The 69,092-nt window shown below is 32.9% G+C and overlaps 6 protein-coding genes across 11 annotated transcripts in view; all 6 read right to left on the bottom strand.

The window, feature by feature from the left end:
* Nucleotides 1-1,119, bottom strand: part of LOC148202934 (uncharacterized) — a 1,928-nt gene extending 809 nt beyond the window's left edge. Inside the window, exons 1-3 of the mRNA XM_088108122.1 lie at nt 1,014-1,119; nt 828-898; nt 669-732 (exon numbers count right to left, since the gene is read on the bottom strand). Of these exons, the coding sequence (XP_087964248.1) occupies nt 669-732; nt 828-898; nt 1,014-1,119 (241 nt within the window). The remainder of the gene's footprint in view (nt 1-668; nt 733-827; nt 899-1,013) is intronic.
* Nucleotides 1,120-8,668: 7,549 nt separating this feature from the next.
* Nucleotides 8,669-10,042, bottom strand: LOC148202933 (germin-like protein subfamily 2 member 2). The gene is made up of 4 exons (XM_088109706.1): nt 10,016-10,042; nt 9,783-9,845; nt 9,600-9,668; nt 8,669-9,241 (listed from the first exon to the last, which is right to left on the bottom strand). The coding sequence occupies exons 1-4, from the start codon at nt 10,040-10,042 to the stop codon at nt 8,669-8,671; spliced, it is 732 nt and encodes a 243-aa protein (XP_087965832.1).
* A 6,400-nt stretch (nt 10,043-16,442) lies between these two features.
* Nucleotides 16,443-20,219, bottom strand: LOC148202932 (uncharacterized). Of its 3 annotated transcripts, none has more exons than XM_088111094.1 (5): nt 20,118-20,219; nt 18,784-18,902; nt 17,647-18,447; nt 17,022-17,434; nt 16,443-16,926 (listed from the first exon to the last, which is right to left on the bottom strand). In XM_088111094.1, exons 3-5 carry the CDS (start codon nt 18,295-18,297, stop codon nt 16,812-16,814), a joined length of 1,179 nt encoding a protein of 392 aa, XP_087967220.1. In that variant the 5' UTR covers nt 18,298-18,447; nt 18,784-18,902; nt 20,118-20,219; the 3' UTR covers nt 16,443-16,811. The 3 variants fall into 3 exon arrangements, with proteins under 3 accessions (XP_087967220.1, XP_087967218.1, XP_087967219.1); XM_088111092.1 differs by having other exon boundaries at nt 17,647-18,428; XM_088111093.1 differs by lacking the exon at nt 20,118-20,219 and adding an exon at nt 19,730-20,054 and having other exon boundaries at nt 17,647-18,428.
* Nucleotides 20,220-22,723: 2,504 nt separating this feature from the next.
* LOC124838091 (uncharacterized) lies at nt 22,724-25,616 on the bottom strand. The gene is made up of 3 exons (XM_047313610.2): nt 25,093-25,616; nt 24,906-25,009; nt 22,724-22,864 (listed from the first exon to the last, which is right to left on the bottom strand). The coding sequence occupies exons 1-3, from the start codon at nt 25,475-25,477 to the stop codon at nt 22,763-22,765; spliced, it is 591 nt and encodes a 196-aa protein (XP_047169566.1). The 5' UTR covers nt 25,478-25,616; the 3' UTR covers nt 22,724-22,762.
* Nucleotides 25,617-34,981: 9,365 nt separating this feature from the next.
* LOC124838087 (uncharacterized) lies at nt 34,982-36,967 on the bottom strand. The gene is made up of 4 exons (XM_047313605.2): nt 36,827-36,967; nt 36,618-36,697; nt 36,459-36,522; nt 34,982-35,441 (listed from the first exon to the last, which is right to left on the bottom strand). Exons 1-4 carry the CDS (start codon nt 36,930-36,932, stop codon nt 35,281-35,283), a joined length of 411 nt encoding a protein of 136 aa, XP_047169561.1. The 5' UTR covers nt 36,933-36,967; the 3' UTR covers nt 34,982-35,280.
* A 15,136-nt stretch (nt 36,968-52,103) lies between these two features.
* LOC124838090 (uncharacterized) lies at nt 52,104-56,834 on the bottom strand. 4 transcript variants are annotated; one of them, XM_088108291.1, is made up of 5 exons: nt 56,574-56,834; nt 54,397-54,515; nt 53,278-54,059; nt 52,653-53,065; nt 52,104-52,557 (listed from the first exon to the last, which is right to left on the bottom strand). In XM_088108291.1, the coding sequence occupies exons 2-5, from the start codon at nt 54,404-54,406 to the stop codon at nt 52,446-52,448; spliced, it is 1,317 nt and encodes a 438-aa protein (XP_087964417.1). In that variant the 5' UTR covers nt 54,407-54,515; nt 56,574-56,834; the 3' UTR covers nt 52,104-52,445. The 4 variants fall into 4 exon arrangements, with proteins under 4 accessions (XP_087964417.1, XP_087964419.1, XP_087964418.1 ...); XM_088108293.1 differs by having other exon boundaries at nt 53,278-54,078; nt 56,574-56,832; XM_088108292.1 differs by lacking the exon at nt 56,574-56,834 and adding an exon at nt 55,735-56,476.
* Between the last annotated feature and the right edge of the window lie 12,258 nt (nt 56,835-69,092).

The following is a 69,092-nucleotide window of genomic DNA, read 5'->3' as shown; positions in this document are numbered from 1 at the left end:
ATTAGTACTGTCAAAAACCTTAAATGCACATAATGTAAGTAATTCTCTAATATAGTTCATGCTTTACTCAAAGTGACATTACTGAAATTTGTTGGAGACACAAATTGCTGCTGTTTCTATCTACGCTGATAAAGAAAGTGAATATAGTAATTAAGTTTAAGTGAAGATGTACCCGATAATATGTGGCTAGAGCTTTTCTTTGTGACTTAATATGGAAAGTTTAGAACACGAATCATAAGCAAAATATGCTCATCAAAACATGCATATTTATGTCAAACAATGAATACTGATAAGATAATGCAAAGTGATAATTGAGTTGGAGAGGAATGAGATCTTTCAGTAGTAGTGGATGAAAATGGAAGTGTGATAGCAACTATTTGTGTTAAACGCTAAAGTCCACAAATGCAACTATTTTCTCTACTTTTCATTTTTCACTTCTTTGTTTACCCCTAGCATGATGAAATTAACCTCACTTGATTTGGTACATGAACCATGGGAAAGTAAAATAGACTCTAGACTGCGGCTAACCTAGTTTTCATGAAAATATTCTGAGATATGAGAGACTGCATGAACAAGCTAGGATTAATTAACAACAAGGAAGTTCTTTAAATTCATGCAGTCAATGAGTTATTTTGAGTAATGATTAAACACTTTTTGTCGATCTTTACCTGCAGCAAAGGAATCATCCTGCTTTTGTGGTCCAAGATCTCTGGCTTTTTCATCTTCTTTAACCTAATTTTGGAAAATTATAAAGAACAAAGAACATAAATATTGATGAAAACAACTTAAGAGAACTAAAAAGAAGCTTTTTTAGACTCGTGCAGTACTTTCTCAGTGAATCTTAGCTTTCTGGGAACCGCTGGTAGAGAAAGCTGCAGGTTTGTATTCATATTATCATCTGTAAGGAAGAATATGAAGAGTTATAATAAGGAGTTTGTTTGATAGATAATGATAATAAGAACTTGGAAACTGATTCACTGATGAAGAAGAAGATAAAAAGAGGTTGTTCCCACCTTGAAGCTGGAATGAAGAAGGTTGCAACTGAAAATGGGAAGAAGAAGTTGGTAGAAGAGAAGAGAAGGAAAAGGTAAGAAGAGTGATGATGATTAGAAGCTCCATTTCTTTTCTTGAGATGATGCAGAGAGGTACTTTCTTCAGCAGGTAGGTTTGGTTTATATACAAACCCAAGAAGGAAACCTCACAGACAGAAAAGGGCATAAGAGAGAGAAAGAAAGCAAACACAAAGCACAAAATGCAGAGTTCCGAAACAAGCATGGGAAAATCTTAAATATTCATTACTAGTTACTTTTTACTTTTTAAGGAGGCATCACGCAATTCAGGTTGTTGTTGATTCACCTAATGTTGTAGGGCCCTTGGTTTCTTACTTTCGATAATAATTTGCTTTATCTCAGTGCATTGCTCCCTCAACCACACAAGCCTATAATAATCTTTCCACTTCCATCTTTTCTTACTTGTATCATAAAGGAAGAACAGTTATTTGACATGTTGATGATTTCGTCATCAGAGTTTGATATCATGTTTCTATTATAGGAATTAAAGATTTTTTGAACAATTTCTTAGTTGCCTTCCCCCTTCAATGATTCAGTGATAGGGATGATAAGTTTTTCCGCATAAGGCAAATTTTATCCCTTTTATGCAGAAGAGGCTAATGAAACTCTCTTTTTAGTCCTTACGAATAATAACTTTGGTTTGAATTATTTTATTTTCAATGTTTTTTTTTTTCATAATGTTAACAGAAAAGCTTTCAACCATCATTGATTATGATAGACCCTTCCATTTAATTTCCTCCTTAGGCAATCCTTGTTGAACGATTTATAAAATTCCCTGTTGTTTATTAAGGCGGTCATGGTTAAATTTTCCATACAGTTCCTTATCGTCTAGTAAGGTGGTTTTGGTTGAACATTTTATGCAGTTTCCTACCATCAATATACGCGATTTTGGTTGAATCTTAACAACATGCATACTTTAATACTCTACTTCAGCAAAATTACTACCGAGCAGAAACAAAGTACTCGTAACACACATCCACTACTAAAATATGAATAAAACACAACTCATGAAAGGAAACACAGAATTGACGTGAAAGTTGATTTCATTGATAGTAAATTGTAAGGAAATATCTTTTTTAACAACTCTTTTTTTACAATTTTTTGACAACACTGAGGTGGTGGCTTATGATGGGTTGGTTTCAAATATTTTTCTGAAAACAAATTCAAACAGACCAATAAAGCAATGACATGTGGCCCATTGTCAAAAAATTGTTAAAATTTGTTGTTAAAATATCAGGATTCAAATTGTAATTACATCTTGTGGCATATGTACTTGCCACTCACAAAGCAAAGAAAACACACAAACAAAACTAAAAAAATACAAATTTTTTTACCGACCGTATTGTCATTGTTATCATCATCTTTAACCATAAGATCAACAAAGATTAGTGAAATCTCTTAGAGATCTTAAGAGAAAACTAGATGTAGTTCAGGTTGGAGCAAGTCGATATAAAAATTGTATGTTATTGTTTCACTTTATAAACATTTTCTTAAACACTCTTTTAAACACACTAGCATCTAAGAATTATTACAAATCGTCTAATCCCTGCAAAATTCATTAAAAACTTAATTGCGAAAATGTTTTAAAACACTATTCAAACTTCTTTTCTAGTGTTTTTTTGTGTTTCATCAGTGATGTGTCATTTTTTTAATGAAAATATTGTAATTCAGAAAGTATACTTTTAATGAAATAAATTAATTTTTTTTATTTAAAATAGAAATTAAAAAATGATTTTCAACATAAATTTGTTAAATTAACTTCACAAACATAGTAACATGAATTTCATTCATCACATTAAAAATAACTTTACTTGAAGCATTTAAGAAATATGATTATGTTTTCAACATAAACAAAAATAACCAATAAAAGTTTAAAATATTTGTTTGAAAACATTTAGGCTTTGTTCACTTGAATGAATTTGGGAGAGAGTGATTCAATGGATTTGAGAGGATTTGAAGGTAAATTTTTGTTGTTGTTTATTTGAGTGGATTTAGAGGTAAGTGAGAGTGGATTTGAAAGTAAAGTTTATGAGAATTAGTGTAGAATTTGATTGATGTGACAGATTAAAAAAAATTTACTTCCAAATCCATTCTCACCTCCAAAATCCACTCAAATAAACAACAAAAAGTTTACCTTCAAATCCTCTCAAATCCATTCAATCACTCTCTCTCAAATTCATTCAAGTGAACAGAGTGTTAAAGAAAGAATAATTTTGTTATTAAGAAAGCATTTTAAAGTTTAAAAACAAAGAATAAGAAAAATAAAACCTTTTAAAAAAAATTAAATGTAACATGAAAGTAAAAAAGGCATTGAAAAAGAGAAATAATAAACATACACGTCCATGAGGTGTCACTTATACTTTAATATGTTAGTTAAACTACTGCAATGTTGGGTTTACATTGGTATAATTGTTCCTCAATTTCTTATTTGAATCAATATGTCGATTGTAAAATATCTAAACGTTAGTTAATCATTGAAAAAAAACTCTTTTGAAACCCTGCGTAACTATCACATACAAAAAAAAACTTGTGATAACATGAAAATTCTGTTATCACTTGATTATGATGGAGAAAGACGACAACCTATTTTTTTTTTTTTAAATTACAACACTTTAATTTTATTGAGGATGGTCGAGTTGAGTCGAATTAAGATAAAGGTTCGATCAAGTCGACTTAAAATAAAAGATCAGTTGGGTCAGCTCAGACGGAAGGTTCAATCCAGTTGATTCGGAATGAAAGACGAATCAATTTGGCCTAACTTGAAGTTTAAGATTTATTGGTCTGAGTCAAAAGTCGAGACAAGTCGATGATCTGAGAGAAAGCTTTGAGTCACGTTGATTGACCAAAGAGCAAGACAAGTAGACATTTGAAAGTCGAGTTGATTTGGTGCAGGCCATAGGTTGAGACGATTCGACCTGGACCTAAGGTTCAAACGAGTCAACCTGAACTAGGTTGAGGCACTTCAACAAGGTCGAGATAAATTTGCAAAGGACAAGGGAAGAGTTGATTCATCGCAAGCCAAAAGTCAAGTCGAGTCAGCTCGGACCGAAGATCAAGACAAGTCGCTTAGGACCAAAGATCGAGCCAAATTGATTCATGTCGAAGGTCGAGCATGTCGGCTTGGGTCGAAGGTCGAGCCAATTCGACCTTGGTTAAAGGTTGTGACAAGTAAGCTTGAACCAAAGGTTGAGACAAATCAGTTAGGTTGATGGTCAAAACAAGTTGGTCGGGCTAAAGGTGCAGACAAGTCAGCTTAAGCCTAGGCCGTGACTGAAGAAGAAAACGAGTAAGCTTGACTCAAAGGTTTAAATGAGTAGACTAGGTTGAAGGATGAGACTAGTCATCCTAGGTCAAAGGTCAGGACAAGTCATTATGTATCGAAGGTTGAGATGAGTTGGCTCAAACAAAGGATTTAGAAGAGTAAGGTCATGGCAAAGGTAGACATGAGCTAGTCCGAGCCAAAAATTTGGACAAGTCAGTCCAAGCCATAAGTGGGGCCGAGTCGATTAAATTTGAAGATCAAGATGAGTCATCTAAAATCGAAGGTTAAACTAAGTGAACTTATGTAGAAAGATAAAGTTAAATTATCTAATTTTATTTTAAAATAGAATTTTTCCTTAAAAAACATTGAATTACTTTATCCAAATAAGAAATTTGAAATATAAAATATTTCAATTACTTCGTAAAAAAAGCTATTTAAAAATTTAAAAAACAAATTGTAAGTAATTCAAATACTATATATTTAAATTTCTTAAAATTGTTGAAATATATCGAAGTTAACATTTCACTTGTCACTATATATTTACATAATTATTGATGAAAATAAATTTGTTTGATAAATTCAAATTACTAATTGATTGTATTGATAAATATTAAAGTTTCTATCACCAACGAATTTTCTGATGAATATAATTTTATACGTAAGATTCATCGATAAATTTTTCAGTAATTATATATCTTAAAATTCGTCTGTAAAATATATTGATAATTTAAAATTCTTAATACAAATCAAATCATAATATTTATCAACAAATTTTATCGATAAATTATTTTATTAATCATTATTGACAGATTTTTTCATCGATAATTATAAATGAATTTTATTGAAAAATATTTGATTATTAATAATTTTAATTTATTAACAAATTTTAAAATTATCGATATATTGTAATAATCGATTATTTTAATTTGTCTATAGTAGTGTAAATTTTGGAGACTTTCTTTTGTATATCAAATGTTTGTATTCAATACGTAATCTTAACATCAATTATACAACTTGAATGAGACTATAACAATCTTTCATCCCCGTCAGATTTGTTTACAAGGCCTCATTTTCTCGTGAAAATTTTACATCGACAACACGTACCCATTAAAATCAAGCATACATTATAATGTAGCTAAAACTCATTATAATTATTTTAAAAAAAGAGATTACAGCACCCTATAAATACTTTGACTGTAGTATTACAAGAAAGAGAGAATCCTATGGGAATGGAACTTTCTAGCTAGCAGACTACGTACCTAGGAAGTGAAGATCGTACATTGTAAAGTGAAATTTCTACGACGATTCACATGACACAACAGTTCTACAACTGTACGCGGTTACTATACTGTTCCAAAAACTACCACTTTATTAGGCTCTCGAAACTCACCAAGTGGACCAACATTCATGCAAGTCAAAAAAAGATGCTACATTGTTTTGTTAGTAACTGTAGTGGGAACTGCAAACTGAATCAAAAAATGATTCAAACATGCTAAGGTATCACTTCAAGCTTCCATCTCATAGTCAAAACGCATGTTCATCATCATCGTCCTAGAAATACTTGTGCTTTTCGAAGCTCGCCACATGCAACGCTTTTCATCAAACATTAGGGCGCAGTGTTTCAGGAAAGGTTAGCTTTTTGTCCAAATATAAAATTACGTGATATTCATTCATTTTTTTTAATCCACACTATGAATACACAGTTAAGTATCCAAGTTCATCGTGGAGTGTTTAAAACAAATTTATTCTTTTCTTTTCTTTTTTTATATATTAAAATTTAGACAACTTCTTTTATACGTACTTTTATATAAACCGATTTCTAGGTATTAGTTAATTTTAATATTTTAAGAATTTTATTTTATTAAATTTTCTTTTTCTTTTTCTTTTTGAAGTGTTTATAGAAAATTTGTCTAAATAAGTCCATTATTTAATTTGTAGAAACTCTTTCATGTAATTTTCTTCAATATTTTTAACTTTTACATGTATTAAATTTATTAGTTTATTAAAAAGTATTTTTGCTTTACTTTAATTACTTTTCTTTGTTAAAAATGTTTGTGGAGCAAGTACTGATAAATTCTGTAACGTAAACTAAATAGTTATCGTTCGTTTGTTTTTCTTTTCTGCATATATAGCCACGTTTTTTTTATTTTTAAATTAAAACATTAACATTGGGGAAGAATAATAAAAAATCTTTGTTTATTACTTTAATTATTTCGGGTGGTTTTTTTTTCTAACAACTTAGATCTCTATTGAACAGCATATAAGTTTGGATCACTTGGAACAAATGCTGAAAATATTAAATATAATTTAAAATTAAACAAACAAATAAATTATTGGTTTAATAGCCAATTTAGTCCCCACTTTGGTTGAAAAATCTCAATTTAGTCCTTCGTTATAAAAGTGTTTTACATTAGTCCTAACTTTTAAAATAGTGGGTCAGATTGGTCCCTTTCGTTAAATATAAGTTAACGAAATTAATGGATGATGATGTGACACAGCTTAAAGCTGATGTGTTAGATTGGTCCCTCGTTAGCTTTAAGTTGTGTCACATCATCATCTATTAATTTTGTTAACTTATATTTAACAGAAAGGACCAATCTGACCCACTATTTTAAAAGTTAGGACTAATTCAAAACACTTTTATAACGAGGGACTAAATTGAGATTTTTCAACCAAAGTGAAGACTAAATTGGCTATTAAACCTAAATTATTATAGTGTTATTTATATTTTTATAGACTACTTTTATTTTTTTTTTGGAAAAGAGGTAAGGGATGCTAAACTTTAATGATTTTGTATGTGCAGAAATGATACACTGAACAAATGCTTTGGACGTGAATTTTAGTTGATGTTTGGGGATGTTATGTGTTGAGCATGTCCTGTTAAATGTGTTTTGGGAATATAATCCTTTATATTAAGGCTGTGAATGCTTCTTGTATAGTTCATAGAAAATGTATACTTGTTGTTTTAGGTGCAGAATATTAAGTGATTAAGTGGTCATGTTTTATGGTTCAGCATTACAATTTTATGTGTCTTATGGTGTTAAGTTTCTGTAAAAAGAAAACTTGTACTTGGAATTTAGTGGTGCAGTGGCTCTTTTCTGAAATTGGCCTTGGTGCAGTGAAGTTATTAGATGCAAAAACCAATTTTATAATTTAAAACCTGAGATAGTTATGGTGCAATGGTAATTCTGGTCTTGTTAGGATGATTTTAGGCTTTAAAATTGTTTTTAAAAGTGTAGTAGTTGAAGGTGCTAATTACATTATCCACATAGATTACTTTAGAGCTGTGAAAATAGATCACAACTCGCGGGCCAATCCGGCCCACCACGGGTTTGAGCTGAATTGGGTTTGAAAAAATTGTATTTTTTTATGCGGATCAGATTTCAACCCGGCTCATGCGAGTTGAACCCGTAGTGGGCCGGGTTGGCTCACCAACCCACCTACCTAATTTTATTTTATTAAAATTTAATTTTAATTTTATAAAAAAATATTTATTATTTTGTTTTTGCTTGAAAAATTTATTTAAGTTTCTTATTTTCAAAATTAATTAAACACCGCTGTTGGGGAGTAAAATTTGTATAGATTTGAATTATGGAAAGTTTGTAAATTTTTTTTATTTTAAAAAAATTGTAATTAAGTGAGTCAGTGAGTCAACCCGTTTACCCACCAACCCGTGGTGGGTCGGGCCGAGTTCGAATATTTTTGGCTCGCTAATAAATGAGCTGGGTTGGGTTGGCTCACTAAGTGACCAACCCGTGGTGGGCCGGGTCGGGTCGGGTCAGGTGGTCCGTTTTGACAGCTATAGATTACTTTAATTGGTTAAATCAATGGTAATATTTACTAAAAAATAACTGATGCATGCTTCTGGATTGCAAATTCAAGCTTGGAATTAAAGTTTTTGCTGTGGTATTCTACTGAAAATTGGTTGTTTAAGCTGACACAAAATCTAGTTTGGTGCAGGAAATTTTTATTAGTTAAAAAAAACAGTTTAGTATGCTAATTAAAACAGATTGGATGCAGTGATAATATGGACTATATAATGTTAATCCAGGGATATAGTTTTTGTAGCTGATGCATGGTGTGTCTTAAGAATTCTGGTTAGAAAAATGTGGTGTTTTAAGTTTGAACATGAAGCTTTATAAGTATATATGTGGTGTCTATGGTTGATCTAAGTGTTAGATAGAAGTCACATTGTTGTATGGTGCTGGATAAATATGTTGGTTGTGGAAGCTTAAGTATATAGTTGCTTATTAAATTGGTGCATACTATTTGAATTGGTTCACCCACTAGTGCAGTCAAGGGAAATGACAGTGGTTCCTCAATCGAGGCAAAAAGTCTACCCCTTTTTGCCTCGGTTGTGAACCGAGTCAAAAAGCGGTAGAATTTTGCCTCGGTTCTTGCTGAACCGAGTCAATATCTCGGATTCTACTGCCTCGGTTGGGACCTGAACTGAGGCAGTAGAGTGGTTTTTGGGCAATAGAGCTGCAGCTACAAAAAAGGTTCTAGGAAGTTGGCTGTTAAAAGTAGAAAGCACTAAAGCAGGCTTGTCTCCGCTGTTCTTCTGAGAATGCACCAAACCTTTCGGGAACACAAAGATTTCACCTTTCTTAATGGACTTTGAGATGAGCTTGTTGGCTGTGGTGATAAACCCCGCGTCTAATTGACCATCCAACACAAACAAAATCTCAGTGGCACGAGGGTGTGTGTGAGGTGGGTTAAGTCCCCCAGCTTTATAGTCTATTCTAGAGAAAGACACTCCCAATGTGTTAAGTCTTGGAATTTTTTCCACATTGGCTGCAGTAACCAAAGATCCCAATGTGTTGTTGATAACTCCAGGTTTGGCTAAACCAGCAAAGAAGAAATCAGCTTCTGTCACATTCGTCTCTGCCTTGCAGGAAAATCCATTCACCTTCACACATGAACACAATTAATTACACACCACTGATTACTGCACTATTGTCCTAAACACAACTTTGGCATATTTATTTGAACTATAAGAGTAGAAAGAGAAAACTAAAATGGCGGTGAATGTGATACAAAGGTCTTGAAGTGTGCGACATAACAAAAGATGACCAAAAATGCATAAGACCCAACTAAGCTCAATCTGCCCCAACCCAAGAGTCTACTGCCATCTAGTCTGAACATGTTCGTCGTCACTGGCTACCTCGAAGGTGGACTTCCTCACGGTCAAACCCAATGCAGATGCAACGAAGCTCTCAAAGAAACCCAAACGCAGATCAAACAAAAATCCCAGACCCAGATCTCACCTTCTCAAATTGCACAAATATAACAAGAGCAGACAAAAGAACAGGACCCCAAAGTCCCAAATCGAAACCCTAGAATGCAATGCACCGCCACTAAACTCCGATAGACCGAGACATTCTCCGTCGTAGAGACGCCAGCAAACGAATCCATGCGTCGAAGAGATGGGTCGCGCCAATATTTCGAACTTGCATTCCCTCCTTGTGAGAAAGAACGAGAACTGAGAACGATTTGGGGAAGAAGGGAGGCTCCTGCAAGGCAAAACCAGAACAGAGAGAAGAAAAGATGAAGGTTGATGCCTCCCTTTCTTGTGAAGCCGGGAAAGAGAAGAGAGAAGAAAAAAGTTGGAGTTTGAACCCTCGCAGAAACACCACCGCTATAGGACGCCCTCGCCGCAACCTCACCGCGACCGCGCCACGACCTTGCTGTGCCTCGCCGCACTCGCCATCAACGTTGAGTCTGCCGCGATGAAAAAAAAAGAGCAGAAGCTTTAAGCTTCTCGATTTTGAATGAAGAAGAGAAAAAAAATGGAGGATACCCAAGGCTCGCGAGAAAAGATACCTAAGTACAAAACCTTTCTGCCTCGGTTGGTTAGAGACCGAGGCAGTAAGGCAATTTCAAAAAGTTGTCAGTTGAATATCCAGTTTTAGGTGGAAAGTGGCAGAACATTACGCCTCGGTTTGGCTTTTAATCGAGCTAATTTGGCTTTTATGCTTCGGTTTCCCTACAATCGAGGCGTATAAGTTCGTTCAAATTGCAAAAAGGCCACCGCCTTTACATATGCTTCGGTTTTCTGGAAACCGAGACGTATGACCCGTGTTCTTAGCCCTATTTTTCACTAGTGACCAATGGTCACGGGGTTAATGGTTCACTGATGAGATTATATTGGTTGTTTAAGTATGTGAGTCCTTGAAGGCATTATGGAGTCTGGTGCATGAACTGGGATTAGCGCTGGATTAGTGAACTTGATGTAGTGTTTTTATTTTCTGGACTGTTTGAACACTGGAAAGACTTGCAGGCGCATATATTGCAGCCTACTGTAGCTAATGCGTACCTCTCAGTTTTAGTGCAGCAGTTGACACATATGATGCTTGGTGTAATTGACACATAAATATGGTTTTCAGACAACATTCTATTTCTAGACACAAGTAATTTTTATGTAGGTTCTGAACGTGCAGCATTTTGGAAGTGAACCTTGTTCTTTATAAACTAATAGTTGATGGACATGTTGTATGGTACTAGCAATTGGTTTAGCATAGTTTGTGTAGGTGCATATTTGGATAGAAGCTGCTAGAGAATTGATTTTCTACATTAGTAAATAAGGAAGACTGATATGAGGATTGGCACATAGTTTTGAGCATGCAATTTTGGTGATGTTAAGTGATTAAGAAAGGTGCTAAGAAAAAATCTTTGATGTCCAGTTTTTCATGGAATTTTTTCTGCTGTGGAAACTATTTTAAAAGTTTGCTTTAAGCATGAATATGGTGTAGGTGCAAACTTAAAAGGAGTTTGTTAGTAGCTATTAAACTATTGGAATATTTTTTATGATGTTTATAACATTTCAGAATTTGTTTAAGTTATATTAGTTGTTAATTTTGGTATGGGTAGAGATGTTTGGGAATAAATCATAGGGGTTAAGGTATATAATCTCTTTTAGTCTTTTACTTAAGTTATTTTCATCTTGTTATGTGCATGATTCATATACTATGTGTTCTCGTTTCATTTGCAATATTAAATTTTGGTGTTTTGTTGATTAAAATGAATACGTTGTTTTGGTTGTTGTTTGGCTGACTCTTGTTGTTTTGAATCGAATGTTGTTGTTTGGACAAGTTAAGTTTGTTGATTGGAAGTTATACATGTGGTGCAAGTTATATCCATTTCTAATGAGTTGAGAATGGTTATTTTCTAAGTTGTGTAGGGTTGAATTGTTGGTTTGTTTGATTGTGTTAAGTCTTTTGTTGTCGTAAGTGTAAAGTTGGAGGATTGTTCTCTTTCATCTAAAACTTGGCTAAGTCGGGGAAAAAAGAGGTTGATCATGATCGTAAGGATTTGGGCTTAAGCGGAGTAAACTTGTAAAGCTTATGGAAGCTTTGATTTGGTTGTAATTTTTAGTTTTGTAATTTTTCCTTTCTTTGCCTTTTGTAATTCGACCTTGTTAGATATCTTGGAGAAGTCTTTGGTGCTCAATCTCATCTCCCAACAAGATCCTTAATTTCCTAGTAAATTGTGTTTTAGTTGGTTGGTTAGAGGAACCAAAGTTCTTCTAACTTAATCATTAGGCAACATAACTAGTTTATTATTTGCTTTCTTTAATTGTGATAGTTTAGTGTGTGTCAATTTTAATTTCAACTTTAGTTTCCTTTGAGAAATTTGGTTCAAGAGTGCCTAAGGTAAACTTTGACTAGGAAATGTCTGGTATATAAGCAATTCATTGTGATTCACTTCCCTTTCCTAGAAGTAAACTTGGGTGTCTTTTGCCTCCTTAAGTCTCTTGAGGAACTCCTTTTGAAATTTAAGTATTTGCTTGTGCATTGTATCTTTTTGAAAACCTTTAAGGATGTCTAAGTTAGCTTCCTATGAAATTGGTAGTGACTCTAATGAGGAATTAAAACTCACTTTGAAAAATTTAGCAAAAGAGCTAAAGTCACTTACGATTTGGCAAAAGCAAGAAACTTTTATCAAAGAAAAAGAAAGAATTAAAAGAGAAGAGTATTTTGCTAAGTTGAAAGAAGAACTTAGAGTCCTTAATGAGAAACAAGAAAAGGCTCAAGAAGATATAAGAAAAACAAGATTAAAACCAAGAGTAGGAATAGGAGTAGGAGTCACACAAGAAGGAGTTCTAAAACTCCAACTCAACCCACACATTATGAGGTAGATAGTAGGCTTGCCCATCAATATTATCAACCTCCCCCTCTTAAAATTCAAAGAGAGAACCCTCCAAGAGAAGTTAGAGTAGACCTCCACCATTTCCATGGAAAAGAAGATGTTGAGACATAATTAGATTGGGAAATGAAAGTTGAACAACACTTTGAGTGTCATCATGTGAGTGAGGAGAGAAAGGTCACTTTGGCCACTTTGAGTTTCCAAGGAAATGCCATGTATTTGTGGACTCCCCTTGTGTGACAGAGAAGACTCTCTAATTTTCACCAAGTCACCTATTGGAATGACTTAAAAAGTGTCATAAGAAGAAGACACATTCCCTTATACCATCATAGGGAGCTAATGGACAAACTCCAAAGGCTCCAACAAAAAGACATAAGCATTGAGAGCTATACGCAAAAGATGAAGCTCTACATGATGATAACGGGAATTAAAGAGGAAGAAAAGACCACCATCTCTAAGTTTTTAAGTGGTCTTAAACTTGAGATTAGGGATAGAGTGGAATTTTTGCCCCACCAAAGACTTAAATGATTTGGTACAAATTTTCATTAAGGTAAAGCAACAACTCTTAAAAAAGGTTTAAAGCTTTCCACTCTAACTCTAGTGTTATGAAAGACTATAAGATGGTAAGCAAGTGGTGAAGAAGAACCCTCTAGGAACATAAGGAGGAAGAAGAGAGAAGATAAAGAAAAAGAGAGACTAAGGGTGGGAACATCATCTCACACTCGCACTGGTTAAATTAAGTGTTTCAAGTGTCTTGGTAGAGGTCACATTGCATCGCAATGCCCTACCAAAAATACCATGATCTTAAGGGGTATTGATGTATATAGTAGCCAAGATGACGAAAGTGAGAGTGAGAGAAGTGGCGCAAAGAAACAAGAAGAAAGTGTAAGTGAGGATGTCCATCCTTGTGAGGGAGAACTTCTTATGATAATAAGTATTCTCCATAATCAACCTAGTTCACATAGCACACATAAAAAGATAACATCTTCCACACTAGATGTAAATCCTTAAACAAAATAGGTTCCCTTGTTGTGGATAATGGCTCATGTTCAAATTGTTGTAGCACTAGGTTGGTTAACAAGCTTGGATTAACTACTTTTCCTTATTCTCAATCTTATAAACTTCAATGGATCAATGAGGACAAGGAAATGGAAGTTAATCAACAAGTGATGGTCAAGCTATCCATAGGGAATTATGAAGATAGTGTGTTATGTGACATAATACCTATGGAAACTTGTCACATTTTGTTATGTAGGCCTTGGCTTTTTGATAGAGAATCTCTACATCATGGCCACATCAATGAGATAATCATCACTCACAATAAAAGAAAGTTTGTACTTCATCCTCTCACACCTTCTCAAGTGGAAGAGGATCAAGAACAAATGAGAAAGAAAATAGAAAAAGAATAAGGTAAAGAGAAAAATAAAGACACTTATAACAATCAATGTTCTAAGTGTCAAGAAAAATAACACAAGTCTAAAGAATTCTCCCAACAAGAGAATTCTTATGTTAAAGGCCAAAGACTTGTATGGAAAAATAAAAGAGGTATTTTCACCATCTTCATCAAGAAACATGGAAATACAAGACTAAATAAAACCTTGTGTTGAAAAGGGAAATCATTCCAAAAGCACATACATCAACACGAGGCAAACAAGAGTTTCAAAGAAAATGCTTCCAAAAACCAAAACCTTGATCATTTATTTGATCAAAGGTGTACCATCCTTGGGAGCTACATTCTTCTTATACTTATTTTACTAACATTTGTACTATCTTGTGTTATAAGTAGAAGGGTATTTGACCCTGGGGAAGCAAAGACAAATACCTCCAAAAAGAAAAAAAGAGAAGGATGCCCTATATCAACTTGAAGATTTGAGGGCAAATTCTTTTTAAGAGGGGGGATGATGAGATATTCGTAACCATGACCTAGCACATTTATGAAGAGTTGGAATCATCTATGGAAGATGAGCATCGACTCTTTCTCTTCGGCCATCTTAAACCATAATAAAAATTTAGTAAAGTACGTAAGAATAATTTTGGACCTTGTATTTTGGACTAAATAGTCTAGATTTTATTTGGATTTTGTATTATAGGCCAAGTAGTTTAGATTTTATTTAAACTTTGTATTATAGGCCTAATAGTATAAGATTTCAATTTAGATCAAAACGTTTATAAGAGATTAAACATAGAGAAAACGCTACATATAAGAAAACACTATTAGTTAAGCTACAAGTCAATGTTAAGCATAAATCGTTTAGAAAAAAACAAAGTAGCTTAATTCTATAAGTAGATAACCGTTATAATGTCTTAAAGCAGGGAGAAAAGTTCCATATTGTAAACACCATGTTATTTTTTGTTGATGAATTCACTGTAGTATCATAATAATAGTGAGTGGTTAAACTTTATTGTGTTGAAAGTAAAAGAAATAGTAAATTCTTTGTACTCTTGTCTTATTTGTGCAATTATATTCAAATGTTTATGTTTTCCATTTAATTTAGTTTTATATTTGATGTTGGAACTGAAAAAGAAACTCTATATTCAATCATAGATATTTAATGAGATTGGAAAATGATTTCATTATCTAAACTAAACTGAATCATCTGGAGAGAATAATTGCCAGGAATGGAGTTATATTTTCGACCAAACTGTTCTAACTGTTAATGCAGGTATTGAATAGCTTCATTGCAAGAAATTGAATAGATCCTATTAAGCCTTAAATAATCAAGTGCAAGAGAACAACTTAGTTTGACCACAGAACAGGAAAAACTATAACAAATAACTATACATATGTTAAAACTATAACCACGCACTATTGTACTGTCAACAGATACCAACTCACTCTATAACCCATAATCACCACTTGTTATCCTAACAATCATCATTTTCACTTCCAACATTCCTACTATCACTTTTACTATTTTTGTCATGTTCATCACATCTTATTAATTACTGTCATTATCATTATTATAACTATTTTCATCATCATTGTTGTCACCATTTTATTATTATCATCGTCATCACTATCTCATAATTATTAATTTTACTCTTACCATATTCACTTTCATCACCACTTCAACAATATATTACCGTAGCCATCCCCCATAATCATAATGAATGGAATAATAGGAACGAAAATTTTGAACACAACCGTATTAAACTGAAGACGAAATTCTGGAAAGACTTCAAATCAAATAAGCATAAGAAAAAAGTAAATATAAAGAGTAGCATAAGACAGGTACTTCAGAATAAAATTGAATGAAAACTTATTTTAGCATATACAATAAGAAACACTCGTGTATGTCATTATTTGAATCATTTTGCTGCAAAATCAAATCAACTGAAGAATTTCAACATAATGATTCTATCATTTTGGTGCACAAGGAAGTGTCTTCATACACGGACAATATAGTTTCTAAAATCGCATACCCTAAAAATTATAATTTTTAAGAAAGACTAAAATACATTAGATTGGAAAAAATATAACGAGACATATTCACTTAATTTTCATTAAAAAAATTAATTTATTACTACATTAATCAATTTAATAAAGTTATTCTTCACTATTTTTATTTTTTAGATTTTATAAACATAAAGTTAAATTCTCACACTACAAAAAATAAATTTAGTGGAAACTAGTATTGAATACTTTTGTGCAAAACATGACAAAAATTGTTCCCAAAAATACTTTTCCAAATTTCCAAGCTCTTCTAAATTCAAAATGACTTTCGAAATTTCTTGGCACAACCTTTGTTATTTGCTTATACATAGCAAAATTACTTATTTTATATACTTTCCATATTTTCTCGAAAAACAAATGTATCTTGAGACTCAATCCTGTATTTCCAGTTATGTTGGCCAACCAGTTCCTTGGAACATTGGTCAAGGAAATTAAACAAATATACAGTTTGAAAGGAAAATTCTCTATTCTCAATTCCATAATTGGATATATAGCATTTGTGGTGAAAAGATGGGAAACATTTTAAATTAGATTCATATCCAAATCAAGAAGGGTTCAATGATTAAACTAACCACCTTCTAACTGAAAAGCTTGCAGTTAGTTATACATGAAAAGATGAAAAGCTAATATGTACTGCGCATTGTTTGTAATTGAAATAAAATAAAAAAATCAATGAAACCATGTATAGGAAAAGATAAAAAAAGGAGAGAAGCATAAGCAAACTAAGCTAAAGACTACTTTGTTTGCCTGCAAACATTCAGAGCATTGGCTGGCCATTCTAAACCTACCGCACACTACTCAACAGCTAGGGTGATCATGTATAAGCATGAAACTCAGCTAGAATTTTAATCATATATCAGAATCTTTAGAAACTAATCTCTCAGAATTTACAGCAAAGAAAGCCACCCGTCCAGCAGCACCACCGCTGCTTCCGGTGATGCCTCCGGTCAGCCTTCACCATCCTAACCGGGCTGCTATTCCATTCAGATTGAATTCTGCAGAAGAAGAAAAATCAGCTTATCAGTTATGGATTTCTTACCAAAAGGGCCAATGCAAAAATGTCAACTCAACAAGTTTTCTGGAACTTTACATAGGAAATGCAAAGGATCGTGTGCTTGTCGTGCTGCTATCCGATCGAAGGGAGATGCTGCCGGAGTAAGGTACCGGCCCTGAGTAACTTATTCGACCAGACACTGGACCGACGGCGGAGAAACTTGACTCACCTAAGCTGTGACGAATGAGGCTGGTTACAGCCTGATCATCGCTCTTCCATTCTATTGGCCTGGTTGTATGATGGATTTCAGCACATCTACAACTACCAATTTGGCTGCATTCTTCTTTACCACAATCTGCAGGAGCTGAAGGATCAACTTGCCGAGTGAAGGTTGCATTCTCTTGAGGCTTGTTGTCTTTCTTTGATTCATCATCTGCCACTGCCAAAGAAGGGCTACTCAACATTGCTTCCTCGTCTGTACTTTTGGACTCTTCCAATAGGGAGGAGATCTGCACATATAACACATTTGTCATTTGTCAGTTTTGATCTCAGAAAATATCAAACTTGTGGGCTTAACTAGTTACTCTATGAACACATTGTGTTTTCAATGCTGTATCTAATCAAACAAGTAGCAATCTTAAACACTTAATTAACATGCCAAATTCAATCCCTCCAAAAGAACTATTAACATATTTAATATTTGATAATATATATTAAATACCTGTTCACCCTTGTCATCAGAAGATGCAGAGTCCTCAGTGAGTAAATCTTGCAACAAAACCTTGTCTCCCAGTGAAGGTGTCTCTTTGTTGACATCGCCAGAAACCTCAGTGAGCATCAAATCCTTGTGCTGATTATGATTAGCAGAAACCTTATCAGACTCCTCTGTTGGTGTTAGACTTAGTACATTGATATTGGTGTTGTCTTTCTGTTTTTCTTTAGTTTCACAACTCTCAAAAGGGAAGAAATCGCGGGCCTTTTCGTCGACAGGATTCACAAACACCACATTATCCTTCTTAAGGACTCCTTCATCGATGCATATATCCTTGACAACATGATAATTACTCTCATTGAAACATACTTCTGGATGTGGTTCAAATTCTGTAACAGTTTTGACCATGTAAACATCAACAGAATTCCTAGGTGACCCTTCTCCCTCTCTAGGATTAGAGATGGGTGAAGGAGACCTTTTAACTGATTCTATATCGTTTGGAAACTTCAACAATGACTCTACATCCTTAGAAGAGTGAGATACTGGCTCAACCAAGTCCTTTACCTTTGCTTCATATTCATTTCTTTCACAATCAACTGACTCCATGTCATATCGTAATGAATCTAAACCTTGTTCAGTTTTCTCTTGAAATGCAGGCATTTCATTCTCATATTCCTTCAGTTTCTGGCTTGGTAATTTGTATCCATCAGAAATTCGATCGTCGATGAACACAAACGACTGAGATTCAGGCTCAAGACCAATATTTGAATGCCGAAAAGCCACTTTTCCTTCTGCACATTCATTATGATACTGTCAAAAATTAGTTAGGCTAGAATTTAAAAGTAAGAAAATTGATAATAAATGAAACAATACCATTTAAAACATTTGATAAACAGATACCAGTTAGAACTAAGCAAATCATAAGGAGAACAGGTGTTTAGAATAGTTACATAATTGCTTTAAAGAACTGGTAAGAACCATGCTTAACCCACATTCAACACACAGATCAAGAAACAAAACACCCTGAACAAATGGTAAACCAAAGCTATACTTGTCCAACCCATATTAAAGCAAAAACCAAGTAAAAGGTCAGCAAGATACAGTAAAACAACCAATTGCAGGGACCATAAATAAACAGTATGTCACCTAATTTCATGGTGCAGCCAGGTAGAGATTCATGGGTAAATTTTCGTCAACAGTCGCAGGTGGTTCTTCGACTATTTTCAACCAAAGAGACTAGTCTGATTACACTATTCTTCAGAGATCTGAAAAATAGCAAACAATAACAATGATGGGTTAGAAGTAACTAAATTAACTGCATGTAATGAAAACAAGAAGCAATAATGGATTCCATGATCTATAGAAGCACTCAAAGCTAAAATCCAATAACAACATTCTACTCTACTGTTCCAAAGGATAAAAAAAAGAAGAAAAAAGTAAAAAGAGAAAGAAAGAAAGAGCAATTCTCTAATCATAAGAAATCATAAAATATTTATTTGAATTGCAGTATAAAAGAACAAAGGATTATGTCACTATTACCCCAAATTCTTGATTCCCAAACAAACAGGAAAATTTAACAGAATCCAACTCCAGTCATCACTCCAATCATAAAATAAAGCAGAAAGAATAAGAAAGAAAGAAATGAAGAATTTACCAATATTTCTAAGAACAAAGGTTTATATTAAGGCAGAATAACTGGGGACCATTTTCTATATTAAGCTTTTAATATCCACACAACATGTAAATTACATATATCATAATATTTAAGTACTAAAAAGCAAGTACCAGTATGCTGCTTTTTCTTTTTATAAGTAAAAGATTTCGCCTAAGTAGAATACAAGGAAGGTACAGAAGGTATAATAGGACAAGAAAAAAGTTTAAAAATCTCAAACTTTTTCGAAAGTTTTCAACTACAAAATTACAAACCGAAATTTTAAATCAAAAGGCCTACAAAACAAGATGACTCCCTACAAAATCCCTACCAATAATTTGTCCTCTAGCCCTGATTAAGATCTGACTCATCAGAATAAACAAGTTTAGAAAACCAGAAAATGGTACAGTGAATAAAAACACCAGCAGAGTGAAAACTTACACAGGAATCGCACGAAAGAAATCAGGGAACATGGTCAAAACGATAGAGATCTATCTCAGATCCCAAAACCTTCCTATACCCATAAAATAGTCAAGGGCTAAAAAGCTATTCTCATATTAAAATATAAAAGGATTTGCCAGCAAAAAAACCATTTTATCAAAAACTTCAGAACAGACAATTTCAGAGAAAATTCCAACTTCACCTGCAGATTAAAGTGTTTTAAAAATAAAACAAAGTGGCAGCATTCAGAACCAGAAGGTATATAATAATCTTTTGGTTACAAAAGTGAAACAAAATTGGTTGAACAAAAAACATGCAAGTCAGAAAGTGGAAGAGAGACAATCATAGGGCTGAGATGAAATCAGAGCAGAAAGAATTTAGAATTTACCAAAGTCCAAAACTGGAGAAGAAGAAAGAGTTTGCATATGTCGGTAAACGTATTGGATGCTTAAGGATGATCGAAAGGAAGAGATATGCTAATATACTAGNAGGAAGTATGCTCTTGATATATTACAAGAAACAGGCATGATTGATTGTAGACCGGTAGACAGTCCCATGGACCCAAACCAGAAATTAAGGACAGAAGAAGGTGAATTATTCTCCGATCCAGAGAGGTATAGGAGGCTGGTTGGCAAACTGATTTATCTCACTATTACAAGGCCAGATCTATCCTTTGCAGTTGGAGTGGTTAGTCAGTTCATGCAGGCTCCATGTGTTGACCATTGGAATGCTCTCATTCGCATTCTAAGGTATGTAAAGAAGGCTCCCGGGCAATGATTGTTATATGAAGATAAAGGAAGCATTCATGTATCTGGGTATTGTGATGCAGATTGGGCAGGTTCACCTATTGATAGGCGGTCTACAACAGGATATTGTGTTTTTCTGGGAGGAAACATTATTTCATGGAAAAGTAAGAAACAGAATGTAGTAGCTCGATCAACCGCGGAAGCCGAGTATAGGGCAATGGCATCATTAACATGTGAACTTATATGGGTGAAACAATTCCTTCAAGAGCTTAAATTTTGTGACATCCATACTATGAAGATGTATTGCGACAATCAAGCTGCTCTCCACATTGCATCAAATCCAGTGTTTCACGAGAGGACTAAACATATAGAAATTGATTGTCATTTTGTTCGTGAAAAGTTGTTGACCAAAGAAATATGTACTGAGTTTATTGGGTCAAACGATCAACTCTCAGATGTATTGACTAAGTCATTAAGGGGTCCTCGGATTGAGTTTATTTGTTCCAAGCTTGGTACATACAATTTGTATGCTCCAGCTTGAGGGGGAGTGTTAGGATATTTATCCTATTTTATCATCATTATAGTGTGTCAAGGGTTACCCTATTTATCATGATTATATTGTGTCTAGGATTACCCTATTTATCATGATTATATTGTGTCTAGGGTTACCCTATTTATCATGTATTTGTGTATCAATTTATTCTTATAAATAGAAGATTGTGAGAGGGATCAATTAAGCCCTCAAGAATTATTTCTTTTCAATCTTAAGTATTACATCATTCTTGAAATTTTAATTCTTGAAATTTCCTTCCTGTGAAAAACATTATTCTTTTATCAAATGAAAGTGATAGAAATATAGAAAAGAGCTAGATGATTTTCATATCCAAACTATTTCAAATTCAGTCTGCTTTTGAGAATATGAGAAAAATATGGGAGAAATAAACAGAACAAGAAATATTAGAGAGAGAGAGAGAGAGAGAGTTGAAATGAGTATGTTACGCTTCAAGGCTCTGGAGAGATGAAAGATATGAATCTCATGAATGAATGCAGTGGAAGCTGTAGGTGAATATTGCAGCAATTGCTGAACCATGTGAAGCTAATGGTGAACAAAAGAGATGGCTATTTTGTATTGTTTGCATGATATTTCCCCGGTCTTGAAAAGAACCCATTATGGGAATGAAAAAGGACCAAAACACGGGCATGCCACTATTCCTTGAACTAATTGATTTCTAGGGATATTAAAAAAAAGGGAACTTGAACAAATCATGGAACTACTTCATTCTCACCTTCAGATTAAAAAGAAGGATAAAAAAGGATATCACTCTGTATTCCAAGGGTTTCTCACATATTTACTAACTGAATGCATCCACTTTAACTCAATATCCTGTTATTTAAGATATTATGGGCCTGCTCCATGGTATCCCACTAATTATTAACTACTCTAGATTCTCTTTATTATATCTTAACAATTTATTACCATTTGTATCTGTGCAATATAAATTATTCAACTTGTATCTATAAACTTCCATGATAGCCATCCTACAATAAAAATTTTATGGTGGGCTGCTCTGTGTGCTATCCAAAATTACAGTGTTGGATGGTAATCATCTTTATTAACTTACTCATTCCCCAAATACACTCTTCTTATTTTTCCCACACTTTTTCCTTGAGTATAATACTACCTTTACTAAATAAAATTTAGTAGCATAAAAAAGAAGCCTTGATCTAGTTAGCTCTAGCCTATATACATTAGGATATTTATCATTTGGAACACACATGAGCAACCGGATTTGAAACTTGTGCATCTATTTAAACATACAGGGAATCCGTACAAGCCACAATTATCATTTGCCTTATTGAAACCATCCTATAACATTTATAATATTATGTATCTAGAATCCTGATTTTAAAGAAGAATACATGTAATCACAATATGCATTTACATATAAAATAAGAGTTATTACAACATCTGAATCATTACAATGACAAGTTGTTCCACCACATTATTTCGCTTTCCTTTTATTTATAGTACTTTAACATTGTTTTATAACAATAAATTTAAAATATAAAGTACATAATGACACAAACCAACAGAAAATATTTTCCTTTGATCACCAGTGTATTATCTAATTTTATTTTTGTTAACTCCTTTACTTTTGTAAATATTTATTCTTTCAGGACAAATGAAACTCTCGGCAAAGGTAAACAAAGTTACTTAAAAAAAAATAGAACATTTTCCCCATCTCAATTGAGAAATCTAACATAGTGTGTGAATTATTAATGTTACTTACGGAGCCACATGAGTATTGACAAGTGTGAAATATATCCTCCAAAAGTATCTTTCTTTCATGGTGCGTGGGCATAGTTCATATCTCAATCTTGAAATTTCCTGCGATATTGTAATTAAAATACATAAACATTAATAAAGTAGCAAGTTGTGATACCTAACATGTTTAAACACATATGCTTCAGTCCTTGCATTATAATAGCATGACTGCTTGATGGTAACTAATAATACATTGGAAATAAAGAGGAAGGTGATTCTTTTAATGAATTAGCTTGATCACAATGAAATATCACAGAAGTAAAGCTCAATTAATCATCAAATGGAAACATGGAAAAGGACACGATCGAAGTTTTCCTATATTAGTACTAGTAGGGACCAAATGTATAGATGTTTGCCAGCAAAACACCACCACCACTACTAAAGCTAGCAATTAACCAAACTACCTTAAAATTAGATTGAGAGACAATTTGACTATAATTCATTGAATTTGGTTCGTGAACCAAATGTGTTGAACTTAATCTACGCAAATGCACACACACACACATATATATTAAAATTTTATAATTAATTTCATAATATTTCTGTATGAATAAATAAAAGAAATATGTATCACAATCATAACTTTATATTAAGAAAAGTCAAAATACTTTATAATATGAATATGACCCAAGCTAAAGATTTGAATCAAGACAATCGTGATTTTGAATTATATTTGAACTATAAAAGAGGTTCATATCTGAGTTTAGTCAATTCTTATCAAGTTGTGCTAAACCATGTTTGTCTTGCCTCATTTTCATCCCTAACACTAGTAAAAGATCAATAAATAAAGACTCAATTAACCATTTAGTTCCTACAGTTGCACATATTTTTGGTCTCAGTCCCCACCCCACACATAAAAGCTCTACATTTTAGTCCCTGTTTAAGCATATATTTTGGTGTCCTTACACTTGAAAAAACCGTGTTGCAGTCCCTGTACCTAGAAACTTAATAGTTTAGTCCTTACACAAGATTCCTTCTTATGCTTGAGTCTTTTCTGTCAATTGTCAAATTACTTTGTTAACTTTGGTGTTACCTTCCACTAGCACAATTAAAACAAATGAAGTAAATCAGCTATAAAAGTTTTGGCAGTTTGGTTAAATCGCCAAATAAGGTTGTGGTTGTTAAATAGCCAAAAATTTAAAAACGAAGATGTTTCTGGCGCACTGTTGTGAAAGGCGATATTTTGTCATACATATTGGATATATTGAAATTCAATTGTAGTCAGATATGCTTACAATGGCAGATTTTCACAGGCTTTGAACTTTTATGGACAATTTATGAGATTTATATATAACAGGATATAATGAGTTTAACTTTATCAATGTTTTGATTGCTACTGTAATAAAGAGAGGAAGAAGATAAGGGAAGAGAAAGAAAGTGGAAGATTAGCATAAGAGAAAATAAAAACAACAAACAGGAGGTAAGGCTTCCTTGCTGAAAGTTGCCTTTGACAGAGGTTCACAGAGGAACCAACTTCATTTTCAAAATTCTGTTGACGAAACAACCACCAATTTTTTTGGGGCACTTTTATACGTAGGGGACCAGAACAAAATGTTTGTACAAGTATAGAAATTAAATGGTTTGTTAAACCACAAATAAATAATAAAAAACATGATGTAAAGGTAATCACCAAAATGACCAGGGAAATCACCAAAATCACCTCTCAATCATGCATCCTTATTTTTTCCTGGAAAACAAAGCTTAGACTGCAAGACTCACACTTACACCAGCCTTTAGCACCTTTCTAAAGTAAACATGTGCAGAGGGATGAATTATAAAGAAATCACAAAGACAAACTACTATTTAAAAAATGTACATTTTCGCTTGGCTTTGCTACATTACCCAAACAAGCATCTGAAATTAGAAGCTCTACAAAGCAATCACATTAACACGCTATTATTAAAAGAGGTGCCTTCTATCTTGCCCATCTGTCCATCTTTTTAGTTCAAAAGGAATAGCCAACAAACATGAATGAAGACAATAGATACACTGCTTATGTTGTCGCTAAACGTGCACTAAAACAAAGAGCATAAAATGCAATTTCCCCACATAAGGAATCCAATATAAAAAAGTATTTAAAATTGAAAAAAACAAGTGAATTTACCTTAACAGTAGTTAAAACGAGAGTGGCATGCTTCTCCTGAAACTCATTGAGATCCTTCCGAACATTGGATCCCACAGTGGCCACATCAGAGACCTCAGGTTCATCTACATTTTCAATCTCACTCACTCAAGCCGTTCAAAAACATTAAAAAAAAGACAGATATCCGCAAATTGGTTTCTAAAATTACCGGAACTGAGAGGAAAGTTCTGGAAGGTGGTGGAAGTTAGGCCCCTGACAAAGGATCTCAGGTCTTCGGAAACGCCGAACTTCTCGAGGTCCTCCGGCGTCGGGGCGGTCGGTGAGGAGGAGGCGGTGGTAGCGGCGGTGGCAATGGCGGCGAATTGCGGAGGGATAGCGATGGTGTCGGAGAAAGACTTGATCTGGTCGGCCTGGCGGAGGGCGGCAGATTTAAGGATGTCGGCCTTCTTGGAGGCTTCGGCGGCGAGTTCTTTGGATTTCTTGGCGGTTTCGGAGACGAGATCGGCGATCCTGGAAGAGGAAGGAGTGAGAGTTTGAGACTTTTTCGCAGCTTCTTCGGCGAAGGTCTTGGCGCGCTTCCACAGGTCCTCCATTGGTCTCTCGGTGAAGAGAGAAAGAAATTGAAGGAGAAGAAAAACGGAGACCGTGGGAGAAACAGATTGGAGGATCTGTTTGACGGGGATACGACAACGTATGGTAAGAGGAGAGGAGTGAACTGCATGGATCTTTTATTTGTTTACTTTTTTGGTATTTATTCATGCGTTTACTTTCTAAACACAAATATCTTGAAATTTAAATTTATATATACCGTCTAAACGTATTTTAATACAAAGATTATGGAGTCTAATGTGTAAATATTTCTATACACACTTTCGAAAAATACTAAATAAAAATAAAATAAACTTCTATGTTATCTAAAATTAGTTCTTGTTCAAGTTAACAATAATTTTCTTGCGAAACCACTATCAATATTGTTACAAATTATTTTATTTTCGTCTATACCTAAATATACTTATAATAAAATTGAATAAATTTATAGTTATAACTAAAATATAATAATATAAATTTTTATTATTACTTATAATTTATTTAGTGACTTAAATATACTCAAGTTATATATATATATATATATATATATATATATATATATATATATATATATAATTGAATCCAGTGGCAAATTTTGAGAATGTTTTAGTTTGTTCTTTTGCTTTTATGGTATGGATTTGAGCTCAAAGAACTCTGTACTCATTCATTCTAACTTTTTTTCGTAATTTATTTAGGTTTAATAACTTGGTAGGTTTTATTTTACTCAGAATATCAAATAGTTTTCTTACTTGATATTTTTCAATTGGGTATTTAATTATGAAAAATTAAAATAAATAGAATTCTATAGTTAAATTGGATAAACATCGTTTAAGAGACATGTATGTAACATGTTGATTGTCATTTTTTTAATGACGTGACATATATTATGTGGTAATAACCGTGAAGTGAAATTTTATAATTTTTGAATTAAAAAAATTGAATTAAAAAATTGGAGAACTTTAATTGAAACCAGTCAATCCTTTGTTGTCTTTTATTTTTGCGAAAAGAATGTGGGGAAGAGGTGCTTGGAATTAGGGTTCGTTCTAGGGCGAAAATGAAAAATCAATTGTAGATGTCCCATTCATGTTCTTCTTCAACGTGTAATGGGTGGGGGAAGCACACCCCTAATGTGATTTTTCGTGGTGGTGGAGGATCTAGGATTGTTGGTGTCTCACTCCTTCGCTTTTGTGGAGAAATCATTTCTAAGAATTGCTCGAACTGCTAAGAATATAGGGAAACAATTTTTGGGCTCCCCTAAGTACAAGGTAGAAGAACGTCCATTGTATGTTGTTTCTGTTTGTAGTAAGTCTTTTTAATTGATGTAATTTTTATTTTTATATAATGGAAATGAAGAAGCGTTGCAATTTCTTCAGATGGTGCTGTGATGATGGTATTGAGAAAAGATATTGTAATATGATGAAGTGGGAAGCAAAGGATGAGTCTTTGTCGAACAAAGAAGAAATGGGAGGTCGTACGAAGATGATGACTGATTTGCCGAAATTACTTAAGGTTGTGGAAAAATGGATAAAGGTGTTGATATGAGTGGTTTGTTTGATTTGTGTGCTTAATATAATTGTAATTTCAATATGGATGACAAATCAATAATGTAGCAGTAACTATGACTGTATTAGGATGCATTTTATGAATGTTGAAATCAATTTTTGTGAATGAATGAATGGACCTTGGTTGTATTTAATCTATGTCTAGACTGCGATTTTGTTGGTAAACATGGGACATGGTCAATGAGTGTATTACGATTAGAACCATATTATGGTAAACTACTAAATAAAGTAATTCATGTATGTTTTGTACATGTGTAACAACAAACCCAAACTCATTCTTCCAGTAATAATTGTTTTCAGAAGTAATTGTACCAAATCATCCACCCAATTATTCTTTTCCCTAATATAATTACTACCAAATATGATATCATACCCTTTTCAACAACTATTGGGACACCATGCTTTATGCGATAGAGTTAAAAAATGTAACAATTATAAAACTATCAATCTTATTTGGTCACATTATTAAATAACCTGAACCTGCACTTTTTTGGGGAAAGTTAGTAAGCAAAAGTCTAAACTTGTGAACTACACCAAAACCTATAGTCTGAACTAGAACACAATGTGGCCATTTTAAAATTTCTCATCTTCACTAACACTACTTGGTAATACTACTATGACCAGTGACACTTCTTTATCATACATGAATATGTAATTTAATAACAATATGTGATATAATACAATATTTGATTTAACTATTATGTAATATCCATTACATTACAACATTGTTTTGTCAAAGTCATACACCACATTCAAAGACCATTGTTTTCAAACAACAGATTGCAACATTGAAACAACACACAATAACCAACATTAAAACATAAAAAACATTGTTTTGTAAACATAACTAAAAGTGTACATTGAAATAACACATAATAACCAAAAGTTGTTATAATCATTCCTACAACCTTCTATGGTTGACCTTCATGGTCATGACATAGTTCCTAAACTTGTGATGATGGGATCAGTGGTTGTGATGATGGACTAAGTTCATGGGTAGCTTCTTGGGTAGCTTCCTGGGTAGTTTCTTGGGTGGCCTGTTGGGTGTCTTGTTGGGTTGCTTTGGGGCAACGACTTCTGTTGTGGCCAAGGTCCCTACATAGCCCACATATTTTGCACAAACTACCTTTGCTGAACCGAGAATCATCCTTTCTAATCTCCTATTGTTCTAGTCTTCTTTCTATTTTTAGGTCTTCCTGGTAATATTTTTTTTCCTAGGAGCCATGACATCCGCATATGGTGTTATCTCCCACATGTTGCGGTTGATGAGGTATATAATTGATGCGTATGTTTCTTCATATGTGGACTTCATAAAGCAAGTTGGAATGAACTGCTCTCCATCCATATTTAGAAACTTCATCGTGGCAAGGGAGTGACAACATGGAATTCCTGTGATGCTCCATCTCTTGCAGGAGCATGACAACTCGTCTATGTTGACGACAAACTTCTCTCCGTTGTGGGAGACATGTCTCACTTTAAACAGTTTATTGGCTGACCAGCTGTCAACAAAGTACAACAACAATATTTAGGAACCAATTAAATAATTCAACACAATTCGAAGTAATAAATGGGGTTTGCCTAGGAATCCAATGTTTGGTTAATTGTGATTCCTTTCGGAATTTGGTTTTGATCTTAGGACATATTGATTTTCTAAAGGACTGTATCTAGACTTGTTTATTGTCGATCTTTGCATGATGTACACCTTGATTTCCTCCAACATGGTTATGATTGGTTTACTCCTGGTATGTACAAGAACATTGTTGAATGCCTCACTCATGTTGTTGACCAAGGTCTCACATTTTGGTGTTAGACTGAATCTAAACCTTGACCAGTATCTACAACATATGATGTAAACAAATGTTAACAATATATAAATACAAAATATGAAGTTAAGTTTAAAAGATAAACCTTGGAGGGATGATTATCAAATGCTTAAATGTCTTTTCATTGACATCTTTAATATTTCTCATTTCCGTCTCCAGATTTTTTGGGTGAGTGGCAGTAACTGCCTCCACATCAGACGCTTCAGGTTTTTACCAGGATATTTCTTCCTAAAGTTCACATAGAAATGTCTGACACAAAAATCTCTGGTCAACACCAGGAAATAATTCTTGTATAGCTGGAAGTAAACCCTATGGTTTTAAAATAATAAAGAGCAGTTAATAGCATATATAAGTAATGAATCAATGTAGGAAAGTACCAAATTAAAGATCACTATTACCTTTTGTTGGTTTGACACAAAAGTTATTGATGAACATACTTCTGCACCACCAAGGTCATCAATCAATAGCTCTAGAAACCAGGATCATGAATCCTTATTTTCCACTTCAACCACCGCATATGTAATAGGCAACATTTGGTCATTTGTATCTCTCCCAACAATTGTTAACAACTCACCAACTTTCAAAAAGGCTCCATCTAATCCAATTATTGGCCTACAAGAGACAAAATTGTCTTTGCAAGCCTTAAGACAAGAGTAAAATCTCTTGAAAATTACATCACCGTCATTATCCTCAACATGAACCTTAACTATAGATCCTGAATTTCTTCCCAACAACTCGTGCATAATCATATATCCTCTTATATTATTCCTTAAAGGACCCATCAAATTTATTAGAAGCAATATCTTTGGCTCTATAAGCCATACACCTAGATATACCAATGTTTCATTTTCTTTAAACTTTTTCACGAATATCTACACCCTTCACTTTAGGATTTTCCCTTACTGTTTTCTCCAACTTTTTGCTCAACCACTTGGCATCAAGTAACTTCATGTTGCACTCCCTGCTACAAATATGCTTGTCATTTATAGTTCTCAGCTGCCATGATTTCACAACCTCCATATAAGCACAATATATGTTCCATGAGTATTCTTCTTTTGCACCCACACACTTCAGTCTCAATCTTGTTTTATCATTTTTTACAAATTTTATATTCCTCCCATTTTCCTAAGCATTACCCTTTGATAACTTCTAAAATATCTTACTTTTCAGCAAAATAAATATCAACTTCCCATGTAAAGTCTACCATACTTTTTGGCATACAAAAGGTAGAAAATATCCCATAACCCTCATTTTCATTAACCTCTTTATCGCTATCTGTTGCACTAAGTAATTCCTCATATTTCAACTCCTCATCTCACAAACCTCTGTCATCATCATCAAAGTTGTTGTCTGAATTGTCAGTAGAACATTCTGCACTAAATTCATGTGAAAGACTTTGTACTTCTACTTCCACATTACCAGACTTTTTTCCATCTATATCACCATATCACATTCAACATTGACATCAACTAACCCCTCAAAGCACTGACTATTTCTATGTACATCACCTTCATCACTAGATGAACTCCAACTACGAAGATGAACTTCCTCCTCCACAACTCCTTCACACACATGCAACTCTTGCTCTACGTTACTATCACCATGACCTTCTTCACCCTCATGCACCTGTTCTTGTACGTCACCATCACCTTCAACTTCAACTTCAACATCATTACCATCTTCTTCACCCTCATGTAGCTTTTGTTGTAAGTCACCATGACCTTCAACTTCAACACCACCCTCATGAAACTTTTTCTGTATCAGAGGGTCACCTTTCAATTCAACAACACAATCACCTATCTCTTCTGTTGCACTATGACCTCCACATTGACCACCAACTTTACCTACACACTCACTAGACTCATGCAACATTGCTGCCAATTGTACTTCATCATCAGTAATATATTCAAGCATATATATAACTTTGGGCTCAGAAATAACATGTACAACATATAAATGAACCTCACCATTAAGCCTAGCTAAGTTAGCCATATGCATGGTACCAGTGACATCAATAAATGGTTCCAACCTATTTTCCAACACTAAACCCCCTCCTACAGAGTACCATAAATCTTTAAAACCATCATATCCTAAACCTTTCACTACATTAACAACCACAAAATAACTCCACATATCAGGGTAAAAGGACAAAGTTGTTGTCTCCCCTTCATACTTAAGGGTACCATCATTAACAAACTTCCTGCCATGGTGGAAAACACTACACCTGTTATGCAAACATATGACGACAAAAAATATATATATTAAAACAATAACAAAACGCACTGAAACACAAACTATCAAATAAATTTAAACATACATGGGGACCACCATATTGCAATCAACAACGCAGACCAAAGCATTTAAACCATGGGGGACCACCACCCAATATTGTGGTTTCTCAACCATAAAAGCTAAGAAAATAAAGCACAAACATTGACCTTGGTTCAAATTCACCTTCACTCACCACGTGCTTCAGCCTCGCGCTTTCAACGACACAAGGTCCCACACCTCACCTCGTGCTTCAACCTTAAATTGTTTCAAATGTTGCGCATGAACCCTAATTTGAAATTGTTGTATTTCGTCCACGAACCCTAATTTCAAAATTCAACAAAAGCTCACTTTCTTTTTTCCCACGAACAAACCCTAATACGAAGGCACCCTCAAACTTTTCCCAATTTTTTTTGTAAATCTCAATTCAAAGAAAGGGGTAAGTTCCCCCAATTTTTTTAATTCAAAAATTATACAATTCCACATCACATTATGGTTATTACCACATAATCTATATCATATCATTAAAAAAATGACAATCAGCATGTCACGTACACGCCTATTAAATGACGTTTGTCCAATTAAGGATCCAATTAAGCATGCCACGTACACGCCTATTAAACAACATACGACATAATCTATTTGTTTCAATTTTTCATAATTAAAGATCCAATTGAGAAAACAAATAAGTAAGGGACTTATTTGATATTCTAGCCCAAAAATAGGATCTACCGAATAATTAAACCATTTATTTAAGATCCTAAAAGAGTGGAATTTTATGTCATCTTTAAATACTAATGTAAACTAACAACAATATGAATTATGAATTATTGTCCATTTTTCTTTTAAATGTTTCAACACACACAAGGTATATAGGAAATTTTTGCGTGTGCACTCGAAATTGACTTTCAATTCCAACAACATGTTCAAGTCCATAATGTTTGAATGCCTTATGATAGTCATTAATATATCATGATGTACATGTGAAAAAAAATTCCTTGGTTGCACTACATATTTCCATGGAATCCTACGTTTTATGTTGCAACCTTTATGTTGATACATGAGTATATTTAGTGTTGAAAGGAGACTTAAAATACACTTACATTCTTCTCAACAATTAATGAAGTCTCCTTAAAATTCATCTCCCCTTTAAGCCTTTTGTGAGCCTTATTCCACTTCTGATGACGTTTTGGAGGAGATGGTGGAGGAATATCATTTTAGTTGAACTTAGAAGATGTTGCTTCTACATATAACAACTCAATCTTCTCATCATCATGCTTTTGAGTCAATAATGCATTCTGCATAAGAACGAATATTAGTGTACAAATAACTTGATAACTTTGAGTGTGGTTATTATGCCATGTTTGGAAACAAAAATAACATAAGAAGGGAGGGTTGATTTTTTTTAAAAGGCTTTTGACACTTTTTGAAAATATCATTTCATAAAGAATGTTTAGACAATAATTTTATATGTTCAGAAATCAATGAATGATTTGAAGTCAATAGGTGAAACTTTGATACTAACTAATTTACTTGATTAAAAATGTTATGGTTATTCTAGTTCACAAAACAAATATCTTTCCAAGTTAGTTGATGTTTCATTATCATAAGTAAAAAAAACACAAGGGTTCTCTAAATTTTGTAATATAGACCACATCGTCAATTCTTAAAGAACACATACTAAATTGTATTCAATCTTTACTATTTTTCTTGTAAAAATAAGATTGAGAGTTTAAGAATTTAATAGCAATAAAGATATATTGGAAAGAAAAATTAAATATTTTAAAATTGAATAAATAATAATCAACACAGATAAATTCATATACTAAAACAATCAAACAATTTGAAAATTATAGCTCTCTAAATACTATATTCAAGTTTGAACAACTTACTGATTCAATCAATCCACTAAATTGATTGGTACAAATTAAATCTTAATGTCATTCATTTCAATTTGCATTTAATTATTAAATTAAGATTTAATTGATTCCTAATTTGAATTTTAATTTTAGAAATGCAAATAGATATCATAAAAAGCAAAACCAAAAGGAAAAAGTATTTTTAACAACTTTTTCTTGACAACTTTTTTACAACGTCTATGTGGTAGTTTGTGATTAATCCATTTCAAATATACAGACCAATAAAATAATGACACATAGTCTATTGTCAAAAAATTGTTCACATATCATGGTCCAAACCAAAATTAGGAAAGAGAAGGAACAAACTCAAAATTCAAAAACTCAAAACTCAAAACGAATGATCAATACAAAACTAAATTGTGTTGTTTGATATTGATTTCATGAATTTATCCTTAAAGATTTAGTTATCCATTAAAGAATGATGAAAATGCAGTAGTAAAATATTGGAAGAACATTAAAAGCATACATACAGGGTTCATTTACAACAATGTCTCAACTTCTACAAATCATAATAAAAAAATAGAATATGAATACAAATTCGACAATCCATATATCCATTATAAAGCTCCAGAAGTGCAAAATACAATACACCTAACAATCATAGCTTTGGTTTCTTTAAATATCTTTGCAAAACAAGAATGATTTGGAACTTTGTTGAAACCTTTTCTTGGAACACTATTGAAACTTGACTTAGTACAAAAATGTATTTCAGAATGTATGAATACGTATTTGAAATTCATATTCACCAAGTTCTAGTTAATAGATTGGAGAAATATTTAATTTATAAGATTTTGAATTTCAATATCTTTTATCGATTATCTTAAGTTGTTAAGTGATTATTATGGGAAAAAATATCTTTTAGTAAAATATGCTTTCTATTTTGGTCAATTATTACTAAAAAAAACTCAATTTTCCATGGATAATTATCCATGAAATAAGGTCCGAATGTTAGTTGTTTTTACCTACGAAAATATACACGGATAATGTTGTTATTGAGGAGGAAACAAAAATTAGAAAATAACATACTCATCATGAGACTTACCTAAGATGGAGGGGCATGGGAAAGCAAGATGAATGGGTATGACCATTTAATCCATGGGTAAAATTAAAAGATTAAATAAAATATATATAATTTGTTAATCTTCCTCCCAAATCTCCCCACATCGTCTCAACTTCAATCGTATTCCAGTTTCCAAATCCCTTGTGAAAACCTTTGATTCTCAAAAACCTCAAAATTTTCGTTGTTCAAATAATTCTTGAAAACCCTAAATTCCCAAATCGATGAACGAATCTCCATTCTCATCCAACGTTCTGGACAAGGTGTGAATCTGATTGTCCATGAGAGCCTTCAATCTAAGCTTGTGAATGTAGGCATCTACTACCAACAAGTAAGCATTATACATTTTCTATCACTTCATTCGCATATGTAGGCTTATTATGTTTATTATGTTTAAATATATGCAACGTTAGCATCATTTCGGCTTTGCCTTTTATGGGACATGGTAAGACAAAAGCATAATCCCTATTATGAACTATTTTAAGCACTAAAGATCCTACTTATCATAAGTAACTATGTGCAGTTTATATTCCAATTAAATGAAATTTAAAAAAGCTATCAAGAATTTTAAAAATGAATATTACAATCTAATCTTTATCATGGTATGTCTTCATGTTATTAGCAAACTGTGGGTTCCACCGGATGTCAATGCCGTGTCTAAATCACCATGATAATAGCATTCTTCCATGACAGGTTAAAACATTTGTTTACGATAATCAAGCACGTTATGTTGGGTTCCTCTTAATATACAAATCAAAATTTGACTTTCCAAGACCATGTTTTACGAAATGTTGGCAATGCCAATCCCCTTTGACTACTAACACCAAGGAAAAGAAAAAACAAATTCATTGAGAATAATAATTAATTTAGAGTACTAGTACTTGTTAATTAGATAGGTGAAGTCCTAGTTTTCATACAAGTTTTAGGGTTTTGGTCCCAATGCTAGCCATGGAGGCAAAAGTGAAGACACAAAACACACTGCACATGTTCCTAATTACACATTTATGGATCCTTGGAACTTTTCTCATCTTTTTACTCAATAACTTAAACTCACGCTTATGTTTTTAACACTTTTAACACACATATTGAACAAAACCGTAACCTAATATAAGTACAAGCTTCAAAACCAACTATAGAGTGAAAACTGTTTATGATTATGGCATTTTCTCAACACCATGTTCATGGACCAACCGGCACTTTCTTGTTGTGTATGGGACGTCGTCTTCTCACTCGGGTATAATCCATGGTAAAGTATTGTGAAGGGTCATCAACCTCCATCCATTCTTGTCTTGTCCCCTTGTTGCCAAGCACCATGTTTTGCTTTCTATGGTATTGTTTCTCTGCAAAAGTTGCATGTTTTCTTAAACATGTTTAGCTGGTGAATCTTTTATTTCCAATTAAATTAATATATAATAGTGCATAAAAGTGGATTCAAATCAAACATAAATTATAGTACAAGTCCTTTTTGGATTTTAGAATATTGTTTATGCTCAATTATAAAATATGCAATATTGCTTGAAGATATACAAAAGTGGGTTTCACTTCATTCTCATGAATACTCCATATTTCACCAATATATTTTGATTTATTAAAAACAAGACAGAAAAAAAATGAAAAATTAAGGAAGGTGGAATTTTTTATTTTGTAAACATGATACTGACAGGGATTATTGATTATGAAAAAAGAATTATTAGTACTGTCAAAAACCTTAAATGCACATAATGTAAGTAATTCTCTAATATAGTTCATGCTTTACTCAAAGTGACATTACTGAAATTTGTTGGAGACACAAATTGCTGCTGTTTCTATCTACGCTGATAAAGAAAGTGAATATAGTAATTAAGTTTAAGTGAAGATGTACCCGATAATATGTGGCTAGAGCTTTTCTTTGTGACTTAATATGGAAAGTTTAGAACACGAATCATAAGCAAAATATGCTCATCAAAACATGCATATTTATGTCAAACAATGAATACTGATAAGATAATGCAAAGTGATAATTGAGTTGGAGAGGAATGAGATCTTTCAGTAGTAGTGGATGAAAATGGAAGTGTGATAGCAACTATTTGTGTTAAACGCTAAAGTCCACAAATGCAACTATTTTCTCTACTTTTCATTTTTCACTTCTTTGTTTACCCCTAGCATGATGAAATTAACCTCACTTGATTTGGTACATGAACCATGGGAAAGTAAAATAGACTCTAGACTGCGGCTAACCTAGTTTTCATGAAAATATTCTGAGATATGAGAGACTGCATGAACAAGCTAGGATTAATTAACAACAAGGAAGTTCTTTAAATTCATGCAGTCAATGAGTTATTTTGAGTAATGATTAAACACTTTTTGTCGATCTTTACCTGCAGCAAAGGAATCATCCTGCTTTTGTGGTCCAAGATCTCTGGCTTTTTCATCTTCTTTAACCTAATTTTTGGAAAATTATAAAGAACAAAGAACATAATATTGATGAAAACAACTTAAAAGAACTAAAAAGAAGCTTTTTTAGACTCGTGCAGTACTTTCTCAGTGAATCTTAGCTTTCTGGGAACCGCTGGTAGAGAAAGCTGAAGGTTTGTATTGCCTGTTCCCATATTATCATCTGTAAGGAAGAATATGAAGAGTTATAATAAGGAGTTTGTTTGGTGGATAATGATAACAAGAACTTGGAAACTGATTCAGTTGTAACAAGTTCATGAAGAAGAAGATAAAAAAAAGAGGTTGTTCCCACCTTGAAGCTGGAGTGCAGAAGGTTGCAACTGAATATGGGCAGAAGAAGTTGGTAGAAGAGAAGAGAAGGAAAAGGTAAGAAGAGTGATGATGATTAGAAGCTCCATTTCTTTTCTTGAGATGATGCAGAGAGGTACTCTTTCTTCAGCAGGTAGGTTTGGTTTATATACAAACCCAAGAAGGAAACCTCACAGACAGAAAAGGGCATAAGAGAGAGAAAGAAAGCAAACACAAAGCACAAAATGCAGAATTCCGAAACAAGCATGGGAAAATCTTAAATATTCATTACTAGTTACTTTTTACTTTTTAAGGAGGCATCACGCAATTCAGGTTGTTGTTGATTCACCTAATGTTGTAGGGCCCTTGGTTTCTTACTTTCGATAATAATTTGCTTTATCTCAGTGCATTGCTCCCTCAACCACACAAGCCTATAATAATCTTTCCACTTCCATCTTTTCTTACTTGTATCATAAAGGAAGAACAGTTATTTGACATGTTGATGATTTCGTCATCAGAGTTTGATATCATGTTTCTATTATAGGAATTAAAGATTTTTTGAACAATTTCTTAGTTGCCTTCCCCCTTCAATGATTCAGTGATAGGGATGATAAGTTTTTCCGCATAAGGCAAATTTTATCCCTTTTATGCAGAAGAGGCTAACGAAACTCTCTTTTTAGTCCTTACGAATAATAACTTTGGTTTGAATTATTTTATTTTCAATGGTTTTTTTTTCATAATGTTAACAGAAAAGCTTTCAACCATCATTGATTATGATAGACCCTTCCATTTAATTTCCTCTTTAGGCAATCCTTGTTGAACGATTTATAAAATTCCCTGTTGTTTATTAAGGCGGTCATGGTTAAATTTTCCATACAGTTCCTTATCGTCTATTAAGGTGGTTTTGGTTGAACATTTTATGCAGTTTCCTACCATCAATATACGCGATTTTGGTTGAATCTTCACAACATGCATACTTTAATACTCTACTTCAGCAAAATTACTACCGAGCAGAAACAATGTACTCGTAACACACATCCACTACTAAAATATGAATAAAACACAACTCATGAAAGGAAACACAGAATTGACGTGAAAGTTGATTTCATTGATAGTAAATTGTAATTACATCTTGTGGCCTATGTACTTGCCACTCACAAAGCTAAGAAAACAAACAAACAAAACTAAAAAAATACAAATTTTCTTCAACTCATCACAGACCCTATATTGTCATTGTTATCATCATCTTTAACCATAAGATCAACAAAGATTAGTAGAATCCCTTATAGATCTTAAGGGAGAACTAGATTTAGTTCAGGTTGGAGCAAGTCGATATAAAAATTGTATGTTATTGTTTTACTTTATAAACATTTTCCTAAACACACTAGCATCTAAGAATTATTACAAATCGTCTAATCCCTGCAAAATTCATTAAAAACTTAATTGCGAAAATATTTTAAAACACTATTCAAACTTCTTTTCTAGTGTTTTTCTGTGTTTCATTAGTGATTTGTATTTTTTTTAATGAAAATATTGTAATTCAGAAAGTATACTTTTAATGAAATAATTTTTTTTTTAATTTTTTTTATTTAAAATAGAAATTAAAAAATGATTTTCAACATAAATTTGTTAAATTAACTTCACAAACATAGTAACATGAATTTCATTCATCACATTAAAAATAACTTTACTTGAAGCATTTAAGAAATATGATTATGTTTTCAACATAAACAAAAATAACCAATAAATGTTTAAAATATTTGTTCGAAAACATTTAGGCTTTGTTCACGTGAATGTATTTGGAAAAGAGTGACTGAATGGATTTGAGAGGATTTGAAGGTAAATTTTTGTTGTTGTTTATTTGAGTGCATTTAGAGGTAAGTGAGAGTGGATTTGGAAGTAAAGTTTATGAGAATTAGTGTAGGATTTGATTGATGTGACAGATTAAAAAAATTTACTTCCAAATCCACTCTCACTTACCTCCAAAATCCACTCTCACTTACCTCCAAAATCCGCTCAAATAAACAACAAAAAGTTTACCTTCAAATCCTCTCAAATCCATTCAATCACTCTCTCCCAAATTCATTCAAGTGAACAAAGTGTTAAAGAAAGAATAATTTTGTTATTAAGCAAGCATTTTAAAGTTTAAAAACAAAGAATAAGCAAAAAAAAACCTTTTAAAAAAATTAAATGTAACATGAAAGTAAAAAAGGTATTGAAAAAGAGAAATAATAAACATACACGTCCATGAGGTGTCACTTATACTTTAATATATTAGTTAAACTACTGCAATGTTGGGTTTACCTTGGTATAATTGTTCCTCAATTTCTTATTTGAATCAATATGTCGATTGTAAAATATCTAAATGTTAGTTAATCATTGAAAAAAAAACTCTTTTGAAACCCTCGTAACTATCACACACAAAAAAAACTTGTGATAACATGAAAATTCCGTTATCACTTGATTATGATGGAGAAAGATGACAACCTATATTTTTTTTTTAAATTACAACACTTTAATTCAATTCAGTTTAATTTTACTGAAGAAGGTCGAGTCGAGTCGAATTAAGATAAAGGTTCAATCAAGTCGACTTAAAATAAAAGATCAGTTGGGTCAGCTCAGACGGAAGATTCAATCCAGTTGATTCGGAATGAAAGAAGAATCAATTTGGCCTAACTTGAAGTTTAAGATGTATTGGTCTGAGTCATAAGTCGAGACAAGCCGATGATATGAGAGAAAGCTTGAGACACATTGATTGACCAAAGAGCAAGACAATTAGACGTTTGAAAGTCGAGTTGATTTGGTGCAGGCCATAGGTTGAGACGATTCGACCTGGACCTAAGGTTGAAACGAGTCAACCTGAACTAGGTTGAGGCACTTCAACAAGGTCGAGACAAATTTGCAAAGGGCAAGGGAAGAGTTGATTCACCGTAAGCCGAAAGTCAAGTCGAGTCAGCTCGGACCGAAGATCAAGACAAGTCGCTTAGGACCAAAGATTGAGCCAAATTGATTCATGTCGAAGGTCGAGCACGTCGGCTTGGGCCAAAGGTCGAGCCAATTCGACCTTGGTTAAAGGTTGTGACAAGTAAGCTTGAACCAAAGGTTGAGACAAATCAGTTAGGTTGATGGTCAAAACGAGTTGGTCGGGCTAAAGGTGCAGACAGCTTAAGCCTAGGCCCTGACTAAAGGAGGAAACAAGTAAGCTTGACTCAAAGGTTTAAATAAGTAGTTTAGGTTGAAGGGTGAGACTAGTCATCCTAGGCCAAAGGTCAGGACAAGTCATTATGTATCGAAGGTTGAGATGAGTTGGCTCAAACCAAGGATTTAGAAGAGTAAGGTCATGGCAAAGGTAGACATGAGCTAGTCCGAGCCAAAAATTTGGACGAGTTAGTCCAAGCCGTAGGTGGGGCCGAGTCGATTAAATTTAAAGATCAAGATGAGTCATCTAAAGTCAAAGGTTAAACTAAGTGAACTTAGGCTAAAAGATAAAGTTAAATTATCCAATTTTATTTTAAAATATAATGTTTCCTTAAAGAACATTGAATTACTTTATCCAAATAAGAAAATTGAAATATAAAATATTTCAATTACTTCGTAAAAAAAGCTATTTAAAAATTAAAAAAACAAATTGTATGTAATTTAAATACTATATATTTAAATTTCTTAAAATTGTTGAAATATCTCGTAGTTAACATTTCACTTTTCACTATATATTTACAGAATTATTGATGAAAATAAATTTGTTTGATAAATTCAAATTACTAATTGATTGTATTGATAAATTTTAAAGATCTATCACCGACAAATGTTTTGATGAATATAATTTTATACGTAAGATTCATCGATAAATTTTTCAGTAATTACATATCTTAAAATTCGTCTGTAAAATATATTGATAATTTAAAATTCTTAATACAAATCAGATCATAATATTTATCAACAAATTTTACCGATAAATTATTTTATTAATTATTATTGACAGATTTTTTCATCGATAATTATAAATGAATTTTATTGACAAATATTTGATTATTAATAAATTTAATTTATTAACAAATTTTAAAATTATCGATAAATTGTGATAATCAATGATTTTAATTTGTCTATAGTAGTGTAAATTTTGGAGACTTTCTTTTGTATATCAAATGTTTGTATTCAATACGTAATCTAAACATCAATTATAAAACTTGAATGAGAGTATAACAATCTTTCATCCCCGTCAGATTTGTTTGTACACGACCTCATTTTCTCGTGAAAATTTTACATCGACAACACGTACCCATTAAAATCAAGCATATATTATAATGTAGCTAAAACTCATTATAATTATTTAAAAAAAGAGATTACAGCAGCCTATAAACAGTTTGACTGTAGTATTACAAGAAAGAGAGAATCCTATGGGAATGGAACTTTCTAGCTAGCAGACTACGTACCTAGGAAGTGAAGATCGTACATTGTAAAGTGAAATTTCTACGACGATTCACATGACACAACAGTTCTACAACTGTACGCGGTTACTATACTGTTCCAAAAACTACCACTTTATTAGGCTCTCGAAACTCACCAAGTGGACCAACATTCATGCAAGTCAAAAACTGATTCAAACATGCTAAGGTATCACTTCAAGCTTCCATCTCATAGTCAAAACGCATGTTCATCATCATCGTCCTAGAAATACTTGTGCTTTTCGAAGCTCGCCACATGCAACGCTTTTCATCAAACATTAGGGCGCAGTGTTTCAGGAAAGGTTAGCTTTTTGTCCAAATGTGCCTCCCAGATATAAAATTACGTGATATTCATTCATTTTTTTTAATCCACACTATGAATAGACAGCTAAGTATCCAAGTTCATCGTGGACTGTTTAAAACAAATTTATTCTTTTCTTTTATTTTCTTATAAATTAAAATTTAGACAACTTCTTTTATACGTACTTTTATGTAAACCGATTTCTAGGTATTAGTTAATTTTAATATTTTAAGAATTTTATTTTATTAAATTTTCTTTTTCTTTTTCTTTTTGAAGTGTTTATAGAAAATTTGTCTAAATAAGTCCATTATTTAATTTTTAGAAACTCTTTCATATAATTTTCTTCAATATTTTTAACTTTTAGATTATTAAATTTATTAGTTTATTAAAAAGTATTTTTTTTTTACTTTAATTACTTTTCTTTGTTAAAAATGTTTGTGGAGCAAGTACTGATAAATTCTGTAACGTAAACTAAATAGTTATCGTTCGTTTGTTTTTCTTTTCTGCATCTATAGCCACGTTTTTTTTATTTTTAAATTAAAACATTAACATTGGGGAAGAATAATAAAAAATCTTCGTTTATTACTTTAATTATTTCGGTGGTTTTTTTTTCTAACAACTCTATTGAACAACATATAAGTTTGGATCACATGGAGCAAATGCTGAAAATATTTAATATAATTTAAAGTTAAACAAACAAATAAATTATTATAGTGTTATTTATATTTTTATAGACTATTAATTTATGAGTGAATGCTATTAGGGACTCAGTTGTGTGTGATTTTAGTACTTTTAACTTAACATGAAAATAGCCGTGAGCAAGAGAGTTAGAACGTGAGTGTTAAGACCTTATAATTTTTTTGTGCATCTGTCGTGGGTGAGAACTAGCAAAGGAAGTGGCTGTGGAATTAATAACATAGAGTTAAAGAATTTTTTTTTTTTTTGGAAAAGAGGTAAGGGATGCTAAACTTTAATGATTTTTTATGTGCAGAAATGATACACTGAACAAATGCTTTGGACGTGAATTTTAGTTGATGTTTGGGGATGTTATGTGTTGAGCATGTCCTGTTAAATGTGTTTTGGGAATATAATCCTTTATATTAAGGTGCTTAATTTTGGTTGCAGTGTATTCAAGTCAGGTACACAAGTGTGTGATTAGTTTAAGCAAATATAATTTTCGGTTCAATTGAATGGTTGTGCGTTTTTGAATTAAGGCTGTGAATGCTTCTTGTATAGTTCATAGAAAATGTATACTTGTTGTTTTAGGTGCAGAATATTAAATGATTAAGTGGTCATGTTTTATGGTTCAGCATTACAATTTTATGTGTCTTATGGTGTTAAGTTTCTGTAAAAAGAAAACTTGTACTTGGAATTTAGTGGTGCAGTGGCTCTTTTCTGAAATTGGCCTTGGTGCAGTGAAGTTATTAGATGCAAAAACCAATTTTTTAATTTAAACCCTGAGATAGTTATGGTGCAATGGTAATTCTGGTCTTGTTAGGATGATTTTAGGCTGTAAAATTGTTTTTAAAAGTGTAGTAGTTGAAGGTGTTAATTACATTATCCACGTAGATTACTTTAAAGCTGTTAAAATGGATCACAACCCGCGGGCCAATCCGGCCCACCACGGATTTGAGTTGGGTTGGGTTTGAAAAAATTGTATTTTTTATGCGGATCAGATTTCAACCCGGCTCATGCGGGTTGAACCCGTGGTGGGTCGGGTTGGCTCACCAACCCACCTACCTAATTTTATTTTATTAAAATTTAATTTTAATTTTATAAAAAAATATTTATTATTTTGTTTTTGCTTGAAAAATTTATTTAAGTTTCTTATTTTCAAAATTAATTAAACACCGGGGAGTGAAATTTGTATAGATTTGAATTATGGAAAGTTTGTAAATTTTTTTATTTTAAAAAAAAATTGTAATTAAGTGAGTCAGTGAGCCAACCCGTTTACCCACCAACCCGTGGTGGGTCGGGCCGGGTTCGAATTTTTCTGGCTCGCTAATAAATGAGCTAGGCTGGGTTGGCTCATTAAGTGACCAACCCGTGGTGGGCCGGGTCGGGTCGGGCCGGGTGACCCGTTTTGACAGCTCTAGATTACTTTAATTGGTTAAATCAATGGTAATATTTACTAAAAAATAACTGACGCATGCTTCTGGATTGCAAACTCAAGCCTGGAATTAAAGTTTTTGTTGTGGTATTCTACTGAAAATTGGTTGTTTAAGCTGACACAAAATCTGGTTTGGTGGAGGAAATTTTTATTAGTTAAAAAAAACAGTTTAGTATGCTAATTAAAATAGATTGGATGTAGTGATAATATGGACTATATAATGTTAATCCAGGGATATAGTTTTTGTAGCTGATGCATGGTGTGTCTTGGGAATTCTGGTTAGAAAAATGTGGTGTTTTAAGTTTGAACATGAAGCTTTATAAGTATATATGTGGTGTCTATAATTGATCTAAGTGTTAGATAGAAGTCACATTGTTGTATGGTGTTGGATAAATATGTTGGTTGTGGAAGCTTAAGTATATAGTTGCTTATTAAACTGGTGCATAGTATTTGAATTGGTTCACCCACTAGTGCAGTCAAGGGAAATGACAATGGTTCCTCAACCGAGGCATATACAGGCGAGGCAAAAAGTCTACTTTGTTTTGCCTCAATTGTGAACTGAGTCAAAAAGCGGTAGGATTTCGCCTCAGTTCTTGCTGAAGTGATCAATATCTCGGATTCTACTACCTCGGTTGGGACCTAAACCGAGGCAGTAGAGTGGTTTTTGGGCAATAGAGCTGCAACTACAAAAAATGTTCTAGGAAGTTGGCTGCTAAAAGCAGGAAGTTGGTTGTTAAAAGCAGGAAGTTGGCTGTTAAAAGCAGAAAGCACTAAAGCAGGCTTATCTCCACTGTTCTTCTGAGAATGCACCAAACCTTTCGGGAACACAGAGATTTCACCTTTCTTAATGGACTTTGAGATGAGCTTGTTGGCTGTGGTGATAAACCCCATGTCTAATTGACCATCCAACACAAACAAAATCTCAGTGGCATGAGGGCGTGTGTGAGGTGGGTTAAGTCCCCCAGCTTTATAGTCTATTCTAGAGAAAGACACTCCCAATGTGTTAAGTCTTGGAATTTTTTCCACATTGGCTGCAATAACCAAAGATCCCAATGTGTTGTTGATAACTCCAGGTTTGGCTAAACCAGCAAAGAAGAAATCAGCTTCTGTCACATTCGTCTCTGCCTTGCAAGAAAATCCATTCACCTTCACACATGAACACAATTAATTACACACCATTGGTTACTGCACTATTTTCCTAAACACAACTTTGGCATATTTATTTGAACTATAAGAGCAGAGAGAGAAAACTAAAATGGCGGTGAATGCGACATAAAGGTCTTGAAGTGTGCGACACAACAAAAGATGACAAAAAATGCATAAGACCCAACTAAGCTCAATCCGCCCCAACCCAAGAGTCTACTGCCATCCAGTCTGAACCTGTTCGTCGTCACTGGCTATTGGCTCCTCGAAGGTGGACTTCCTCACGGTCAAACCCAACGCAGATGCAACGAAGCTCTCAAAGAAACCCAAACGCAGATCAAACAAAAATCTCAGACTCAAATCTCACCTTCTCAAATCGCACAAATATAACAAGAGCAGACAAAAGAACAGGACCCCAAAGTCCCAAATCGAAACCCTAGAATGCAATGCACCGCCACTGAACTCCGACAAATCGAGACATTCTCCGCCGTAGAGACACCAGCGAACGAATCCACGCGTCACGGAGATGGGTTGTGCCATAATTTCGAACTCGCATTCCCTCCTTACGAGAAAGAACCAGAACCGAGAACGATTTGGGGAAGAAGGAAGGCTCCTACAAGGCAAAACCAGAACAGAGAGAAGAAAAGATGAAGGTTGATGTCTCCCCTTCTTGTGAAGCAGGGAAAGAAAAGAGAGAAGAAAAAAGTTGGAGTTTGAACCCTCGCAGAAACACCACCGCTGTAGGACGCCCTCGCCGCGACCTCTTTTCGAGCTCGCCGCGACCTCGGCACGACCTTGCCGTGCCTCGCCACACTCGCCATCAACGTTGAGTTTGTCGCGATGAAGAAAAAGAGCAGAAGCTTTAAGCTTCTCGATTTCGAACGAAGAAGAGAAAAAAAATGGAAGATACCCAAGGCTCGTGAGAAAGGATACCTAAATATAAAACCTTTCTGCCTCGGTTGGTCAGAGAACCGAGACAGTAAGGCAATTTCAAAAAGTTGTCAGTTGAATATCCAGTTTTAGGTGGAAAGTGGCAGAACATTACGCCTCAGTTTGGCTTTTAAACGAGATAATTTGGCTTTTATGCTTCGGTTCCCCTACAACTGAGGCGTATAAGTTCGTTCAAATTGCAAAAATGCCACCGCCTTTACATATGCTTCGGTTTTCTGGAAACCGAGACGTATGACCCGTGTTCTTAGCCCTATTTTGCACTAGTGACCAATGGTCAAGGGGTTAATGGTTCACTGATGAGATTATATTGGTTGTTTTAAGTATGTGAGTCCTTGAAGGCATTATGGAGTCTGGTGCATGAACTGATTAGCGCTGGATTAGTGAACTTGATGTAGTGTTTTTATTTTTTGGACTATTTGAACACTGGAAAGACTTGCAGGCGCATATATTGCAGCCTAGTGCAACTGACGCGTACCTCTCAATTTTAGTGCAGCAACTGACACATATGATGCTTGGTGTAATTGACACATAAATATGGTTTTCAGACAACATTATATTTCTAGACACAAGCAATTTTTATGTAGGTTCTGAACGTGCAACATTTTGGAAGTGAACCTTGTTCTTTATAAACTAATAGTTGATGGACATGTTGTATGGTACTAGCAATTGGTTTATCATAGTTTGTGTAGGTGCATATTTGGATACAAGCTGCTAGAGAATTGATTTTCTACATTAGTAAATAAGGAAGACTGATATGAGTTGTAGGATTGGTACATAGTTTTGAGCACGCAATTTTGGTGATGTTAAGTGATTAAGAAAGGTGCTAGGAAAAAATCTTTGATGTCTAGTTTTTCATGGAATTTTTTCTGCTTTAATTATTTGTTTTTGTGTGGAAACTATTTTAAGAGTTTGCTTTAAGCATGAATATGGTGTAGGTGCAAACTTAAAAGGAGTTTGTTAGGAGCTATTAAACTATTGGAATATTTTTTATGATGTTTATAACATTTCAGAATCTGTTTAAGTTATATTAGTTGTTAATTTTGGTATGGGTAAAGATGTTTGGGAATAAACCATGGGGTTAAGGTATATAATCTCTTTTAGTCTTTTACTTAAGTTATTTTCATCTTGTTATGTGCATGATTCATATACTATGTGTTCTCGTTTCATTTGCAATATTAAATTTTGGTGTTTTGTTGATTAAAATGAATACGTTGCTTTGGTTGTTGTTTGGCTGACTCTTGTTGTTTTGATTTGAATGTTGTTGTTTGGACAAGTTAAGTTTGTTGATTGGAAGTTATACATGTGGTGCAAGTTATATCCATTTCTAATGAGTTGAGAATGGTTATTTTCTAAGTTGTGTAGGGTTGAATTGTTGGTGTGTTTGATTGTGTTAAGTCTTTTGTTGTCGTAAGTGTAAAGTTGGAGTATTGTTCGCTTTCATCTAAAACTTGGCTAAGTCGGGGAAAAAGGAGGTTGATCATGATCGTAAGGATTTGGGCTTAAGCGGAGTAAACTTGTAAAGCTTATGGAAGCTTTGATTTGGTTGTAATTTTTAGTTTTGTAATTTTTCCTTTCTTTGCCTTTTGTAATTCGACCTTGTTAGGTATCTTGGAAAAGTCTTTGGTGCTCAATCCCATCTCCCAACATGATCCTTTATTTCCTAGTAAATTGTGTTTTAGTTGGTTGGTTAGAGGAACCAAAGTTCTTCTAACTTAATCATTAGGCAGCATAACTAGTTTATTATTTGCTTTCTTAATTGTGATAGTTTAGTGTGTGTCAATTTTAATTTCAACTTTAGTTCCCTTTGAGAAATTTGGTTCAAGAGTGCCTAAGGTAAAATTTGACTAGGAAATGTCTGGTATATAAGCAATTCATTGTGATTCATTTCCCTTTCCTAGAAGTGAACTTGGGTGTCTTTTGCCTCCTTAAGTCTCTTAAGGAACTCCTTTTGAAATTTAAGTATTTGCTTGTGCATTGTATCTTTTTGAAAACCTTTAAGGATGTCTAAGTCAACTTCCTATGAAATTGGTAGTGACTCTAATGAGGAATCTCACTTTGAAAAATTTAGCAAAAGAGCTAAAGTCACTTGATTTGGCAAAAGCAAGAAACTTTTATCAAAGAAAAAGAAAAAATTAAAAGAGAAGACTATTTTGCTAAGTTGAAAGAAGAACTTAGAGTCCTTAATGAGAAACAAGAAAAAGCTCAAGAAGATATAAGAAAAACAAGATTAAAACCAAGAGTAGGAGTAGGAGTAGGAGTCACACAAGAAGGAGTTCTAAAACTCCAACTTAACCCACACATTATGAGGTAGATAGTAGGCTTGCCCATCAATATTATCAACCTCCCCCTCTTAGAATTCAAAGAGAGCACCCTCCAAGAGAAGTTAGAGTAGACCTCCACCATTTCCATGGAAAAGAAGATGTTGAGACATAATTAGATTGGGAAATGAAAGTTGAACAACACTTTGAGTGTCATCAAGTGAGTGAGGAGAGAAAGGTCACTTTGGCCACTTTGAGTTTCCAAGGGAATGCCATGTATTTGTGGACTCCCCTTGTGTGACAGAGAAGACTCTCTAATTTTCACCAAGTCACCTATTGGAATGACTTAAAAAGTATCATGAGAAGAAGACACATTCCCTTATATCATCATAGGGAGCTAATGGACAAACTCCAAAGGCTCCAACAAAAATACATGAGCATTGAGAGCTATACGCAAAAGATGAAGCTCTACATGATGATAACGGGAATTAAAGAGGAAGAAAAGACCACCATCTCTAAGTTTCTAAGTGGTCTTAAACTTGAGATTAGGGATAGAGTGGAATTTTTGCCCCACCAAAGACTTAAATGATTTGGTACAAATTTGCATTAAGGTAGAGAAATAACTCTTAAAAAAGGTTTAAAGCTTTCCACTCTAACTCTAGTGTTATGAAAGACTATAAGATGGTAAGCAAGTGGTAGAAGAAGAACCCTCTAGGAATATAAGGAGGGAGAAGAGAGAAGATAAAGAAAAAGAGAGACTAAGGGTGGGAACATCATCTCGCACTCGCACTGGTTAAATTAAGTGTTTCAAGTGTCTTGGTAGAGGTCACATTGCATCATAATGCCCTACCAAAAATACCATGATCTTAAGGGGTATTGATGTATATAGTAGCCAAGATGACGAAAGTGAGAGTGAGAGAAGTGGCGCAAAGAAACAAGAAGAAAGTGTAAGTGAGGATGTCCATCCTTGTGAGGGAGAACTTCTTATGATAATAAGTATTCTCCATAATCAACCTAGTTCACAATAGCACACATAAAAAGATAACATCTTCCACACTAGATGTAAATCCTTAGACAAAATAGGTTCCCTTGTTGTGGATAGTGGCTCATGTTCAAATTGTTGTAGCACTAGGTTGGTTAACAAGCTTGGATTAACTACTTTTCCTCATTCTCAATCGTATAAACTTCAATGGATCAATGAGGACAAGGAAATGGAAGTTAATGAACAAGTGATGGTCAAGCTATCCATAGGGAATTATGAAGATAGTGTGTTATGTGACATAGTACCTACGGAAACTTGTCACATTTTGTTGGGTAGGTCTTGGCTTTTTGATAGAGAATCTTTACATCATGGCCACATCAATGAGATAATCATCACTCACAATAAAAGAAAGTTTGTACTTCATCCTCTCACACCTTCTCAAGTGGAAGAGGATCAAGAACAAATGAGAAAGAAAATAGAAAAAGAATAAGGTAAAGAGAAAAATAAAGACACTTATAACAATCAATGTTCTAAGTGTCAAGAAAAATAACACAAGTCTAAAGAATTCCCCCAACAAGAGAATTCTTATGTTAAAGGCCAAAGACTTGTATGGAAAAATAAAAGAGGTATTTTCACCATCTTCATCAAGAAACATGAAAATACAAGACTAAATAAAACCTTGTGTTGAAAAGGGAAATCATTTCAAAAGAACATACATTCAACATGAGGCAAACAAGAGTTTCAAAGAAAATGCTTCCAAAAACCAAAACCTTGATCATTTATTTGATTAAAGGTGTATCATCCTTGGGAGCTACATTCTTCTTATACTTATTGTACTAACATTTGTACTATCTTGTGTTATAAGTAGAAGGGTATTTGACCCTGGGGAAGCAAAGACAAATACCTCCAAAAAGAAAAAAAGAGAAGGATGCCCTATATCAACTTGAAGATTTGAGGAAAAATTCTTTTTAAGAGGGGGGATGATGACATACCCGTAACCATGATCTAGCACATTTATGAAGAGTTGGAATCATCTATGGAAGATGGGCATCGACTCTTTCTCTTAGACCATCTTAAGCCATAATAAAAAATTTAGTAGAGTAGTAAGAATAATTTTAGACCTTGTATTTTGGACCAAATAGTCTAGATTTTATTTGGACTTTATATTATAGGCCAAGTAGTTTAGATTTTATTTAAACTTTGTATGATGGACCTAATAGTATAAGATTTTAATTTAGACCAAAATATTTATAAGAGATTAAACATATAGAAAACGCTACATATAAGAAAACACTATTAGTTAAGCTACCAAGTCAATGTTAAGCATAAAGCTTTTAGAAAAAAACAAAGTAGCTTAATTCTATAAGTAGATAACCGTTATAATGTCTTAAAGCAGGGAGAAAAGTTCCATATTGTAAACACCATGTTATTTTTTGTTGATGAATTCACTGTAGTATCATAATAATAGTGAGTGGTTAAACTTTATTGTGTTGAAAGTAAATGAAATAGTAAATTCTTTGTACTCTTGTCTAATTTGTGCAATTATATTCAAATGTATATGTTTTCCATTTAATTTAGTTTTATATTTGATGTTTGAACTGAAAAAGAAACTCTATATTCAATCATAGATATTTAATGAGATTGGAAAATGATTTCATTATCTAAACTAAACTGAATCATCTGGAGAGAATAATTGCCAGGAATGGAGTTATATTTTCGACCAAACTGTTCTAACTGTTAATGCAGGTATTGAATAGCTTCATTGCAAGAAATTGAATAGATCCTATTAAGCCTTAAATAATCAAGTGCAAGAGAACAACTTAGTTTGACCACAGAACACGAAAAACTATAACAAATAACTATACACATGTTAAAACTATTGTTACCACTTGTTATCCTAACAATCATCATTTTCACTTCCAACATTGCTACTATCACTTTTACTATTTTTGTCATGTTCATCACATCTTATTAATTACTGTCATCATCATTATTATAACTATTTTCATCATCATTGTTGTCACCATTTTATTATTATCATCGTCATCACTATCTCATAATTATTAATTTTACTCTTACCATATTCACTTTCATCACCACTTCAACAATATATTACCGTAGCCATTCCCCATAATCATAATGAATGGAATAATAGGAACGAAAATTTTGAACACAACCGAATTAAACTGAAGACGAAATTCTGGAAAGACTTCAAATCAAATAACCATAAGAAAAAAGTAAATATAAAGAGTAGCATAAGATAGGTACTTCAGAATAAAATTGAATGAAAAATTATTTTAGCATATACAATAAGAAACACTTAGAGTGACCTTAATCATTTATTAATAATCTTATGCTGTATTATATTCACTCGTGTATGTCATTATTTGAATCATTTTGCTGCAAAATCAAATCAACTGAAGAATTTCAACATAATGATTCTAGCATTTTGGTGCACAAGGAAGTGTCTTCATACACGGACAATATAGTTTCTAAAATCGCATACCCTAAAAATTATAATTTTTAAGAAAGACTAAAATACATTAGATTGGAAAAAATATAACGAGACATATTCACTTAATTTTCATTAAAAAATTTAATTTATTACTACATTAATCAATTTAATAAAGTTATTCTTCACTATTTTTATTTTTAGATTTTATAAACATAAAGTTAAATTCTCACACTTCAAAAAATTAATTTAGTGGAAACTAGTATTGAATAATTTTGTGCAAAACATGACAAAAATTGTTCCCAAAAATACTTTTCCAAATTTCCAAGCTCTTCTAAATTCAAAATGGCTTTCGAAATTTCTTGGCACAACCTTTGTTATTTGCTTATACATAGCAAAATTACTTATTTTATATACTTTCCATATTTTCTCGAAAAACAAATGTATCTTGAGACTCAATCCTGTATTTCCAGTTATGTTGGCTATAAAAAAAATCCTCCCAACCAGTTCCTTGGAACATTGGTTAAGGAAATTAAACAAATATACAGTTTGAAAGGAAAATTCTCTATTCTCAATTCCATAATTGGATATATAGCATTTGTGGTGAAAAGATGGGAAACATTTTAAATTAGATTCATATCCAAATCAAGAAGGGTTCAATGATTAAACTAACCACCTTCTAACTGAAAAGCTTGCAGTTAGTTATACATGAAAAGATGAAAAGCTAATATGTACTGCGCATTGTTTGTAATTGAAATAAAATAAAAAAATCAATGAAACCATGTATAGGAAAAGATAAGAAAAGGAGAGAAGCATAAGCAAACTAAGCTAAAGACTACTTTGTTTGCCTGCAAACATTCAGAGCATTGGCTGGCCATTCTAAACCTACCGCACACTACTCAACAGCTAGGGTGATCATGTATAAGCATGAAACTCAGCTAGAATTTTAATCATGTATCAGAATCTTTAGAAACTAATCTCTCAGAATTTACAGCAAAGAAAGCCACCCGTCCAGCAGGACCGCTGCTTCCGGTGATGCCTCCGGTCAGCCTTCGCCATCCTAACCGGGCTGCTATTCCATTCAGATTGAATTCTGCAGAAGAAGAAAACTCAGCTTATCAGTTATGGATTTCTTACCAAAAGGGCCAATGCAAAAATGTCAACTCATCAAGTTTTCTGGAACTTTACATAGGAAATGCAAAGGATCGTGTGCTTGTCGTGCTGCTATCCGATCGAAGGGAGATGCTGCCGGAGTAAGGTACCGGCCCTGAGTAACTTATTCGACCAGACACTGGGCCGACGGCGGAGAAACTTGACTCACCTAAGCTGTGACGAATGAGGCTGGTTACAGCCTGATCATCGCTCTTCCATTCTATTGGCCTGGTTGTATGATGGATTTCAGCACATCTACAACTACCAGCTTGGCTGCATTCTTCTTTACCACAATCTGCAGGAGCTGAAGGATCAACTTGCCGAGTGATGGTTGCATTCTCTTGAGGCTTGATGTCTTTCTTTGATTCATCATCTGCCACTGCCAAAGAAGGGCTACTCAACATTGCTTCCTCGTCTGTACTTTTGGACTCTTCCAATAGGGAGGAGATCTGCACATATAACACATTTGTCATTTGTCAGTTTTGATCTCAGAAAATATCAAACTTGTGGGCTTAACTAGTTACTCTATGAACACATTGTGTTTTCAATGCTGTATCTAATCAAACAAGTAGCAATCTTAAACACTTAATTAACATGCCAAATTCAATCCCTCCAAAAGAACTATTAACATATTTAATATTTGATAATATATATTAAATACCTGTTCACCCTTGTCATCAGAAGATGCAGAGTCCTCAGTGAGTAAATCTTGCAACAAAACCTTGTCTCCCAGTGAAGGTGTCTCTTTGTTGACATCGCCAGAAACTTCAGTGAGCATCAAATCCTTGTGCTGATTATGATTAGCAGAAACCTTATCAGACTCCTCTGTTGGTGTTAGGCTTAGTACATTGATATTGGTGTTGTCTTTCTGTTTTTCTTTAGTTTCACAACTCTCAAAAGGGAAGAAATCGCGGGCCTTTTCGTCGACAGGATTCACAAACACCACATTATCCTTCTTAAGTACTCCTTCATCGATGCATATATCCTTGACAACATGATAATTACTCTCATTGAAACATACTTCTGGATGTGGTTCAAATTCTGTAACAGTTTTGACCATGTAAACATCAACAGAATTCCTAGGTGATCCTTCTCCCTCTCTAGGATTAGAGATGGGTGAAGGAGACCTTTTAACTGATTCTATATCGTTTGGAAACTTCAACAATGACTCTACATCCTTAGAAGAGTGAGATACTGGCTCAACCAAGTCCTTTACCTTTGCTTCATATTCATTTCTTTCACAATCAACTGACTCCATGTCATATTGTAATGAATCTAAACCTTGTTCAGTTTTCTCTAGAAATGCAGGCATTTCATTCTCATATTCCTTCGGTTTCTGGCTCGGTAATTTGTATCCATCAGAAATTCGATCCTCGATGAACACAAACGACTGAGATTCAGGCTCAAGACCAATATTTGAATGCCGAAATGCCACTTTTCCTTCTGCAGATTCATTATGATACTGTCAAAAATTAGTTAGGCTAGAATTTAAAAGTAAGAAAATTGATAATAAATGAAACAAAACCATTTAAAACATTTGATAAACAGATACCATTTAGAACTAAGCAAATCATAAGGAGAACGGGTGTTTAGAATAGTTACATAATTGCTTTAAAGAACTGGTAAGAACCATGCTTAACCCACATTCAACACACAGATCAAGAAATGGTAAACCAAAGCTATACTTGTCCAACCCATATTAAAGCAAAAACCAAGTAAAAGGTCAGCAAGATACAGTAAAACAACCAATTGCAGGGACCATAAATAAACAGTATGTCACCTAATTTCATGGTGCAGCCAGGTAGAGATTCATGTGTAAATTTTCGTCAACAGTCGCAGGTGGTTCTTCGACTATTTTCAACCAAAGAGACTAGTCTGATTACACTATTCTTCAGAGATCTGAAAAATAGCAAACAATAACAATGATGGGTTAGCAAGTAACTAAATTAACTGCATGTAATGAAAACAAGAAGCAATAATGGATTCCATGATCTATAGAAGCACTCAAAACTAAAAACCAATAACAACATTCTACTCTACTGTTCCAAAGGATAAAAAAGAAGAAGAAAAAAGTAAAAGAGAAAGAAAGAAAGAAAGAGTAATTCTCTAATCATAAGAAATCATAAAATATTTATTTGGATTGCCGTATAAAAGAACAAAGGATTATGTCACTATTACCCCAAATTCTTGATTCCCAAACAAACAGGAAAATTTAGCAGAATCCACTCCAGTCATCACTCCAATCATAAAATAAAGCAGAAAGAATAAGAAAGAAAGAAATGAAGAATTTACCAATATTTCTAAGAACAAAGGTTTATATTAAGGCACAATAACTGGGGACCATTTTCTATATTAAGCTTTTAATATCCACACAACATGTAAATTACATATATCATAATATATAAGTACTAAAAAGCAAGTACCAGTATGCTGCTTTTTCTTTTTATAAGTAAAAGATTTCGCCTAAGTAGAATCCAAGGAAGGTACAGAAGGTATAATAGGACAAGAAAAAAGTTTAAAAATCTCAAACTTTTTCGAAAGTTTTCAACTACAAAATTACAAACCGAAATTTTAAATCAAAAGGCCTACATAACAAGATGACTCCCTACAAAATCCCTACCAATAATTTGTCCTCTAGCCCTGATTAAGATCTGACTCATCAGAATAAACAAGTTTAGAAAACCAGAAAATGGTACAGTGAATAAAAACACCAGCAGAGTGAAAACTTACACAGGAATCGCACGAAAGAAATCAGGGAACATGGTCAAAACGATAGAGATCTATCTCAGATCCCAAAACCTTCCTATACCCATAAAATAGTCAAGGGCTAAAAAGCTATTCTCATATTAAAATATAAAAGGATTTGCCAGCAAAAAAACCATTTTATCAAAAACTTCAGAACAGACAATTTCAGAGAAAATTCCAACTTCACCTGCAGATTAAAGTGTTTTAAAAATAAAACAAAGTGGCAGCATTCAGAACCAGAAGGTATATAATAATCTTTTGGTTACAAAAGTGAAACAAAATTGGTTGAACAAAAAACATGCAAGTCAGAAAGTGGAAGAGAGACAATCATAGGGCTGAGATGAAATCAGAGCAGAAAGAATTTAGAATTTACCAAAGTCCAAAACTGGAGAAGAAGAAAGAGTTTGCATATGTCGGTAAACGTATTGGATGCTTAAGGATGATCGAAAGGAAGAGATATGCTAATATACTAGTAATAAAATTTAATCAATTAATTAATTAATTAATACTAATAATAAAAGCAACCACAGAGTACTAAGAGATGATGGATGAGTTGTAATTATAGCATTCATAATGGTCAACCGTTACTCTCTCTCTTTCTTTCTTCTTTCTCTCTCTTTCTTAATCCCTTCACACATCACACACTCCACCATCTCCTTCTGCAATAAATGCATTAAAAACAGTAAAACGAAGCCCCGACCCTACCCTCCAATACCCAAATTCAATAGGGTATATTGTAGCATTAAATTTTCACCTCTAACGCTTCCCCTCCCCTCAGATCAAAATTTAATTTCACACCAAAAATATGCAACTTTACTTTCTTTCCTTATCCTTCTCACTTTTCCCAGTGTCCTTCGTTTCCCACTATTGTTTCTCTCCAAAGACTCCATCTTTATCAGATTCGCTACCTTTTCCCCACTCACCATTATCATCACCGTCATCATCACCCCTTTTATTTTCTATCCCACTTCCCCACAAACCCAGAATTTTCCCGAGAAAATCTCACCGTCAAGAAAAGAAAAAACACGACCACATTGCTGCCTCGGATCCGTCGACCGAACTCCAAAGGAGCAGAATAAAAAAAACGAACACAACACAACACTAAACGACGAAACCTTTGACTTCATCCTTAACAAACCCAAAAACAATGAAAGTAAAAACAAACACGACAAAACAAAACCAACCCACTACGAGTTTTCGTATGAAACTCACCTCTCCTCTCTTCACCCCACCTCACCGATGAAGCATGTTCCGTTGCAGAATTATTACTCTGCTGCTCCACCCACCGTAGGATTCCTATACTCTCTTCAGATTCTGGTGATATATGTAATAACTCAACGCTCGAAAGAGAGAAAGAAAAGAACTTAGCTGTAACCCAAATCTGAAACTGGCTCTCACGTACCAACTGAGCTGTCTGTACGTGCTTCTGTTTTCATCTTCTCTTTCGATCTCTTTATATATGCGCTGCATTCTTTTTCTCTTTTTCTTTTCTTCTTATTTCCTTTGACTATGTTTTGTTTTTTCCATCTTTAGCTTTGGTGGGTCCCACCCAACCAATTAAGAGGTTCAAATTTTCATCTTCCCCACTCACGAATGGCCAACCAACTTTGGCTTTTCAAAATTATTAGTTTTCATTTCGCAACGGAGATTCTCTGCGGTGAGGATTTTGCCCATGCTGTGGGCATGCACGATCCCATTCGCACATCACATCCCTTACTAAAATTGCTGATGATATCTAAGGTTATCAACACATGTTTGGCGTGTCAAGTTGACTAACGCACCATTTCATGCTTCAACATTTTCTCTTTAAGAATTTAATTTAATGTATATTTTTAACAATATTTACTATTTAGTAGTTGAAATTAATAATTTAATCAAATATGATCTTTAAACTAACTGGCAGTATAAAATTATCTACATTTTAATTAAGTTTAGTTATCTCAATATTAAATTTAAATAATGTAATAAATATGTTATGCAACGTTATGTTATATGAATTATATTTAATGATTTAGTCAATAACTTATAAGAATCTGATTAATACATACATGAAAGTCAAACTAATAAGTTTATTATATACAGTAACAAAATTTCAAAAAGAAATTGTTGTGTTATATTATATCTGATAGTTAATATATTAATTAATGTTGTTATTTATTTAATGGTTTGCTTATTTTTTGTTTTAACAGTAAGAAGTTGTGATTGATTTTGTTAAAAAAATTCTTCAAATTTAATATTTAGCAAAACATTGTGTCCTATATTAAGAAATAAATTAATATATGAAAACAATATAAGAGACTCTATAATAACTAATCAGAAAATTACTTAGAATTTGAATAATAAACAAGAATAGACGAAAACATAAAATTGTAACATCACTTCCCCCGTATATTAACCTTAAACCGACCCTAAGAGTGAATCCTAATGCTATAAAAAAATCCAATTGTAAAAACCATCCTGAAAAATAAATCATGTTATCTATCGACGACAAAAAAAGCATATTATAAATCATGACCAAAAAGTAAACTCAGCTCTATAAATTTTCTCCCCACCAAAATCATGCAAAACCACGTTAAAAACACTCCCAACAAATGTACAAAAGAGACGATATATAACGGACGGAGTAAAAAAAGAACTCATCATATATATTTTAAGAATATGAATATAACAACTACTCTTTTTAAGTTGAGGTAAATCATCAATTCACTAATGTAAAAATGTGTATACGTGTGTGTCTGTGTATGTCATTTATGATCTTTACTAAGATAATCGATTATCCCAAGTAATAATCAATTATTCCAATGCATTTTCTGTAAAATGCTTTAATCTTGACCTTTTTAACTTGTTGCGATCTTCACGAAGTTAAGTCTAAAATACAAAAACTAACTCTAGAATATAATGAAAAATTGCTAAAAACAAAAGCTTTAATTGAATAACAATTTTTATAATATTCAATCCCAAGGTTAGTTTTATCACCAAAACTCTTTAGTCTTCAATTCAACCTTGTTGTTAACAAACATATATATATATATATATATATATATATATATATATATATATATATATATATATATATATATAATCAAATTAAAAAAAAAAACACTCCTAAAATCTTATGATTTTTACTTTATATTTTGAAATTTTTTAACTAAATGGAAAATATTATATAGCTAGGTAAAGCTAAGTGATAGATATCATTTAGTTCTAATTGGATAATCATACAAATATATCTAGTTTTAAATCTTTCGATTTATATCTTAGCGATAAATTTTTTTTTGTTATCGAGATCCAGAGTGTGATCCTTTTAGAATCCATGTGCAAAATACTTTTTGACGCTGAAGTAAATAAGAAAACTTTGAATTTATATTAATATAAGAGAGTATGAAAAAAAATTGTGTGTTTTCTGGTGAATTTATAGAGTTTTTTACCTTATGAGATTTGTTGTAAAAACTTATAATAACAACATATTGTTTATAAGTAAATTAGCATAATGCAATATCTTACCTTATTAACCATATTTGTTGATATATGATATTAAAAGATATTATAAAGTAGTGAAACTACTAAAATTTAGTCACATATTCTGTTAATATATGCATTAACAAATATCTCTTAAAATATTATTTAACCACTTTAAATCATGAATGAATCTTTGTTTAAGCTATACTACTTAATATATTTGTTAGATGAGATGCATCATAGTTCTCTAATCTTGAAAATTTTATTAACGTAAAGAAAATTATTCCTACTACTATAATTGATCCTTTAACCGAATTGTAAATGATTTCATCTTTATAAAAAATCTAAAATTCATAAAATTTTACAAAAGTTAAAAATTTATGGTAGTTACGGAAGGTTTTAAACCCACACGAGGGTTTAAAATTCTTGATAATGTAAAAATAGACTGTTATGCAACAATTAAATTTAACAAACACTCTGCAATAAAAATGCAATGATTGTATATTTCTAATGAAGAAAAATTCAATACAATCATAAATGGATTATTCTAAACACTGCCACACGTTCTGATCAACTCTAAAAACAGAATTCCTCTAACAGAGAGGCTAGCCACCGTCACTGCTTCATTTCCATGATATAGCACCTGAGAAAAGAAGGTAAGGTTTAGAGGATTTGTTACAGGAGAGAGAATGGAGAATCTAAGAGGAGGAATTGTACCACAGATTTTTCATGCCCCTCCCAAGTCCTGTAACCTCCTATTTGACATTCTCTTTCTGTTGCTCCTTCTTGGTTTCCTGATTTCGTAATTGTTTGCCAGCTGTCCCCTTCCAGTAACTAACTCTGGATTTGTCTCCTTGTGCATTATATCTTCCATATGGCCATCCATTTCAGCATTTGCATCAGTAGGGACCTCAACATTATTTTTCTCTCTAACATAGACCTCTTTTAATTTTTTTTATATGGATCTTCTATACTTGGTTGCGTTTTTATTTTTCATTCATAACAATATAAGAAATAAGAAAAGGTCGTAAAATGAAGAAAACCAATCCATTAACTTATTTGTATTAAGTGGAAAAGGTTGATTGCTTCAAACTAATGCAGAAAAGAGAATTTTATAACCAAACTATACTCGAGTGTTTACAACTAACTCATTTTTAAAGCCTTCTAATTCTGTTGCATTGGTTGAACTATTATTTCGTTGCTAACAAATAATTTATGTACAAAAGGAAATGGTGATTGCATACCAACATCGATAACATTTTAAGATTATCCAATAACTCTCCTTATAGTTCTCAGATCTCGCATATCCTTATTTGAGTCGTTGCTTGCAAGTTGTATCATTGCTCATAATGATGGGGGGCTAATTAAAAAAATGACACTTTTTAGTCCACACCATTTATTCAATGCATCGTTTCAATGTCACTTTCATTATAGTGTATATAAATAACATTATTTATATATATTTACCTTATATTCTTTGAATTTAGTTACATTTAGTGAATGTAATTCGATTTTAACATGTTTTATAATAATTCTTAGATTGCAAAAATTCAATAATGTCGGAGATAATATTTAAAGTTAAATATGTTTTCCTTTTCTATGAAATTTTAAATTTTTAAATATAGATTTAGATTATCTAAAAAAACTTGTCTACTTTTAGTTTGTCTTTTAATTTTTGTGATGAAAATCCTTTTTTATTTGTTAGAGTTGATTGATATGAATTGATGAATGTGGCATAACATTCATGAAAATCAGTAACCCATGTGAGTTTAAATGTAATGTTGGCACAATTGTTGTTAAGTTTGGTTAGGAATTAATTGGGTTACCTTTTATTTGGGGTTATAAGAAGAATGAAGTGAAGAAAAGGGGAGTATATGTGAAACGCTATATCAATGAAAAATAAAGTTAAATTGTGTTGTGATGAAGAGGGTGACATTAAAGGTGAGGTCTTACTGTGTTGTGATTTTCTCATGAAGGAGATTGCAATGATTGCTAACTTAGTTAAGAATTGATGTTGGTTGGCATTATTTTATGGTTTCTTTTGAAAATACCACTGCTCAAAGTCAATGTTTATATACGTTTTGTCTACCATAGTTTTATTCTTTTGCTTGAGGACAAGAAGAACTTTGGGAAAATTTGACAATGTTTATTTTAGACATAATGGAGGTAAAGAAATTATGAAAAAGAGAAAGTCATTTTCAGTACCCAATTTTGAGCATTATTTGTCAAAATCCGATTGAAAACATATTTTCGTGATAGTTTTTTTTTTATTATTTATAATTATTTTGTGGTCCGCTATCAAATCAACATTTTTCTGGAAACATCTTCTCTGTAGTAATATTTATTGTTTTTCTATTGCAAGCTTGAAAAAGAAGAGAAATGTCAAAAAAGAAAAACTCAAGATATGCTTTGGTTACAAAAATATATCACCTTGTCAAACTCTATTTCATGAGATAAAGGTTTGCAACCTCTTTTATTTCCTCTTCTTTAGATTCAAAGTCATCTAGGTAATTCCCATATAGATATAAGAACTTTCTGCACATCTTCATTTCAAGAAATGCTTATGCTTCTCTTAACTTATATTCTTTATTGGACATTCAAATTTGAAGTGATTATTGTTCTTATAGAAAAAAAAAAGTTGAGTTTTCTTGTCTTTGAGTCCTTGCTTGGTTAGGTCTTTTCTCTAAAGCCTTGTTTGTTCCTCCCATCTAATGGTTTTTTCTATATATGAAAAAGATATGATCTTCTTCAAATGCTTTTTTTTCCTGGTGCATGGTCACATTTTCAGTTCTAAGAGTCCTCATATCCTCTTCAAATTTTTGTTGCATCTCCTGCATTTGTTTGCATGCTTATATTCATTTTAATATGGCTTCGTTGGTTCCCCAAATCCTCTGGTACATTGTTGTTTGTCATGTTTCTTGTGGTCATCATAGAGTTATTGATTGTTAAATACTCAGACCTTATGGTGGACGTCAAATGTTTCGAGTCTGGGGCTTTAGGTCAACGGTATGTTGTCTAGTATGTTAGGAAAATGTCTGAGTGTTATCTCCAAATTCAAATTTTCATATCACCGTGTCACATTGAGGTTATCTATAGAAAGTACTTGAATGTCAAAGTTAGTAAAGAATCAACAACTCAAGTTTTAATGGCGTAATAAATACAAATTGACCTACCTCCTTACCTTAAACTTGTATTTATAAATTTTAGAGTAGGTTATACCGACCGGACATGCTTGAGTCACTACCGAGTAGGTTAGACCGATCGTCCAAGGACGATAGAAGTGTTAATTAGACCGACCGGGTACGCAAGGGGTGGTGGAAGTCAATCATTCCCGATCGGACGCCAGGATAATACTCGTGAACTCTCCAGCCGTTTGTCGGAGACAACCTTTTAATGTCAATAAATGCAAAATTAATGATGTAACGGTCAGTGTCGAGCAGTTAAGGTGGACGTTGATCGTCATTAATAGGTAAATTAATGGATGATATTCCTTGAAACCCTATAAATAATAATTGATTGAGAACGTTAGCTCTCTGATTTTCAGATTTTACTAGACTTGTGGAGATAAATTCTGACTTGAGCGTCGGAGTGTTTCCTGCAAGCCACCCCCATTTTGGCAGTGAGAGAGGAGGATCCAAGCGGTAAGACAGAAGCAAGGAGGACCGATCAGCAGAGGTGGAACGTTCCCGAGCAAAAGGAGCAGGAGTTTTCCTCATCCCCTTTTAGCAGAAACAAATTCCTATCAATGTTTGATCGTATGGCCTACAGTTTACCAACTATCTAGTATCACTAGTGCAGCGAAGGGCTTTTACCGCGGTTCATTTTCACTATACGTCGCGGTTCTTGAACCGCGGCATATTCAGCCGCGGTAGTAAGTCAGACACTTTATACCGCGGTTCGAACCGCGGTATATAGGCTGCGGAATATGCCGCGGTTGTCTAGGGAACCGCTGGCTAAACCCTAAAAAAATTTAAAAAAAAAATTAAAAAATGCACTATATGCCGCGGTTCAACCGCGGCATATAGGCCGACGAATATGCCGCGGTTAGTGTCATAACCGCGGCCATATGTCTCGTTTGTGAAAAAAAACGAAGCACTATATGCCGCGGTTGTGGTTAGAACCGCGGCATATTCCCCTGCAGTTTTTTAAAATTGCAGGTCTGTTTTTGTGATATCCATTACCACAAAAACAGACCTGCATATAAAAACATTTACAGAAATTCAATTTCAACATAACAAACACATGTTCAAATGTATTTCAACATCAAATAAAGTAGAGAGTCTAAGAAAATTCTATCTAATCAAATGCATTGTTTAAATCTAAATCTAAGAGCTATTGTATAATCTAACTATATATTTCGCAGCAGCGTTCCTAATGAATAGTAGTGACTTCTCAGGAACTGGTGTAGTAGTCTTGAATCTCTGCAAAAGACAATTCATTTTAATTAGTGTATATGAATTCAACATTTGTTAAAAAATCAAAATTTGTTAAAGTTAAATATTACCGTTTCCCAGCTTCTTGTGATGTGAGAACGAACAATATGGGTCATCCAATACATTACATAGTATCCACACTCATATGACCCATTTTGTCTGTTACACTACAATATATCATCACAGTTGATAATAGTTAGTGAATAACATTTGTTATAAAACAATTATAACAAAGTCAGACTTTAGCATATGTCAAACCTTGAGAGAAATCCAAGCAATCTTTCTACTCTTAGCAATTGATCTCCCGTCCATCATCATACTTGCTGGAATAGAACTGTATATAAAAAAATATTTTAGCATTCAGTTATATAACAAAGAAAGTCCAAACATTGAGGTTCTTACCAATCAATTGCTTGTCTGAGTTGTGTGGGAGGAGGCCTGTGCAATGAGCAGAACCACAAAGCATAGTTGTCTTGCACAGACATAACAAGAAGTTGCCAATGGCGCCTGAAATTCATAATAACGTAACTATTAAATATTAAAATCACATATGGAACATTATTATGTTAACAAAGTTCACTTACCCGGATATATAAGGCAAAAAGTATATTTTCTTGCCCCTTCCAAAACTTCTTATCAGACTCATGTTGATATGGTCAAAATCATTTGATTCATGAATTTCTTGGGGATCAATGAATCCATAATCATCAGAACGCCCCAACTTATTAGCGACCCCAAACATATACCTGAAATCAAAAATTAACTTTGATATAAGGATACTTGATATATAAATCAATTTTATATATAAATAATTGGTCATAGACTTACATCGTCCATAGTTGAATAATTGAAATATTCAACTCTTGTGTTCCCGACGCAAGCTCACGGACATCTTGGCTATTAAGGTATATTGGGACCTCAGAGCCATGCCCAAATACATTAGCATCATACTGAACCTCCAAAGGCTTATCATCAAGGATGTCAGCAAGTAGATGCAATGAAGAAAGAGGGTCATCCTCAGATAGAGGAATCTTCTGTTGTTCCTGCGTCTGTTGTTACATGAAAAGATAAGATAAGTTTTGACATCAAAAACCTTTAAAATTGAGAAGTGTAAAGAAGAATTTCATACCGAGGGGTCAGAAACTGGTTTAACCAAAAATTTAGGCCAAGTGTATTTCCATCTGGCAACATTTCATTCAACAACGTCAACAGTTCTGTAAAACTCTTATCAGTCCATCCATTGCTCGCCTTCAAATTCATGAGCCTTAACACCGCTGATAAACGTGTGAACTTAGTTGAACCGACATACAAAGGTGTTTCCGCATCAGTCGACATCGTCTCATACACATGAGCTTTGGCAAAATTTTCTGCTCCAACATCGCGGATCATGTCCTCCAATTTGTCTTCATCCGGTCGATCTTCTTCCATGGTGGAATCAGTAACATTTACACTTTGAGAGTCAGTGGGAAAATCCATTTCTTCGCCGTGCCAGATCCATGTTGTATAGCATCTTAGAAAACCATCACATATAAGATGTTCTCTAATTTGAGTTGCGTTCAACTTTCTCCCATTCAAACAGTTCACACAAGGACATCTAAACTTCACTTCATCATCAGTTCTCCCCTCATTACGTTGCGCAAATTGTATAAATTCCTCTACACCTCTCTCGTACTCAGCACTAATACGTGGTAAATTAATCCAATTTCGATCCATATTCCTAAATATTACATAAATAATATTTTAAGGTTTATAAATAATACAAGAACTACAACACACATTACCACAACTATAGCAAAAACCATACCATACATTACCAAAACTATAACAATTTCATGCATTATCAAAATTAAAGCAAAAATTATACCATACATTACCAAAACTATAGAAACTACATACATTACCAAAACTATAGCATTATTGAAAAACTAATGAAGAAATCACGTTAAGAATGCAAAAGGACATAAATACCTGGAAGAGGAACGGCGGCGGAGAGGGTGAAAAACGCAACGAAATCACGTTTTTGATCGGCTAAAACTCGTTTTTATCGTCAAAAATCAATAATGACCGAACAATTCTGAGTTTAAACGGTGAAAAACGCAATATCTGAGATGATTGGTGGTTGGGAGAAGAAGGAAACGCGAAGAACAGAGGCTTTCGGGAAGAAGACGATCACTGTTCAAAGTTTTAATTTTTAACTCTGAACGGGGGAATCTACCGCGGTTCACTACTTAACCGCGGTATAATATAGGTATATGCCGCGGTTTCACGCCCAACCGCGGCATATACTAATTAAATAAATAATCCTAAATGGCATTTTTGAAATTATTTTCAAACTATATGCCGCGGTTCAGCGGGCAACCGCGGCATAAACTAATTAATATTTCAAATAAACATTAAATTAATTTCATATAGGAGAATATGCCGCGGTTCCCCAGAGAACCGCGGCATATACCCCTGAAACGTGTTCAACACAACTGTCTCCCCAACTGCCTTTCACAGAATTTGAAAAGTTACAGGGGGTATATGCCGCGGTTCCCCAGAGAACCGCGGCATATACCCCCTGTAACTTCTGAAATTCTCTGACTGGCAGAGAAGTTGAGACGTTACAGGGGTATATGCCGCGGTTCTCTGGGGAACCGCGGCATATACCCCCTGTAACTTCTGAAATTCTCTGACCCAGTCAGCACCTGCAATAAATTGGCTGGGTATATGCCGCGGTTGTGCAGAGAACCGCGGCATATACTCTGTTATTTAATTTTTTATTCATACGTGGCGTCAAAGGCAATGGTTGACTGGGGTATATGCCGCGGTTCCCAGTAGAACCGCGGCATATATGTTCGTTTTATTTACAAAACTGCCACCGCGCACCATTATGCTGCGGTTTTCGTTGAACCGTGGCATAATGTGCGCTGTAAAAACCTGATTTTTTACTAGTGTATTGACAATAATTCTTCTAGACTCCCCACTAATAATAGATCATCTAATATATGGTTGACCAAATAGTAAAAGGTTTTAGTTTTCTCTTAAAGGTTTTGGTTGAACATAATGAATGCATTCGTTCTACACACTCTAATTAAGTGATATATTTTTTGCATATTTATTATTTTAAAATTACTCAAAGGTTTATAAACTCTCTTTTTTTTTTTTAAGTGGGTCTGGATTTATATTTGTTCTTTAATTACCATTACTTTTCTCAACGGAGTCCACAATATAAACATAGTCAAATAACAAAATACAAATTTGACAATCAGTAATCTAATTAAAATTTTTCAAATAATTCATAAACATCTAGTTAATTTAACTTATTTTTAAAATTTTGTTACTAGCATATCGTTAATTTACTTGTAAACCTTTTTCTTTTGGTTTTTTTAACATTTAAAATAGTTTGTTCTAAAATATTACTAAAGCAAACATTGTCTTAAATAAAGTAGTTGGAAATTTGGCATTACATAAGCAGGAAGCAGTAATAGTAGTTGTTTAGTTTTTCTGCTCTTTCGTGTTTGGTAGACTATTTGACTAAAGCAGTGACCAATTTTTAGCAGCGGCTACTTCTTAGGTTCATTATGAACTTTCATCACATTGATTTATGGAACTTATCCTGATATTCACAACTTTATTTAAATATACAATCAAGGAGTAGTTTCATTTAATTTATTAATTATTACTTTATAGTATCTATGTATAACTATACAGAGAATACACTTTTTTTACTTATAATATTTTTTATTTCAATAATTAAAAATTATTTTATCCATAATTATATATTTATAACTATATATACTTTTTGTTTTCCAATTTTATTATTTTAAATATTATTTTTAGAATTTAAATCATTTATAAATATTTAAAAAATACAAACACAGACCGTGATAACATCTGTGTTTACACTAGTTTTAAAAATAAATAAATAAAAAATATATTATTCAAATTTGATAACATTTTTATGTTCTCCATTATTTAAAAGAATATCAATACTTTCTTAACATAAATTTAGAAAGTTCAGATACTCTAACATTGAAAACGTTGTTTTAGGAGTTTATTTGTGAATAATTTTTTTCTGAATAATTTTTTTGTTATTAATAATTATTTTAATTAAAAAAATTATTAAATTTTAAAAAAATCAGTAAAATTATTAAGATAACTATTTTAATTTAAAAACATTATTTGTTAAAAGAATAAAATTGAAAAATTTATATATATATATATATTCAAAAATAAATCGTTTATATATAATGGTATAGATAAAAATGACTTTTTATTAATCTAATCAGCATATAGTTAAAGAGAATAGAAAAGAGAAAATTGGATAAAATATTTTTATATCAGTTCAAAAAAGATTTTATGTTCAATAATACATATTTGCAGTTATACAAATCAAATTGTACCGTTAATTCTTTCTTTAATTAATTAAACTTAATTACATTTTTCAAAAGCCAAACATTAATTACCTTTTTAATATATTATATATTAATTGATAAATAATGCAATAATTATTTATTATATTAATTATTTAATTATTATTTTATATTATCTTAGATGAAACATTTAGTTATTTATTATATATAAATACGGTTAATATTGTTATATTAATTGATTATTTGATTTCTTAATTTTTTAATATGCAATAATAAGAAGAATATTTCAAGTCTACATACTTTTTCTTCAAGTTAATATTACTATTAAAAATTTATAGTTAACTTCACATAAAATTTAAAAAGTTAATTATCAACTTAGAATGGATTTACAAATAAATTTACTACAAACGTTTAATTTTTAAACCATTCAACTGTGTTCCTTATCAACAGTAATATTTTTTCAAAAAATTCTCCTATTAAAAACATTTTTCATAATAACATTTCAATATTTTACCAAAAACAACAATAACATAATACTTTATATTGCTATTATTATACATCATGAAAAGTTTGATTTAACTTCACATACAATTATATCGTCTTAAAAAACAATTATAAACTCGGACTAAAATATTAAAAAAGATTTACCTAAAGGATATATATATATATATATATATATATATATATATATATATATATATATATATATATATATATATATATATATATATATACTAGACAAAAATACCTTTATATTCTAAGTTTTAAGGTTAAGGGTGTTTTAATAATTTATATTCTTAAAACTAAAAAAGAAACCCCCAAACCTTTTAGTCACATCTCTCATTCCTCTCAACCATTTCTCTTTCATCTCTCTCACTCCAACATTTTCTCTGTCATTCTACTGTGACTTAATTTAATAATAATAAGAAGGGAAAATATATAACACAGTCCTCTAATAAAAAAATCAACACCAACACCATCAATTATTTTGTTATTAAAGTGGAAAACAAATGAACGAACAGAGCAAGAACAACAAATTGCGGTGTCACAGGTTGTTGTGTGTGGGTGAGAGAGAGTATGGAGATGAGAGAGAAACAAATTAGATAAGCGAGGAAGGTGAATTAGGTTAGGCAAGTGTTTGTGCATATTCACCTTCAAGCAAAGGTTCATTCAAGATCTCTTCAATTTCATCATCTTCACTAACCTCTCTAATTTCATCATCTACAAATGTTGAATCATCATCTCTAAAAAAATTCTTCAGGTCAATTACAATTCCTTCATATGTCATTATACTTGTGAAAATTAAATAAAATTAAATAAGACAAAATTATAAAATGAAAATTCATTATATAATCATTTTTTGTAAGAAATTGTTTAACAAAGAGTGTTTCTCATTTTTCCAAGCCAATTACCAATTTCTTTGATGTCATTATCCTTGTGAAAATTAGATAAAATTAGATAAGATAAAACTTATAAAATGAAAA

The sequence above is a fragment of the Vigna umbellata genome, chromosome 3 (genome assembly GCF_029865625.1).
Source record: "Vigna umbellata cultivar VRB3 chromosome 3, Vumbellata_1.0, whole genome shotgun sequence".
In the NCBI taxonomy this organism is placed as follows: Eukaryota; Viridiplantae; Streptophyta; class Magnoliopsida; order Fabales; family Fabaceae; genus Vigna; species Vigna umbellata.
The sequence above is the reverse complement of the archived record's forward strand: the minus strand, read 5'-3'. Positions and strand labels throughout refer to the sequence as shown.

Coding starts and splice junctions, on each gene's coding strand:
- LOC148202933 (XM_088109706.1), bottom strand. CDS start 10,042: ATGGCGAGTGCGGCGAGGCACAGCAAG. Junction 9,669..9,782: donor CTCACAAGGAGGGAATGCAA/GTTCGAAATATT, acceptor ATTGCATTCTAG/GGTTTCGATTTGGGACTTTG. Junction 9,242..9,599: donor TATTTGTGCAATTTGAGAAG/GTGAGATCTGGG, acceptor TCATGTGTGAAG/GTGAATGGATTTTCCTGCAA.
- LOC148202932 (XM_088111092.1), bottom strand. Junction 17,435..17,646: donor CTGATGACAAGGGTGAACAG/GTATTTAATATA, acceptor TTATATGTGCAG/ATCTCCTCCCTATTGGAAGA. Junction 16,927..17,021: donor CGATCCTTTGCATTTCCTAT/GTAAAGTTCCAG, acceptor CTTCTTCTGCAG/AATTCAATCTGAATGGAATA.
- LOC124838091 (XM_047313610.2), bottom strand. CDS start 25,477: ATGGAGGACCTGTGGAAGCGCGCCAAGACCTTCGCCGAAGAAGCTGCG. Junction 25,010..25,092: donor GAACTTTCCTCTCAGTTCCG/GTAATTTTAGAA, acceptor TTGAAAATGTAG/ATGAACCTGAGGTCTCTGAT. Junction 22,865..24,905: donor TCGTTTTAACTACTGTTAAG/GTAAATTCACTT, acceptor ACAATATCGCAG/GAAATTTCAAGATTGAGATA.
- LOC124838087 (XM_047313605.2), bottom strand. CDS start 36,932: ATGGAGCTTCTAATCATCATCACTCTTCTTACCTTTTCCTTCTCTTCT. Junction 36,523..36,617: donor AGCTAAGATTCACTGAGAAA/GTACTGCACGAG, acceptor TCCAAAAATTAG/GTTAAAGAAGATGAAAAAGC. Junction 35,442..36,458: donor GGATGATTCCTTTGCTGCAG/GTAAAGATCGAC, acceptor CAACTTTTGCAG/AGAAACAATACCATAGAAAG.
- LOC124838090 (XM_088108291.1), bottom strand. Junction 53,066..53,277: donor CTGATGACAAGGGTGAACAG/GTATTTAATATA, acceptor TTATATGTGCAG/ATCTCCTCCCTATTGGAAGA. Junction 52,558..52,652: donor CGATCCTTTGCATTTCCTAT/GTAAAGTTCCAG, acceptor CTTCTTCTGCAG/AATTCAATCTGAATGGAATA.